This window comes from Triticum dicoccoides, chromosome 2A (genome assembly GCF_002162155.2).
Source record: "Triticum dicoccoides isolate Atlit2015 ecotype Zavitan chromosome 2A, WEW_v2.0, whole genome shotgun sequence".
Taxonomy (NCBI): Eukaryota; Viridiplantae; Streptophyta; class Magnoliopsida; order Poales; family Poaceae; genus Triticum; species Triticum dicoccoides.
In genome coordinates, this window is record NC_041382.1 from 729,276,825 (window position 1) to 729,331,998 (window position 55,174).

Here is a 55,174-nt window from a genome sequence, read left to right on the forward strand (position 1 = left end):
CGGGGGGCGGGGGCGGCGTCCGGGGCGGCGTTGAGGTCAGGGTCGGGGGAGGCGTTGAGGTCGGGGGCGGGGCCGGTGTTGAATCTGGGGTCGGGGCGGCATGGGGAGAGCGCGCGGCGGCCGAGGGGCGGCGGCGGTGAGGCTAAGGGCGGCCTCGGGCGACGGCGGTGAGGAGACGGCGCGAGGGCGAGGGACGATTTGGGGAAGAATTGGTGGCCGGTGGGCGGGGTGGGGGAATAAGTGAAACGTAACGGCAGCGCGTTTCCGGAAACGCGCTATAGCTAAGTTAGCTATAGTGCGTTTACTGAAACCCGATACTGCTATTCCTTTCTCCTTTTTCCCTTTTTTCTTTTATTTTTCTTTACATTTTATTTTTTCCCTATCTCCTTTTTCTATTTCTTTCATTTTCATTTACTTTTCTACTTGTTTTTCACTTTATTTTATTTCCGTTAGCAGCAGCGCTTTACATGTAAGCGCGCTGCAACTAAGGAGATTAGCAGTAGCGCTGGGCCATTATACACGCTACTGCTAGGTTGGGCTAGCCATGTGCGCCCAGTTCAAACGTAGCAGCGGCGCTTTTCGCTAGTACGCGCTACTGCTAAAGTCATAGCAGTAGCGTGGTTTATTTATGCGCGCTGCTACTAAGTAGCAGCAGCGCTTGATTTTGTACAACGCTACTGGTAAAATTTTGTGTATAGTCTTTTCCCTAGTAGTGTATAATCAAAACAAACCATAAACAACAAGCAAAACACGTTTGTAAAGTAGCAGCCACAACTATTGTATAAACTAGAAAAAAAATTGACAATTAAGTGAGAGCTCAAACAAATAATTCAAGAGCAAGCTCATGCTAGCCCTACCTTTTCGTCAATGGCACCCATCCCGCACGCCTGGATAAAAATCAGTTGCCACCCTTAAAAGTTGCAATGCAAGATGCTGTCCACCATTTATTTTATGTGTAGGTATCCAATATTCAATCCTTCTAGTGGTGTGGTACATTACAATATTTGAATCATGCTGGTATACATGATCAAAACATATTGTGTTCTTTGGTTGCTACGGAAGCCAAATAATAGGAGCAACACCCACCCACGCCATCCCTCTTTCATTACACAACACACTCAAAATCCAAGAGCTAATCTTCAAGAAACTACTAGGCACATCTATAATATCAGTAAAACATTTTACCAGCTCCAGAAGTATCTCGCTAACATGCACTTAAAATAACAAATGATTGCGATATTCAAGCTCGTCATATTTTCGAAAGGGCTCCAAGCCGTCAATATAATACTATGTGTTTTTTTAACCCCCTATAATATTGTTGTCTAAATATGTAGACAGTGCAAAAGAACTCTATATTTGGTCAAAAGTTAGACACCTGTGTATTTTTCACGTCACTACAGTGTTCATGTAAAACCTAAAATTACATATTCTTTCATACTTGTCACGCAATGACATATCACCACAAATCCAAAATCTTCCAAAAATCTTATTATGTTATAATTTATTGTTTCCCGACAAAATTTAAGAACCACTTACTATAGTCTCACGAAAGTGAGATTGTTTAGGTTTTTCCTTGCACTAGCACACCGTGAAGTTTATAATATATTTATTTCTAATATTTTTTTCCAAATCTCATGTTCATTCTTAAGCTTGCACAATTATTTAATAGTCAAAAAAATTTACAACATGTGAACTCAATAGTAGGACATTTATCTTTTTATATAGTCTTCTAATCTAAGGCACACATGCGGAAAGAAAATCCACTTTAACACTACATTTGTAGGAAAAAACAATCAATCTTACCATAAGCCTGAAGAATTACTAGTAAAAATTCCCGTGCGTTGCAAGGGGAGAAAAAAATCCTATCATATCTCTAGCTGGATCAGTATGACAAACTGTGCGTGGCCGGTTCGCAGGTTATGAGATCGAACCCTCCCATTAGCAATTTGTTTGCCACCTCTCCAGACCTGGGCCTCAGTGCGCCGCCAGGTAGACTTTCCCTGCTGGGCCAAAACGGTTGGCAAGTAATGAAACCAAATAGCGTACGTGAAATTAATTGAAGCAGGACCAAACAAAGCGAGACGAAACCAAGAATATCACCTCCCTTTAATAGTAGGTATAGATATAGATATAGATATAGACTTTAAAAAAGACTCGATCTTTTTTCTTCTTATGCGTTTCATGCTGAAGGAAATATGCCCTAGAGGCAATAATAAAGTTGTTATTTATATTTCCTTATATCATGATAAATATTTATTATTCATGCTAGAATTGTATTAACCGGAAGCTTAGTACATGTGTGAATACATAGACAAACAGAGTGTCCCTAGTATGCCTCTACTTGACTAGCTCGTTACTCAAAGATGGTTAAGTTTCCTGACCATAGACATGTGTTGTCATTTGATGAAAGGGATCACATCATTAGAGATTGATGTGATGGAGAAGACCCATCCGTTAGCTTAGCATAATGATCGTTTAGTTTTTATTGCTATTGCTTTCTTCATGACTTATACATATTTCTCTAACTATGAGATTATGCAACTCCCGAATACCGGAGGAACACCTTGTGTGCTATCAAACGTCACAACGTAACTAGGTGACTATAAAGATGCTCTACAGGTGTCTCCGAAAGTATTTGTTGAGTTGGCATAGATCAAGAATAAGATTTGTCACTCCGATTGTCGAAGAGGTATCTCTGGGCCCTCTCGGTAATGCACATCACTATAAGCCTTGCAAGCAATGCAACTAATGAGCTAGTTGCGGGATGATGCATTGCAGAACTAGTAAAGAGACTTGCCAGTAACGAGATTGAGCTAGGTATTGAGATACCGACGATCAAATATCGGGCAAGTAACATACCGATGACAAAGGGAACAATGTATGTTGTTATGCGGTTTGACCGATAAAGATCTTCGTAGAATATGTAGGAACCAATATGAGCATCCAGGTTCCACTATTGGTTATTGACTGAAGATGAGTTTCAGTCACGTATACATAGTTCTCGAACCCGTAGGGTCCGCATGCTTAATGTTCGGTGACGATCGGTATTATGAGTTTATGTGTTTTGATGTACCGAAGGTTATTCGGAGTCCCGGATATGATCATGGACATGACGAGGAGTCTATAAATTGTCGAGACATAAAGATTGATATATTGGACGGCTATATTCAGACACCGGAAGTGTTTCGGGTGATTTCGGAGAAAACCGGAGTGCCGGAGGGTTACCAGAACCCCCGGGGAACTAGTGGACCTAGATGGGCCTTAGTGGAGAGAGAGAGAGAGGGACTGCCAGGGCAGGCCGCGCGCCCTCTCCCCCTTGAGTCCGAATTGGACTAGGAGGGGGGTGCCCCCCTTTCCTTCCGCTCTCCCACTCTTTCCTTCCCCCTCCTAGTAGGACTAGGAAAGGAGGAATCCTACTCCTACTAGGAGGAGGATTCCTCCCCTCCTTGGCGCGCCCCAGGGCCGGCCGGCCTCCCCCTTGCTCCTTTATATACGGGGGAAGGGGGAACCCTAGAAGACACAACAGACAACTGTCTTAGCCGTGTGCGGTGCCCCCCTCCACTGTAATCCACCTCGGTCATATCGTCGTAGTGCTTAGGCGAAGCCCTGCGCTGGTAACTTCATCATCACCGTCATCATGCCATCGTGCTGACGAAGCTCTCCCTCGACACTCAGCTAAATCTAGAGTTTGTGGGACGTCACCGAGCCGAACGTGTGCAGATCGCGGAGGTGCCGTACTTTCGGTACTAGGATCAGTCGGATCGTGAAGACGTACGACAACATCAACTGCGTTGTCATAACACTTCTGCTTACGGTCTACGAGGATACATGGATAACACTCTTCCCCTCTCGTTGTTATGCATCACCATGATAGATCTTGCGCGTGTGTAGGATTTTTTTTGAAATTACTGCGTTCCCCAACATAATCCATCGCGTGCTCCTATAAATTTGCAAAAAGGGTAAAAAGGAGTTCAAATATTTCATCAAACATATGGTAGCGAGGTGTATGACGGGTGGACTAGGACACCCGGCTGGTATGGGGTCCGGGACAACGATGACATCCGATGGTGGTGCTCCGGTTGGTGGACGGCGATAGTGTTCGATGTTGTAGCTTTGTGTGGGGGTAGGACAGTGAGGCTGCAACACGAACATGAATGGAGCATAGGAAAGGAGGAAGAGAGCAGGCCAGGGGTGAGGGGAAGTGGGACAATTTGGTAGGACTTAAGTGGGACGGAACTGTCAGGTACGATGTGGCAGATAGTCCGGGTTGTATCCGAACGAGCCAAATTGACCCCACATATGGGCTGGGTTTGGCGGCCTCCGGACAATCCAAACAAATGGGGGCGGTTTGGGAAGGCCCATTGGAGATGTGCTTTTTTGTCTGGAGAATGTCCAAGATGTCCGCTTGGACATATGTTATTTATTTATTTTTTCAAATTGAAGCGATATTAAAACCTAGCTTAGAGCCAAACATAGAAAAAACATTGGTGAAAGCGTATGGATTTTTCATTTTTGAGTGGAGGAGCTCACACTCTCGGTCTCACTTTAAACGGAACCAACAAGATCCACAAATTCCAGCCAAACCCACTACAAAACAACCCACACACTACTTGAAAATAAGAGTATCATAAAGAATTAAACACCTACTATAATCAGAACAAACCATAAACAACAAGCAAAACACGTTTGTAAAGTAGCAGCCACAACTATTGTATAAAACTAGAAAAAAATTGACAATTAAGTGAGAGCTCAAACAAATTATTCAAGAGCAAGCTCATGCTAGCCCTACCTTTTTGTCAATGGCACCCATCCCGCACGCCTGAATAAAAATCAGTTGCCACCCTTGACAGTTGCAACGCAAGATGCCGTCCACCATTTTTTTATGTGTAGGTATCCAATATTCAATCCTTCTAGTGGTATGGTACATTACAATATTTGAATCATGCTGGTATACATGATCAAAACATATTGTGTTCTTTGGTTGCTACGGAAACCAAATAATAGAAGCAACACCCACCCACGCCATCCCTCTTTTATTACACAACACACTCAAAATCCAAGAGCTAATCTTCAAGAAACTACTAGGAACATCTATAATATCAGTAAAACATTTTACCAGCCCCAGAAGTATCTCGCTAACATGCACTTAAAATAACAAATGATTGCGATACTCAAGCTCGTCATATTTTCGAAAGAGCTCCAAGCCGTCAATATAATACGATGTGTTCTTTTAACCCCCTATAATATTGCTGTCTAAATATGGAGACAATGCAAAAGAACTCTATATTTGGTCAAAAGTTAGACACCTGTGTATTTTTCACGTCACTACAGTGTTGTTCATGTAAAACCTAAAATTACATATTCTTTCATACTTGTCACGCAATGACATATCACCACAAATCCAAAATCTTCCCAAAATCTTATTATGTTATAATTTATTGTTTCCCGACAAAATTTAAGAACCACTTACTATAGTCTCCCGAAAGTGAGATTGTTTAGGTTTTTCCTTGTAGAAGCACACCGTGAAGTTTATAACATATTTATTTCTAATATTATTTTTTTCCAAATCTCATGTTCATTCTTAAGCTTGCACAATTATTTAATAGTCAAAAAAATTTACAACATGTGAACTCAATAGTAGGACATTTATCTTTTTATATAGTCTTCTAATCTAAGGCACACATGCAGGATGAAAATCCACTTTAACACTACATTTGTAGGAAAAAAACAATCAATCTTACCATAAGCCTTAAGAATTACTAGTAAAAATTCCCGTGCGTTGCAACGGGAGAAAAAAATCCTATCATATCTCTAGCTGGATTAGTATGACAAACTGTGCGTGGCCGGTTCGCGGGTTATGAGATCGAACCCTCCTATTAGCAATTTCTTGCCACCTCTCCGGACCTGGGCCTCAGTGCGCCGCCAGGTAGACTTTCTTTGCTGGGCCAAAATGGTTCGCAAGTAATGAAACCAAATAGCGTACGTGGAATTAATTGAAGTGGGACCAAACGAAGCGGGACGAAACCAAGAATATCACCTCCCTTTAATAGTAGGTATAGATATAGATATAGACTTTAAAGAAGACTCGATCTTTTTTCTTCCTATGCATTTCATGCTGAAGGAAATATGCCCTAGAGGCAACAATAAAGTTGTTATTTATATTTCCTTATATCATGATAAATATTTATTATTCATGCTAGAATTGTATTAACCGGAAGCTTAGTACATGTGTGAACACATAGACAAACAGAGTGTCCCTAGTATGCCTCTACTTGACTAGTTCGTTAATCAAAGATGGTTAAGTTTCCTGACCATAGACATGTGTTGTCATTTGATGAACATGATCACATCATTAGAGAATGATGTGATGGAGAAGACCCATCCGTTATCTTAGCATAATGATCGTTTAGTTTTATTGCTATTGCTTTCTTCATGACTTATACATATTTCTCTAACTATGAGATTATGCAACTCCCAAATACCGGAGGAACACCTTGTGTGCTATCAAACTTCACAACGTAACAGGGTGATTATAAAGATGCTCTACAGGTGTCTCCGAAAGTATTTGTTGAGTTGGCATAGATCAAGATTAGGATTTGTCACTAAATGTATCGTAGAGGTATCTCTCGGACCTCTCGGTAATGCACATCACTATAAGCCTTGAAAGCAATGTGACTAATGAGTTAGTTGCGGGATGATGCATTACTGAACAAGTAAAGAGACTTGCCGGTAACGAGGTTGAACTAGGTATAAAGGATACCGACGATCAAATCTCGGGCAAGTAACATACCAATGACAAAGGGAATAACGTATGTTGTTATGCGGTTTGACCGATAAAGATCTTCGTAGAATACGTAGGAGCCAATATGAGCATCCAGGTTCCGCTATTGGTTATTGATCGGAGATATGTCTCGGTCATGTCTACATAGTTCTCGAACCCGTAGTGTCTGCACGCTTAACGTTCGATGACGATTTGTATTATATATGAGTTATGTGTTTTGGTGACCGAAGTTTGTTCGGAGTCGATGAGATCACAGACATGACGAGGAGTCTTAAAATGGTCGAGAGGTAAAGATTGATATATTGGAAGGTTATATACGGACACCGGAATGGTTCCGATAAGGTTCAGAGATTTTTCGGAGAACCGGGAGGCTACCAGAACTCACCCCCCACCCGGGAAAGTTAATGGGCCTAATGGGCCATAGTGGAGGAGAGGAGGCAGGCCACGGGAGGAGGCGGCGGCCCCCCTTGCCCAATCCGAATTGGACAAGGGGAGGGGGCGCGCCCCCCCTCTTTCCTTCTACTTCTCCCTTCTTTCCTCTTTCCCCCTCTCCGTTGGAAGGAAAGGGTGGGGGGGGGGGGCGAATCCTACTAGGAACGGAGTCCTAGTAGGAATCCCCCCTCTTGGTGCGCCCCCAATTGGGTCGGCCTCCTCCTCCCCCTCCTTTATATACGTGGGCAGGGGGGTACCCCAAAGGCACAACAGTTGTTTCTTAGCCGTGTGCGGTGCCCCCCTCCACAGTTTACTCCTCCGGTCATAGCGTCGTAGTGCTTAGGCGAAGCCCTGCGCGGATCACATCACCAACACCGTCACCACGCCGTCGTGCTGTCGGAACTCTCCCTCGACCCTCTACTGGATCAAGAGCTCGAGGGACGTCATCGAGCTGAACATGTGCTGAACACGGAGGTGCCGTACGTTCGGTACTTGGATCGGTTGGATAGTGAAGACGTTCGACTACATCAACCGTGTTAACCTAACGCTTCCGCTTTCGGTCTACAAGGGTACATGGACACACTCTCCCCGTCTTGTTGCTATGCATCTCCTAGATAGATCTTGTGTGATCGTAGGATTTTTTTTGAAATTGCATGCTACGTTTCCCATCACATGCAACAAAGTCACTATTTATTAGTTGGAACATCAACTCAATTATTAGTAATGTTAGTAACATTTCAAATACCGCATTAAGATGAAAAATCGACCTATAATGTTGAATTTTACTAGCATCTAAACTTTTAGGAATAAGAGTGAGAATTTCACAAGTAAAATCTTGCAATATCCAATCTACCATGGCAGAATTCATGGAAAAGATAAGTGAAGATCATGATAAACTAGAAGCCAAAATTTCTAATCAAACTCAATAGGTAGTCCATCAGGGTGAGGACTAATATTATATGTCATTTGGGAAGGAAGACCCGTTTTTATACTTACCATACTAAAGACGCTATGAAGAAAAGATCTATCTGCAGAATCTAGAGTACAACCCATAGGACAATCTAGAGATATGTATAAAACTGCAGCAGCAAAACAATAAATAGATTTTTTTCTATATCCATTCAGATATATTTTTCATTGTATCAACAGGACTTCTATGCGAACCAACCTATGGTTGGTTGGTTAGAAGGACTGCGGTATCCCCAGCCCATCAGGGTTCAAGTCCTGGTGCTCACCTTTATTTATGGATTTATTTCAGGATTTCCGACGATGCGTATTCAGTGGGAGGAGACTTTCCTGTCGACGACGAGGTGCCTACGGTGACTTTGTAAATTTCAAGATGATATATCGGTTCAGTCTTTCGGAGGTGATCATAGGGGTAGGGTATGCGTGTGTGTTGATAGAGGTGAGTGTATGCACGTGTATATGAGCACTTTGCATCTGTACTGTGTGCAAAAAAAAGGACTTCTATAAAATATTCCATGTACATTCAAATGGTCGAAGATCCATGTGGAATCTAATATGGTCTGCAGAAGTACCTCCTACTGTTCGCAACTTTGCTTGGCGAGTTGTTACTGACTCTGGAACCGGAGGACAACTTTCATCCATTCTGTCGCTGTCCTATAGCTCGCTGTCTTTGGAAATTCATGGCGGAGGTTTGGAACCTACCAAACGTGGATATGGTAGTGTGCTCCGGGAAAGAATGGCTATTTCATGTGCTGCAACTCCTGCAGGATATTGAGAGGAACATGCTGCTCATGACACTTTGGCGTTGTTGGTTCATACGGAATGAGATTGTCCATCAAAAGAAGCCTCCCCCACTAGAAGTATCAAGAAAGTTCCTCGTCAGTTATCTTGAATCTTTGATCGCTGTCAAGACCAACTCGAATGCTGATCCGTTGAAAGGGAAAACCGTTATCAGCTTTGATCGCATGTTACATAATACGCCAGCCAGGAGGGTGGAACCCTCGCCCTCTTGGGCGCCCCCTCCTGATGGCTGGGTGAAACTTAACTCGGATGGGTCCTATTGTGCTGAGAACGCAGGAGCTGGCATGGTCCTGCGTGACTCTCAGGGAGCCATTATATTTTTTGCTTGCAGGACCTTCTTCTCGTGCCGTGAAGCTCTCGAGGCAGAGCTGGGCACGTGCATGGAAGGCTTATCCCTAGCGATCCAGAGAAGCGACCTTCCGGTCATCGTTGAGATGGACTCATTTGTGGCAGTCAAGATGATCAAAGGACGAGAACAAGATAGGTCGATTTATGCTTCCTTAGTTAAGGAGATTAGATATCTCATGTCATTTCATGAATGTTGTATTACTCATGTTAGCCGCCATGTTAATAAGGTTAGTGATAGCTTGGCAAATTTTGCACGCATAGAGGGAAGAACAATGACTTGGCTAGGATCTGGTCCCTCTGTTGCGGTAGAACTAGCAGCGGCTAATTGTAATCTTCTTGATGATTGAGTAATACAAATTTGACTCGCAAAAAAATGGATTTGTCAAGGGGACACCTAATAAAACTTTGGATCACCAGATAGACTCAAGACAGGAAATGCATGCAAACCAAGCTGAAACTGCGGTCAGCCGTGAATTGGTAGAAAAGAGTGGAAAACGTGGAGGTCTAGGGAAAGTAAGCTAGGACCAGTGGCACGGCACAGGAAGCGCATGCGTCAAATGGAGATGGAGGTCGATCGACCTACGCTCCACGTACGTACGTACGTCGGTGGTCCGATTTTCTTGCTGCATGGCGCCTACGTAGCCTGCAGCTACTCAACGTGCCCGCCTGGTTCACTGGATCTGGCCATCTGGGACTGAAAGTGGAGGCTAGCTAGCTCGCGCCTTTAAGGTTGGGTGTGCGAGGGCACAAACAGCAGATGCCAATGGCGTGCCGGACCGGACTATCGGCACGTGGGCAGCCAGCACGGCTGGAGCCTTCGTGGGTGCACGGCCAGATGGTCTGGACTGCCACCGCGGAGTTGCCCTCTCTGGCTAGCCTGGTCCGATCCTCTCGGACTCCCTTCTCTCTAGGCTGGTCCTCTCTGGGAGGGACACTGGGACAGGGGACCAAGAAATGCATGCATGAGCAACTGTGACATTTTTTTCGAAATGGAGGTAAAAGATTTTGCCTCATCGATTAAATAAGAGAAAAATAGAGTTACAGAGTATTACAAAAGGTCGAGAGAACGGCATGACAATTACTCGCATAATACAATTTTCTCTAATTTCATCGTCCCTGCAGTAACCCAAAGGTTGGCCTCGTCCACAATAAGCTTTAGGAGGATCGGTGGCGGTGCATTCTTGTGACGGAACACCCTACACTAGTAGAATAAGGGCCTTTAGTCCCGGTTCACAAGGGTCTTTAGTCCCGGTTCCTGAACCGGGACTAAAGGGTCGTTACTAAAGCCTCCCCCTTTAGTCCCGGTTTTTACACCAACCGGGACTAAAGGCCCTCCACGTGGCCGCTGCCTGGAGGTCCACCTTTAGTCCCGGTTGGTAACACCCACTTTCAGTCACTGCTCAATTTAACCTCTAACCTCTAATCACCCCTCATCATTTCAAATCATCTAACTTCCCGGACGGTCACCCATCCTCTCACTACTCCAGCCTGAGCACGCTTAACTTCCGGGTTTTATTTCCCCTCGTTTTCAAGTCTGCACTTGTTGTTTTCCTGACAATAGTAAGATGTCAATCGTATTAACCCTCAGGAGTTTAGCTTGAGCATGAAGTCACACGTTTCACTGTTTGAGTTTGAAACTATTATTCTAAAAAACAACAATTATTTAGTAACACTAATATTTCTTGAACAAGTAGTTTGACCATAGTTTGACCACAGTTTGATCATAGTTTGATCAGATTTGACCAAAATTCAAAAAAATTGAAATACTTATTTACTAACACTAATATTCTTGAATAATTATTTAGTAACACTAATATTTATTGAATAAGTAGTTTGACCATAGTTTGACCCCTGTTTGACCACAGTTTGACTAGATTTGACCAAAATTCAAAAAAATTGAAATACTTATTTAGTAACACTAATATTCTTGAATAATTATTTAGTAACACTAATACTTTTTGAATAAGTAGTTTGACCATAGTTTGACCAGATTTAACCAAAATTAAAAAAAAAACTGAAATGTGAGCATATCTTTTTTTTCCTTTTGGAATTTGAGGATTCTAAAAAATTTGCAAACAGGCCGTAGGCAGTCAAAATAAGATGCGGATTTTCGTTCTGAACATTTTGATATATTATACGTTTTTTTTCCGGCATCGTATGCAAAAGTTACAGCCGTTTTACATTTTCCCTACACTTTTTGCAGAACATGTCCAAATTTATGTTTTTAAATTTTCCTAACTAGTAGATGTAGTAACATAACTACATCTCGAAGGATTTTAATTTTCGAAGTTTTTATCATTTTCTTTTGGTTTTTACAAAACTGAAAAGGCGACCCGGGGGGGTGTGGTGGTAGAGTTTGAAAATGGGACCTTTAGTAACGGTTTGAGACACGAACCGGTACCAAAGGGCATTGCACCCTTTAGTACCAGTTCAAGTCCCAAACCGGGACTAAAGGTCTAATCTTTAGTCCTGGTTTGAGATATGAACCGGGACTAAAAGGCATCACACCCTTTAGTCCCGGTTCGTGTCTACCGGGACTAAAGGGCTCATTTGAACCGGGACTAATGCCTTTACCGCACAAACCGGGACCAATGCCACATTAGTCCCGGTTCATGAATGAACCGAGAGTAATGGGCTTATCTGGTCCGAACGAAAGCCCTGTTTTCTACTAGTGCTAGTGTTCCTCTCATTCCATATTGTCCACGACACAAGTATGGTAAGAGAGGCCATGGCACGTCGATCTGGGTTGCTCAAATTGGTTCGCCTATCCCACCACTCCAAAAGGGATCCCGCAAGGTGCCAGTCATTAGTGTCCATGTGTACAAGGCCATATTTATAAATGATCAAACGCCAAAGCCTAGTAGTGAAGCGGCACCTGATGAAGAGATGGATGCCCGTCTACTGTTCTCGCTTGCAGAGGGGGAAAAGGCCACAGTTAGGCCAACCACGCCGCTCAAGCCGGTCGGCGGTCCAAATCCGATCTTGCAAGGCCAGCCAAGCGAAGAATTTGACTTTCGGGGGTGCCCACACCTTCCACACCATGAAGTTCATGGGGGATAGAGTCAAACCAAGGAACTGCGCCTTGTACGCGGTTGACACCGAGTATAAACCATCTATAGAGTGTTTCCATATAATGTCGTCCTCGGAGTGATCGTCGAGCTGGAAATCATGAATTAATGAGCATCCAGAGGGTAAATAATTCGCGGATGTGGTGGCCGGTGATGACGGTGTCTTGTCTGATCTTGAGCATCCAGGCATTCCCCTTGAGAGCTTCCTGCACCTTCCAGTTCTTCCTCCTCGAGGCCTAAAAAATGAGTGGTGCAATTGGGCTTGCGACCAAGCAACCAAGGCGAAACCCAAAAAGGCGTTTTGGCTCCATTGCCCATGATGATAGTAGTGGAGGCATAGAAGAAATCATGGTCCTCCGTGGTCCAAGGGTTACCCAGACCTACCCACAGTTCGCTCGGCTCTTTCTATTCAAGCCAAAGCCATCTCAGCCTCAAGGCACGAGCAAATATATCGGTATTGAGGACACCCAGGCCTCCATAGCTTGTAGGTCGGCATACTATGTCCCAGTTGACTTTGCATTTTGCACCGGTAGTTTTGTTCGAGCCAGACCATAAAAAAGTCCGCTCGATCTTGTTGAGATTGTTGAGGGAGCCCTGTGGGACAATGAGTGGTGTAACGGAGTACACATCCTAGGAGGTGATGACCGAACAAACAAGGGCCTTGCGCCCAATGGTGGTGATGTTTTTCCCATCCCAGGTGACCAATTTCCCGGCCGCCTTGTCCTCTAGGTATTGGAAGTCAACTTTCCTCAGCTGGCACACTGAGAGCGGAAGACCCAAATATTTGACTGGGAAGGACGCCCTTGATGCCGAAATACTATGGAGGATGTGCATTAAATCGAGGTTGGCGCATCGGACGGGCACCACGGAGCTTTTATGGAAGTTGGTGCGGAGGCCTGTCACATCACCAAAGCCCTTTAAGATAACAGATAAGTTGTCGATGTCTCTCTTGATCGGCGCCACAAAAACCGCTACATCATCGACGTAGAGGGAGGTTCGCACCATGGCACATCGCCCTCGGATCTTATGAAGGATGCCCTTGCGCGTCGCAAGGTCGAGGATCTTGTGCAGAGGGTCATTGGGTCAATTGCAAGGACAAACAACATCGGCAAAATAGAGTCTCCTTGGCGAAACCCACGCCCATGCCTGATAGGGGAACCAGGTAGGCCGTTGAGGAGGAAACGCGAGGTTGAAGAGGAGAGTAGTGCAGCAATCCAATTCCGGAATTTATCCGGAAACCCCATGCGTTGCAGAAGGTCCAAAACATATTCCCATCTGACGGAGTCGACTGCCTTTTTAATGTCGAGCTTGAACAAGAGGGCCGGGGTCTTGCACTTGTGTAGCCGGCGACTAAAGTTGCGAACATACATGAAATTATCATGAATGCTTCTTTTCTTTATGAATGCACTCTGCGCGTTTGAGACCAGGGTGTTCATGTGTGGTGCGAGACGTAGGGATAAGATCTTCGCAATGATTTTGGCAACGGCGTGAATGAGACTGATGGGCCTATAGTCAGAAAAGCCCTCAGCGCCCTCCTTCTTAGGCGGCAGGACCACATTGGCCGAGTTTAGCCATTGCAAGTTGGCTGTGTGCAGGGAGTCGAAGCACTGGATGACCCTCATGATGTCAAATTTTGTCATGTAAGAAAGATAGTTGAAGAGATTAAGCTGCACTGAACGAGAAATGTTCTTGTATGTGAAAAGATTGATTCACCAGATATTTTGTGAACAAGTCTAACAGAAAACACAAAGTAACCTGTATCATGTGAACTTGTGAAACACAGAGCTGTAGACATCGATCACACTCGACTCGTCTCACTTTCACCGGAAATGATACTACAAACCGCTTTAGTGCACTGCTAGTGCTACGCTACTGCTAGGTCTCACGTGCAAGACACACGACACACGTCCAAGTCAGCACGGGTTCACGGTGCGATGCCGGTGCCATTCCTGCGATTTCCGCCAACTCCAGTGGCCGACTCCGAGCCCCGCCGCTATATATTCTCCACCCCGTCCCGCTCTCCAAATACTCCATCCAATACTCAAGCTGCAGAACAAAGCAAACCCAGATCGTCTTCAGACTTCAGTCCGGTCAGTCAAGCTCAAGCATGTGCAAGGTCATCAACACGGTCCGGTCGCTCGCCTGGCTGCGCCGCATCGTGCGGCGGTGGCGCTCCCGAGCGGCGGCCTCGGTGCGGCCCAACAAGGATGTGCTCGAGCTAGACGCCGCGGTGCCGGCGGGGCACGTGGCGGTGCGCGTGGAGGGCCGCGGCGACGGACAGTCGTCGTCGAGGCGGTTCGTTGTGCCGGTGGCGCAGCTGAGCCACCCGGCGTTCTGGGAGCTGCTCCAGCAGGCGGAGGAGGAGTACGGTTTCCCGTCGGCCTCCGGCCCCCTCTTGCTCCCCTGCGACGAGGACCACCTCCGTGACGTCCTCCGCCGCGTCTCGTCCTCCGAAACCGAGGAGCGCGGCTCCTTCCGCCGCCGCGGTGTCGTGGCGGCGCCGCACGATGACTCGCGGCCGCTGCTGCAGGGGGTGGCCGTGAAGAAGCTCGCCTCGTGATCGATCCTTTTCGAGCAACCCGGAAGGAGCAGCCAGCAGTAGTACAACTACGCGCGCGCCCATGCCGCGGCGCCGTGCCATACCCCATCCATGGCGCGACAGTTACACTGACAAAGTCCCCCGATGCTACTGGATTATCCATCAGTCGAGCTGCCATTTTACAAAATGTACATATTTTCTTCTCCTAGAAATTAATTGGATATATTTCTGTCCTATTTTTTTGCAACCTGTTGCCTGTACCCTGTACCTGCACACAACCAGCTAAAAAAAACACCACAACACGCACGCACACTCACTCATACGGACACCGTGGCTGAGGAGGAGAGGAAAGTAGTTGGTTGTTTTTTTTGTGAAATGAGAAAAGTACTTGGTTTGTTAGGTTTAAGTCGTATACTTGGTACTCTGATATGTTCATAGATAACCTGTTCAAAGGACACGTCTTGTCTTGCCCGAAAGAACTAGTTGTCGGTGGGAGATTTACGCTGCAGTTGTTGCTTCATTGTCATTTTGGTACCCTGATTTGTGTGGCTGAGACATGGAGGCGGCACGTGGCTGCGGGTAACCATGACCTTATTCTGCAATGTACGTATCTTTGAAGAGGTGGTGCGTGCTGCAGTCCTTGGCTTGATGGCAGCAGATCATGGAAACAGCGAAGGAGTGACGACTCGTGGTGCATTGTCTCGACACCATCGGGCATGCCCAGATTTACCATTGAAGTACACCTGCGTCGGAGGGTATCGCTGGATTATGAGATTCTGGCAGCACTATCATCCCTCACCCTGCAATCTGCGCCACTTGTGCATCGATGGATGTTCTTGGTTTCATAGGCCACTCTGGGGTGCCCGGCTGCTTGTCTAGTGTGTGCAAGTTTCTCAGTCACGTGGTTGGGTCCACGTTTGAATCGTGTTCACTTGCATCTTCTTCGTTGGATAAATGACTACTCGGCGAGGATAATGTTGCATTTTTCTATTATTTTCTAACATTTTCCTCTGCCTTGGCATAACTTTGCTCTTTGCCGGTGTAAGACTTTGTGTGTGTGCGTCAGCGTTGGATGTGTGCATCCTAATTGTGCAGAGGTCGGATGTGTTCTTTCTGTGTTTTGTATCACTTGATGCTTCATGATGAGTTAATAAAGAACATCCTTATAAATAAATGGGGATGGCATTCTATCATTGAAAGATACTTATAGTTTAGATGGGTTTCTAAATGAGATATGCTCCAAAATGGGTATGACTCACTAGATACCAATGCTTTATCATTTACAATTAATTTGTATATTCATAGATGTTATTCTTTTCAAAGTTGGGGCCTTTGTTAACTTTGTAGGAGAGAGACAATACATCTGTTAAAATTCTCTTAAAATTTTGTCTCTTCATCCACATTTGCGACTTGATTCAAAATTGGCTAAGCTTAATTGACATGAACATTGACTCTTGGGCCAACTTTCACTCTGTTAAGGATTGGTTGTGTTCTGATATTCATCTCTAGAATATCCAGGGGCATGACATATTGCGCGTGCTAGTTTGTTTGGCAATATGAACCGAAAATCCACGAGATTCTTTCGAAATAATTTCATCCATGACACCAAACATCGACACAAAGATTTAACTCGAAGACGTGGATGGAGTATCACTAGGGCTAAACACTCAAGCTATGTCATACAACGAGAATGTACCTTTCCGTTTGTTTTTGAGCCTTCGAAGCATCCTTATCACGATAACAAAATTTCATTTTCAGCAATATTTATTCAAAATAAAAAAATAATATTGTATGAACATTCATATAATAGGAATAACATTATCATTTGGCAGAAGGATATGCAGAAGAATCTAATATAGAGTGAACGTAAAATCGCTCATCGCTATACAATATATATTGGTACAATAATTAGTTGTTAATGGGAATATAATGTCTAGACGAAAAACATAAATAATGTCTAAATAATTAGACTACAATGAATACTACTGGTCTTCACATTTTTAAGATGTCATTTAATTGTGTATGAGAAATAAGCAATCAAAAACCTCTCGTCCACACAGAACAGACCAAAAGATATGACTTTCTCTAGAAACCATTCTCCATAGTGTCAAGGATGAATCATGTGATGTTGTTACTTTGGGAGAGGTTCTGACAGTGAGGTGTCATTTTTAACTACATCGAATGAGTACATGTTGGTCATAGACAAATGTAACGAATAAAACAATCTTGCATTTATAATTAATGTGTGGTCTCATATGGTGCCTCCAATTAGTAATATGAAATAGTTTTTATCATGTTTTACAGTTTATTTTTTATGACGAAGGGGAGATATTTAGAAAACTTTTCCACCACTATGTTTTATAATTTTCATAACCTAAAGCATGCATCTAACATGAAAACACCCTTTAACATTACACTTGTAGAAAACATCAATCACGCTTATCATAAATCTTATTAAAATTTATTTTGAAGAGGACTCCATTTTTATTCTTCTTATGCATTTCATCCAATAAGACCACACCTATTTTATTAGTTTAAGCAATAACTTAATATTAATGATTTTAGTAAATTTTGAAATAACATATTAAAATGAAAAATCAATCTATAATATTGAATTTTGCTAGATTCTATACATTTAGGATTAAGAGTGAAAATTCCATAATTACAATCTTGCAATGTCTAATCTACAACGGTGGAATTCATGGAAAAGGTAAATGAAGAGCATAATACGTACACTAGAGGCCAAAAATTCTCATAAAACTCAATAGGTAGCCCATCATGACGAGGAATTTTGTTATGTTTCATTTGGGAAACACTAGCTTTTATTTATTACACACTAAAAGTACTATGAAGAAAATATCTATCAGCATAATCTAGAGCACATGGCATAGGGTAATGTAGAGATATGTTTAAAACTGTATCAGCAACACAATAAATAGACCGTTTGGTACAGGCGGTTCGCTATCTGCAAAAAAACACAATAAATAGATTATTCCATATCTAATAATATATATTTTTCATTGTATCGGCAGAACATTCTATACAACATTCCATATCCATTCACATGGAATTTTTTGCGAGGAAACTTTCGATCTATTCGTTAGCCATGACACTACAAAGAACACATAAATGACAAAAATTACATCCATGTCCATAGAGCACCAAGCGATGACTACAAGTACTGAAACGAGCTAAAGGTGCGGCGCCGTCATCGTCCCTCCCTTACCTTAGTCGGGCCAAACTTATTGTAGCAGGCAGTCGAGAAGTCGTCATGCTAAGGCCCCAAAGGACCAGCGCATCAAAACATCAACCGTCGCCAGTGAAAAGAAGTATAGATCGAAGGGATCAAACCCGTAGACACACGAATGAAGACGAAGAAATATTGGATCCAAGTAGATTCACTGAAGACTAGCATCGATCGAATCCCACGAGATATGCAGGAGACAAACCTCTACACGCCATCCGACGATGCTAGACGCATCACTGAATGGCGACTAGGCCGGGATAACCTTATTCCATCTTCTGGGAGCCATCACTGCTTCAACTTCCTAAGTAGGATGCAAACCCTAAACAAATTCACAAAAACACCTAAAAGCGAAGCCAGATCCCTCCCGCCGGCAAGGGCCAGTCCACCGCGTCTCCATGACCCAGGGCCACTTGAGACGATGCAGACCTGCCGGAGGCACTGGGACCCTAAACTTTTCTTTTTTTCTTCAGAAGGAGGTGGCTGCTGCGTTGCACACCTTGGATTTTTGTGCCATCAAAATGGATTTGTCAAGGGACACACCTAAAAGCTTGGATCATCGGATAGACTCAAAACAGGAATTGCAAACCAAGCTGAAACTATGCTCAGTCGTGAAGTGGCAACAAAGAGTGGAAAACGTGGGGATTTTGTATAACTACACAAAAGAATTGTCTTTTCTCTGTTTGGGTGGCCAGGTGCACACCAAATCTCCACTCGTGTCAACCCCCTCGCCAGTGCATGCTACCCGCATGACACATATTAGGGTTTTCTTTATCCTTTCTTGGTTTATATATATATATGGTTGCCAAAAGTCTGTTCCATTAATGAAACTAAAAAACATAACTAAATATTAAATAAACCCTAGATCTAACTAGGGTGTCCGCCGAAGCACGCGGTGGCGCTGGAGCCTAGTGCTCATCCTCGTCGCGGACGAGGTCGATGTAGGTTGGAGGCGACCATGGCGATACTGGTGGCGATGGAGGCGGCGGCCCTACTGTTAGTGTGCGCGATGGCGTAGATGGCGTCTCTTTGCGTCTCGTGTTGTGGCTCCTACTGGCGCTCCTCCTCCGGCTCTAGCATCGACAAGAATGTGGAAGTCCACGTGCACGTCTGCCCCACTAGTCCATGAAGTGGACACATCTCCGGCTCTGGTGTAGGAGTGGGCGCGATGGCCTCCATCATTGATGCCTGAGCGCCTAGGGCAGGTCAGGCCAAAGCGCCAGCTCGACCAGCTCCGAGGCCTCATTGGCCTGCTTGAGCACATCCTCGTCCTCCTTCACCACGGGACCCCTCAACTGCTCAAGTGCTGGAGCACACACGCACGGCGGCACTAGAGCAAAGCATGTTGAGATGGAGGCCGCGTAGGAGAACGAAGGATGAATAGGATCGTTGGGGTGGGATGGTGGGCGTCACTAGCCACCCGCTGACGCATCGATGCCCTGCCATGACTGCGTTGGAGGCCGCCGGCTAACGTGTTATGCCTTGCCCTCGCTTTTAGGCGGATGCTCGCCACACCTCCTACGTCGAGGCCACTGCCCCTAGCATAGTCTTTGAGGAGTTTGTCGCAGGACGATCGTTGGCACTGGAGAGGGAGCGCACCATCTAGGCCAACTTAGAGGTGGCACACGAGGCAACACATGAGATGGGCGTGGAGAGGATACCACCGTCTTTGGACCAGCCTCCTCTGGCCAAGCTGCCCTGACCTCAACATCGGCGTCTGGCCTGTATGGGATGAAGGCGCTCTCGGCCAATTCCACGCTGAAAGGGACCGTGTCCGTGTCTACCATGATGCTCATGTCCCCTCTCAGTTTCTTACTCTGGCAAAAACCACGTCGGACTGTCCCGCCGCTGCGCTTAGTCCTTGACCCGACGTCCACTACTAAAATGTATGAAAATGTCAATTATGGACATTTCCCCCTAACTATAGTTGGTACATATATTGTAAAAGCAAAAAAGATTGCCCCTCCCTCCTACTAATTTCTCGCCCTATATTAAGAACTTTTTTGTGGGGGGAAAAGGACAAATTATGAAGGCTGCATATGACACCTTTGAGATTGTGCGACATCTCGCGAGCCTCCAAAAAATTATGAAGCGTCCTTCGTACGCGTTTTGAAGGTTGCGGATTTGACTGACTTTACTAGAGTTACCACGGAGAAAAACCGACTCTACTAGAATTGCTCTTAGAGGCAAAATTTTGTGTTTTGACCCTTTTTCTAAAAGTTAATCAAGATCTTTTTTTGCAGGGAAAAGTAAATTAAGATCTGATCCCAATTTATAAAAATTTCGGGGATCTAATCCTTTTGCTACCGCCAGGATCCATGGCGGTAGGGTGTAACAGCCTACTGCAAGGGACCTTGACGGTAGGAAACACCCCTACTGCCAAACAGGTTGGCGGTAGCCTGTACAATCCTACCGTCAAGATGCTCGGCGGTAGATGCAAGCATGCACTGTGTTTCATATTTAGAAATTTTTTTTGGTAAAGTGTGCAACCCTACCGGCAGGACCTTGGCGGTAGGCTATTACACCCTACTATCATAGACCCTGACGTTAAGGAAAGGGTCAGATCCCAAAAATTTTATAAGGCGGGATCAGATCTCGATCAAGTTTCGAAACAGGATCAAAACATGAAATTTAGCCGCTCTTAGATGAGTAGCAAATGTTGCTCCTTTTTTGATTGTACCACCAGGGAGTTCTCCGCTCGATGAAAAGGACGCAACCACTTCACTCCCATCGACACGGACACGAGAAAAACAGAGAAAGGAGAAAGAAGCAGAGTACTGGATCACGACCGCGGGCTCTGGGCAGCAGTACGCGCCCATGCCCCGCGGCGCCGTGGATGCCACGGCGCCGGAGGCGTACTCACGCACGTAGCGCGCATCTCTGTGTGCGCGCGCCGAAACCGGGGCAAGACTTTCCGGGCTCCTGACCAGACAGTCGGAGCTAGAGGTCGCGGGGATCGATGCTCAGCTCAATCATACGCCGCGCCATGCAGTTCGTCGAATCCATCCCTTTCATCCCATAATCACGCTCGACAGGCTAGAATATACAGCGGTCGCCAGCATGACGAAACTGAAGAACATGGCAGGCAGCTGAGGTGCCAATGGTAGCATCGTTTTCAGGGCTGGGTTCTTCCGGAAGAAGGGGCGGTCATGTCGCCGCCCCTTGTCCTGCCTGAAGAACGTGACCTGAGGAGGGTAGGGTAGTCTCAAGGAGCAGATTGATGGACCGTTGGCTGCGCGCTTGATGCTGACGGGGGACGCTGGAATCGGATAGCGGCAACGGTGTAGCTCGTGCTCGTACCCCATCATGTGCTGTCGATGGCGAGGGCTCAACTGTATGAGACGTCGAACCCACTTTTGGTATCACGTATAGGCGGATCTTTTTATATATCAATCCTATCTACCCGGCCCAAGTTTGTACGTCGAACTTGATTTCCCATGATCGGGTTCAACTTGGTGGATACCAAAAGACGACAACTTGATTTTGCATTTTTTGTGGAAGAGAAACACATCCGAGGCATTTCACACAAAGAGGATCAGATCTATTATAAAGATTCACCAGAAGTATAAAATCACCTCAAACATAATTAAAATTACATCGAGATCCATGAACCATTGAAGACTATTGCCGCCGCCAAAACGAGCCGCCGACGCACCGCTGTCGCCGCTCCCATACCGGAACCGGTTGACCTTGCCGATGACAGCCGGAAAGTCTTGCTCGTGCCCCTAAGGACCAGCGCTCTGGAGCCGCAGTCGTCGTCTTTGAATCCTTGAATCAATCTAAAAAAACGGATACCAAATGTCGCCGTTGTGTACGCATGACGAGAAACCCTAACCTCGCCGCCCCAAGAAGCTGGCAGAAATTTACACCGGAGCTCCATCTAATCCGTCCTAACAAATGAACTTGGGGAGGATCGAATCCCGGAAGACTGTCTCGAAGAAAGAGCGCCGCCATCCGTCAAAACGCCGCCCCTGCGAGGACTAAAACCCTACTGATCTACTAGGGGGAGTCAAGACACCAGGATTTTGACGCCAGAGCGTCAAGCGGAGGGGAAGCGAATCCACAGACTCGTCGGCGGAGATCGAGGGAAGGAAGGCTTTCCCAAGTCGCCTTGGTAGGCAGGAAAGAAAAGCAATTACCTCTCCATGCAGCGTCCGGGTTATTTGGTACTGCTGATATTGAAATTCCACTCTTGGTCTTTCAACCACTGATTGACTCTAGATTTGATCCCCTAGACTTTTCAAACCGGTCAAATTTGGTTTGTGCCCTCCATCGATCAAACTGGTATGATAGCAACTCTAGCAGTGTCACAGTACAAGTCTGATCGGCATAATAACTACCAATATGATAATTTTGGCCAAAACGACCACCCTGGCAGAGTCTCCATTCAGCCATTGTTCGCCATAATTTACGGTGCGCCCTTCATATACAACCCATAAGAGTCTATATTTGAAGGCTGGTTGCCTTGATATGGCGTGCGTGTCATCGGCCAACCACTCAAATGGAAGGGAAGTTTAGCTCCCTCCTTGTACTCCCGCGTGCTCCATCTCCTTACCCTCTCAATGGCGCAGACGGTAGAAGAGGCTATGGCACCAGAAAGCATGACATATCAGCGGACGTAGCGTGCCAACTTCCCGTTCTCATTAACACCAAGTTTCCGGCGACATTTTCTTACAGGCCGCCAGGTTTCTGCATCGCTCGCCGCCCACAGCTATGAAATGGTCGTTGCCATGGTTGAATAGCTCACAACCTGTAGTTTGAACACTACCCCCTACAGTACAACTTCCACCTCCCTCTCCATAGCCATGGTTGAATAGCCTAAAACACAACCTCCACTTCCCTCTTACCGTCACCATGCCTCTTACCCCGCAGCAAGACTTGGTGCCGCTCTCGAAGGAGGAAGGGGCAAATCCTAGACGAAGCCGTGATGTAGGAGAAGGCCGACCTCATCGTCGAGGAGGAGGGGAAGGATCGTTTTTACGCGTTGGTGGCCGCATATGGCGGCTGTGGAGGAGGAGACCGAGGAGTATTTTAAGCACTCAAATTGACTTTATTCATTTTTGAGTTGATGCAACAAGAAAATAGAAAAGAAAAGATATGGATGGGAATGAAAATGGAGGCAAATTTCTTTGATCTCATTGTCAGAAGAATGTAAGAAATTTACAATCCACTTCGCCTACCTTTTAGATTGCTACACACAAAGTACAAGATCAAAGTCTTCAGTGACATAATGATATCCTAGTTGTACCTTTTCATGTGGTTTGACTTTGATTTGATTGAGTTTAATAATATTCCAATATTTTTTCTATCCCCGTGAACCAAACACGTAATTTAACATAACTCCTTCCTATTCATATTATTTGTCACTCAAACAAATATATTTAGCACTGAAATACGTCTAGACACATGTGTTTGAACGACAAGTAATATTGACCGGAGAGAGGCCCTAAAATACGCCTAGATACATCCGTTTAAGCGAAGAGTAATATGGATCGGAGGGAGTACTACTGTGTTTCCTATCCACTGCTTTGCACTAGTTATCTTTTCTTGTGTTTTTCTATTTCTATGTTTATGAAATCCTATGAGCCAACGACACCCTATGTGTTTTCCTAGATAAATAAATATTTTTACTAGGGCCTCTAGACAGTTCAAAAACGGATATCATATAGAGAGGAACAATACCAAGACATGATTTAAATAGGACTAATCCGCCCCATAGATTTTTCTCTACCAGCCCAGCTATGTAATTTTCTCACAACCTTCTTGTTATTGCACTTTTCTAGTATTTATTATGTAGACTAACTAAAGAATGCCCACATATTGAAAAGATAATTGACCATCTACATACACAAAGTAGTTTAATAATCATCGATGATGATTTTGGATTGTATTTTAGCCTCACCAAAAATTCAAGAGCACATCATAGTGGAAAACAATTTTTAAACATGACAGAAGCTCAAGAAAACACAAATAATTCTAGATGCATAACACAATTTGAATTATATCGAAAAATGAAGATGATTTCCTTCATATTGCAGTAAGTCGATATCGCTTTGCACTAAATTATCAAATAAATCTAGTAATAAATTATGTTCACTTGCTTTATTGATGAGTATCCTTAGATCTTCTACTACAATGTTAAATAAAATGTGGGATGTATACCCACATTTGTCTAAATGCGTTCCTAGTTTAAAAGAGTTCACAATTGAATCAAACACCATTACAATAATTTTACTGTGTTTGTAATTTTTCAAAACACAGGATACATATCTAACATGGAAAATATTTGAACATACATTTGTAGAAAAAACCAATTGATCTTATCATAAACCTTCTCAAAATCCACTTTAATGAAAATTAACATATTTCTTGTTCTTATGCATCTCATCCACACTTCAGACGGCAAGACCACACCATTTAGGATGTATCTAACATTTATAGGAAGTTTTTGTAAACGGAAAAGTCATTTATAAGCTCCAACAACTATATTATTGATTACCTCTGTAGAAAGCTTCATAAACAAATTAAAAAGACAAATGGACCTGTAATGTTGAATTTTACTAGCATCTACACATTTAGGAATAGGAGTGAGAATACCATAACCAAATTTAGCAATGTCAAATCTACCATTGTGAGTACAATCCTTGGTAAAGATAATGAAGACCATGACAAACTAGAGGCGAAAATTTATAATAAAATTCAATAAGAAATTCATCGGGAGGAGTTCTATTATGCTTTATTTAGGAAACACCAGCTTTTATATTCTTTCCAAACTAGAAACACGATGAAGAAAAAGATCCACCAGCACAATCTAGAGCACAATGCATAGGGCAATCTAGAGATGTGTTTAAACTGTATCAGCAGCACAGTCTATAGAGTTTTCTATATCCATCCAGATGGATTTGTCATGGAGACACACCCACACACACACCCTAGGCCAACTCCACCGCGCGACCCTATCCTGTCCACCCCCGTCCGTTTGAGATAAAAGGGACAAACTAGACGGCCCAGCGCGCGATGGCCCGAACCCATCTGGTCTGTTTTGTGTCCGAACCGACTCATTTCGAGCGCAAACTTGCACCGTGTTTGGGTCGCGGCGGACAGCGAACGGACGCTTCGAACATCCGCGGCGGGGTCGCATGGCAGGCGGCCACCTACCTCCCACCCGCCAACATAAATGCGCACGGGCGGGTGGCCCCACCTGTCATCCACACAGCGAAGGGTCATCGTCCTTCTTAAATGGGAAGCCGTGGACCGGTCGTCGTCCACACTTCCCACTTGGCCCCTCTCTGCCCCCTCGAAACCCGACACCCTAGAAACCCTAGCCGCTCCCCGTCATCGACCTCGCCGGCCGGCCGTAGCCATGGGCCTTTGGAACTACGGCTGCAAGGGAAAGCACGACCGCGAGGACGGCTCCTCCTCGGGCCGCCGCCGCGGATCTGTGAAGGAGGAGGAGCCCGCGTCACCGCCGCGCTCCTCCCGTCGAGCCCCCGCGTCACCGCCGCGCTCCTCCCGTCGAGCCCCCGCGCCGGCCCCCTTCACCATTGCCCCTAGGCCCGTCGACAATCGCGACCGGCAGTACATTTGCACAGACGTGTGCCGGAGGTACTGGGAGACGAGGACGCCGGTCCCGTGGAGCGACGCCCACCTCCCCAACGGATGGCACCTCTCCGCGGACCGGGTCTCCATCCCGCCAGTGTCGGCGACCAGCCGTGCCCGGCGCGATGAGATCGCGCGCCGCCGCCGCCTCCTCCCCGACGACCTATACTACGACCACAGGTATGCCCCTGACTCCCCATTGTGGGACACATGACTCCAGGACGAGCACGACGTGCGGCGCGCGTCCTACTTCGCCGGCACCATGTCGGGGCCGCGGAGGCCACATGCAGAGGCGCGCGGGCGTACGCGGGTGCGCGGCCTGACGCCCACGCCGTCGCCTTCCCCGTCTCCGTCGCCACCTCCCCCTTCTCGCATGACGGCGGAGGAGGCCCGTCTCCTGCAGCGTGTCATGGACGACTCCATGAACATGCACGACGAGCGGCAGTGGGACGGCCTGGAGGAGACCATGGCCCTCTCTGCCGCCGGGGACGTCGCCTTCCCGGAGCTGCAGATGGCGGCCGTCACGGAGGAGGCGATGGAGGAGGACCCGCCGGCCGCGTTCCAGCAGCTGCTGGGTCAGGGGTGGGGCTGGTCCTGCATTGCTCCGGAGATGGCCGCCGGCGTGGGCGTGAACTGGTGCCCAACTCCGCCGCGGTCACCGGAGTAGGAGGTGTCGCCACGGGAGGAGGTGGTGCAGGCACCTCCGGCCGTCCAGCCCGCCCCCGTCTACCACGCACCGCCGGCCCATTTGTGGACGTCGCCGGCCTACGTCGACCTCGTCAGCGACGACGACGACACCGGCGGTCAGTGAAGACGGCCACGGCCACGGCACCGACGGGCGCGGCAGGAGCGCGCGGGAGGAGTTTTTTTATTTTGTTTTTATATGTTAATTATGAAACTGGGCCTTTTAAGTGGCCGTGGAAACTGGGCCGTTTTGTGGCCGACCCCTATATATGTTTTATGTTTTTTAAATGTGTTTATTTACTTTTTTAGTTATTTCATTCTAGTTTTTATATATTTTTTATTCACGTCCACTCCGGACACGATTTGGGGTGCGGCCGCGCGGTGGGCGCACGCACCAACCATCTGACAAAGCCGGACACAGACGAACCCATCAGCGCCTTAAAGGAATAAAATCCGGCCAATCCGGACGTCCGTTTAGGATCGCGCGGTGGAATTAGCCTAAAAGGTGGGACATCATCGGATATGCTCAAAATTTGGAAATGCAAACCAAGCTAAGGTGTGCCCGCGCGCTCAGCCGTGAACAACGAGGCAGAGAATGAGAGGAAAACGTGGAGGAAAAATCAACCAAGATCCGTGGCACGGCACACGAAACGCACGCGTCATATGGATTTCGACCGACCTACGTCAGTGGACCCAGCTTCTTTCTTGCTGCATGGCGCCTTGCTCGCTTGCCCGGTTCAGTGGATCTGGGAGCGGAGCGCCTTTAGAGGAACTCCAACGGGCGACCCAAACAGATGATGATTTCGTTCGTTTTTTGTTTGTTTGGGTCGATCGCCCGTGCGGCGTCCGCCCTGTTTTTCATATGGGTCGGCAGCGCGCCCAACGCGCCGATCCATATGTGCAGGCGTGGCCGGTTGGCCGTTCAATTTTGCATTGCATTCTCACATATGGTGAAATGAAAATTTAACAAACAAAATAGTCCGCCCAAATAAATAGTATAGTTTACAGGCCAAATAAAAATAAAAATATTTCACATTTGCAAAACGAATAAAAAAGATACATCTATTGGTTGCCAACATGAGTCCACATATGCTCAACCAAATCATTTTGCAGTTGCACGTGAGTTTTTCAATCACGCATGTCTTCATGAAACTGAGTGAACTGCTCAAATGTTGACGCTACTCCGTGCTCAGGCACAACATTCTCACCCTGAAACTGAAAGCCTTGATCGTACAGACGTTCCTGCGCTTGTCTTCTACGATCATGTTGTGCATGATCACACAAGTAGTCATCACCTTCCATAGTTTCTGCTTGCTCCAAGTATTAGCAGGATACCGAACGATGCGCCATCAAGATTGCAAAACACTAAAGGCACGCTCGACATCCTTTCTAGCACTCTCTTGCTCTTGGGCAAATCTTTTCCTTTTCTCTCCGACAAGGTTGGGTATTGTCTTGACAATAGTGGTCCACTGAGGATAGGTACCGTCACCCAGATAATACCCTTTGTCGTAGGTGTGGCCGCTGACAGTAAAGTTCACCGGTGGGCTGTTGCCTTCGGCAAGACTAGCAAACACCGGCGAATGCTGAAGCACGTTGATATCATTGTGTGATCCAGCCATGTCAAAGAAAGAGTGCCATATCCAGAGATCTTGAGACGCCACGGCCTCTAGTATGACAGTGCAAGCCCTGACATGTTCCTTATACTGCCCTTGCCAAGCAGAATGGCAGTTCTTCCACTCCCAGTGGATGCAGTCTATACTGCCAAGCATCTCCGGGAAGCCCCTGCTAGCATTCATCGCCAACAAACGGGCTGTATCTTCAGCTGTCGGCTCTCTCAAGTACTCAGGGCCAAACACATTAATCACAACCTTGCAGAACTTATACAGGGACTCTAGGCATGTAGACTCGCTCATACGGACGTACTCGTCAATGAGATCACCGGGCACTCCATATGCAAGCATTCGGATGGCGGCAGTGCATTTCTGATAAGAGGAGAAACCAATCTTGCCGACGACATCCTCTTTGCACTCGAAGTATTCATCATAGCCGACCACTCCCTCTCTAATACGGTTGAAAACATGCCTACTCATACGGAACCGGCGGCGGAATTTGTGATGTTTGAACAACGGGTTTGTTGTATCAAAGTAGTCCTTCCAGAGAAGGAAATGCCCACTCTCCCGGTTACGATTCAACGCCGGAAGGTGGCACGGAATGGAACCATGTAACAACGGCCGCTGGTTGTTGAGGTGGTGATGGACCAACACAGCAGCCAATATCTCCTCCTCGTCGTCGGACGAATCGTCGGAGTCGCAAAGGAAATTGTGGAAAAAGAACTCGTCGGTGGAGTCCATTTTCGTACCTTGGTAAAGTGTCGAACAACTTGCGGACGTCGAAGAAGGAGACGGCCGGCGAGGGAGACGCGGCGCCCACAGACCAGCTAGCTGCCCGGCCGGCGTCCGACGAGGGTGACGGCGTCCGAGGAGCCTGTCAGTCGTCTGTCGCTGGGGCGGCGAGGCGTCTTCTTCGTCGCGGGGCGGCTGTGCGTGGGGGAAACAGCGGCGGGGAACCAGCTTGCTCCCCGGCGGCAAAATGGCGGCGGCGGGCGACTGGGGGCAGGGGCGGCGTTGCTGGGCGGATGTGGAGGCGGCGGTAGCTGAAAGAGTCGCCGGCAAAATGGGCGGCGCCGTCGCGGAGGAGGCGAGGGTGAGGGTTGCTTATTGGCTGGGGGGAGGGAAGGCCAATGTGCCACAGACGAGCGGGCCCGGGGACAGGAGTACGCGAGCAAACGCGCGTCCGTCGCGTGTCCGCGCCGAGCATCCATTTAGGTCGGCGCGTTGGACCGTCTTTTCTGTTCGCGCCGACCTAAACAAACGGTCGCGGACGAAATGAGTCGCTCCATTAAAGTTGCTCTTAAGGTTGGGCGTACCAACGAACAAACAGCAGGTGCCAAATGGCGTACCGGACTATCGGTGCGCGCGGCAGGTAGGCAGCCAGCACGGCAGCATGGCTGGCCGCTGGAGGCCGCCATCGGCGGTGCCGCATGGTCAGATGGCCTGCACTGCCACCGCGGCAGCGACGAGGTAGTTGCCCTCTCTGGCTAGCCTGGTCCGATCCTCTGGGACTGCCTGCTCTGTTATGGTCCTCTCGTTCTTTCTTTTTTTTGCGCAAACCGTTATGGTCCTCTCTGGGACAGTGGGACGGGGGACCAAGAAATGCATGCATGCATGAGCAACCGTGACCCGATTCACACCCGTGTGCTGGTTTGGACTGGAGCTGCACTAAACCAAAAATATCTCTGTTCACAAACATTAATTCACATGTGAAAATATATAAAAGATGGATCGCCTATTCGTGAGATACCTAACCAAAATGTTGCCAAAGTCAAACATTTTAGACGTTAGAGCATCTACAGCAGCCAGACAACAAATCCGACCCCACCCGCGAACAGGTCTGTGCGCGTCCGCGGACGGTGATCGATCAGGCCTTAAATTTGCTCATCTACATCTGGATACCTCATACTAGAAACCTGAAATCCATACAAAAACATGCAAAGTGTAATCCACATACTAGGTAGACCAACTAACCTATACTACCCTAATCCTCTTCGAAGATGTCCACTATATTCGCGTCGGCCTCCGCCTTCATATCCGCATCGAGTTCGTCGAAGAGCGCGTCGGTCACCGCCCGTTCCTGTCGGATGAACTGCCGGTTGGCCCTCACTTAGGCCTCATCCTGTATGGACTCCAGGATGGTCTGTTGCTCCGCCATCTCGGCTGCTTGGGCAACCGCAAACTCCGCCTCCGCTTCCTCCATGTTGAAGCCCGGAGTCGGCGCCAGCTCCTGCTTCGGTTGCTCCGCATCATCCTCCTCTGGATCCGCCACGTCCATCGAAGCCGGCTGCTGCTCCTCTTCCTCCTCCTCCCCCTTAGACTAGCAATGATGCGGGCGGCGCGCGTGGCTCTCCTCACCTGGTTCTCCTGCTTGATCTGGTATTGACGCTTCGGCGGGAGCATAGCATATGTGGTTATCTTTTTGCGAACCATGGCGAAGCTAGAGAGCGTGGCAAAAACGACTGAGCGGGAGAAAGGGGGTGGATGGGGTTTGGCTAGTGGTGTGGAGATGGAGGAGGTGGATGGGGTCGGGCTGGCGGCATGGAGAAGGAGGAGGATGTGGCAAGGGTTGGGGGATGCCAGCCGACTTAAATAGCCGGATTTGGCATCCGGCAGTGAGCCAGAGCGGCGCCACGCGGCGTTCACCCCTCCTCCCCTCCGCCGCCGAAGGAAACGTCCGTCAGACCATCGGGTTTCCGGGCGATCCCGTGTGGGACCCCATTGTCAGTCCTACATGGCAGACGCTCCCAGGCGCCACCATATCCGCCCCATATTTAGGCTGGATATGAGGGGTGACGGTCAACCCAGGCGTTTGAAGCACGTATGTTGAGCCCGTCTAGGTCGAATTTTCATGACCGGTCAGTGAACTGGTCGTCCGCCCGGGCGTTTGAGGTGGATACGGGGCACCCGGCTGTAGATGCTCTTAGATCTCCATCCAACAACCAGGGTTGTGCTATTGTCCATCTTCTTCCATGCATCGTCCTGGACCCAACCCTAACTCCAAGCCTCTACCACCAGCCAAGGGTGGAGCCAGCCCAGTAGGCCACCCCAGGCCGCCTTTGTACACTGTAGTAGAGGTGTACAATAAACTTCTACAATATACACTGCGTTTGGGACTCATGCCCCAGGCCTGGGGCTTGGCTCTGCCCCTGCACCCACTCCCCCCTCATGACACACAGTAATGCGCTTGCCATCGCTCTACAGGGGTGGAGCTACGTGTTGGCCAACACGTGCCTCGGCCCGCCTAGCCCAACAGGATGTGCACTCAGTTTTGGGCCGTGGAACTTTAGATCAGGAGTAATCTTTTCAAGTATGGCCAGCCGACCCGTCTAACCTTTTCCTTCAAGCTCCGCCATTGTCGCCATGGACATCCCTATTTTTTCCGGAAAAATGTCTGACCTTTTCATCAACTTTCATGATAGTACAAGAACATCAAAAATAAAAATTACATCCATATCTGTAGACCATCTAGCGACGACTACAATCAGTGAAGCGAGCCGAAGGCGCGTCGCCGTCATGGCCTTGGCCATCCCTCTACCCCCACCCTCATGTATAGCGTCGACGATGGCCCCGCACCCGTCAAGTTTCAAACTCGCTCCCGCTTTCAACCTCGTGACATCGCCAGCTTCCACTCGTACAGGGCTCACATTCACCGTGGAGTCCACGGCCGACCGCAGCTGATACACAAAACTTTTTTGGATACCAGGTGTTTAGCAAAACCGGAAAAAGATGGCGTACAATCTACGCAGAATCGCCTCCGAGAGACTATGCCTGTATCACGTGAAACAGAGAGTTGTAGAGATCGACCATACTACACTCTACTAGTACTAGCTTTCACCGGAAATGATACTAGAGCCCGCTTTACTGCAGTGCTAGTGCTATGCTACTGGTAGGTCTCACGTGCAAGACACACGACACACGTCCATGTCATCACGGGCTCACGGCGCGATGACGGTGCCACTCCTGCAATTTCCGCCAACTCCAGTGGCCGATCCCGAGCCCCGGCGCTATATATACGCTCCCCGTCCCGCTCTCCAAATGCTCCATCCCATCCAATCCGCAAGTTGAATCGTCGCTCGCTTCAGTCCAATCCGCTTCGTCAAGCATGTGCAAGGTCATCAACACCGTCCAGTCGCTCGCCTGGCTGCGCCGCGCCGTGCGGCGGTGGCGCTCCCGAGCGGCGGCCTCGGTGCTGCCCAACAACGATGTGTTGGTGCCGGCGGGGCACGTGGCGGTGCGCGTGGAGGGCCGCGGCGACGGGGAGTCCTCGCCGAGACGGTTCGTTGTGCCGGTGGCGCAGCTGAGCCACCCGGCGTTCTGGGAGCTGCTCCAGCAGGCGGAGGAGGAGTACGGTTTCCCGTCGGCCTCCGGCCCCCTCGCGCTCCCCTGCGACGAGGACCACCTCCGCGATGTCCTCCGCCGCGTCTCGTCCTCGGTCCCCAAGGATCGCGGCTGCTTCCGCCGCCGCGGTGCCATGGCGGCGCCGCACGATGACTCGCGGCCGCTGCTGCCGGGGGTGGCTTTGAAGAAGCTCGTCTCGTGATTAATCGTAGGTCGATCGTTCGTTCGTATAAGCGGGATAGCCGTGCTCATTTGCTCCTTTTCATGCAAGCAGAAAGCAGCAGCCAGCAGTAGTACAACTACGGTCACGCGCGCCCATGCCGCGGCGCCGTGCCATCCAGGGCGCAGAGTGCGCGCGCTGAAACCGGGCAAAACTGTTACACTGACAAATCGCCCCGATGCTACTGGACTATCACCCCATCAGTCGAGTTGGCATCTTATAAAATGTACATATTTTCTTGTCCTAAAGATTAAGGCCCTGTTCGGAGACCCGCCACTCCACCACTCCGTTCCCGGAGTTGGAGTCAAAAAGCACGGAGCTGGGAAAGAGATGCTCCAGCTCCTCGTGTTTTTAGGAGTTGGAGTGACTCCGAACAGGGCCTATATATTTGTGTCCTATTTGCAGATCTGTTGGCTGTATCCTGGAGGGTGGAGGGAAAGGTAGTCACCTGCACACAACCAGCTAAAAAAAAATCACAACACGCACGCACACTCACTCGTACGAACTTATACTTGGTTCATTAGGTTTCAGTCTTACTAGAAACTAACGCGTGCTTTACTGCGCCATTTTTCAGTCCTGAGGTTCACATTTCCCCCTCTTGCAGGCGTATTGTTAGCCTTAATGCAACCTACAACAGATTTGGGATCTGAAATTAAAAAAAAACATCTACCAATTCAGAAAAGAGCTACAACTAAAAATTCAGAAAGAAGAGAAGAGGCAGGACATCTCTGGATTAGTCTAGCTCTGCCTTTGCCTGCACCATTGGTTACCATGAGCAAAGATAACTGAAGTTGCTAGGAGGGTCCTTCAGTATCTATCTCAAATACATTCATGCAGTAAGCAGGCTCCACAGACACCATATCTGATCTAGATTAGGCATCCCCAGGCTAAATTACTACTCGGACAACACCAGGCTGAATTACTACTCGAACAACCTTGTTCAAAGAACTAAAATTAAATTGTAGCACATATTCACAAAATTTCTGAAAATATGCATGGGTGAACTTAACTAAACGGAAATGAAATCAAGCTTCTCTATAGACATCACACATATATCGCAGGACCTATCGCAGGGGATGGAACTTCTGAAGCTCACACTCTGAATTACTGCAAGCTAGACACCGTGGTTAGCTAGATCGACATGCTGTGCTCGACACCAATTTGACGCCTCTGCGTAGGATAGCAACAATAATAAATATAAGCACAAATGGCAGCAGCACTATCTCTATATATGAGCAAGCATAGATATATAGCAGCAGCATTTGAAGCCTCAATAATTATAAACCGCGGTAGCACAAACTTTGTATAATCAGAAAACACAGATTGCAGCAAAAAGTACAAATAGACTCCCAATCTCTTGCATCTTACTCTCAGTATCTCAATGATCTATGTGTCAATCATCTCACTCTCAATCTCTCATCACCTAGCACAGCACACGCACATGCACGCACAACCCCAGCCCCAGCGCGCTGATGTGGCTCCTGCACCACCAGTCCACCACCGTGCCGGCCATGACACCATCGCCCCGCCTCGGGCCGCACTCCCGCCGGCCCGCCCCACCGCCGTTCACCATCCCCCGGTTGTGCCTCCTCCAATGGCGGTCAAGCCTGCGCTGGCCGCCACATCCCCTCAATTTCTTTGCACCCAGGTGATCCTTTCTCTCTCGCTCGCGTTCTCAGGTACACACAGTACAGAGAACGCGACATGGGCTAGAGATAGCAGAGAAAAGGACGGGCTGGGAGAAGCGGTGCGACGCCGGCGCTAAGCCTAGGGGCTAGGGCTCGCCGGGGAGGTCGCCCCGGGCTAGGGTTAACCATGGGGGCGATTGCTTGCCGGAATGTCTAGGCGGTGGCGAGCAATCGACGGAGGTGAGAGAGGCAAGGATGGGTCGGCGATGGCGGCGACAATGGAGAAGTGGACATGATTGGAGGTGGCGGTGGCGACTGCGGGGAGAGATGGGGATAGGAGCGGACGAGAGAGGAGGGCGTGCAAGGCTTGCTGATCTTTCGCCTGTGTTCTTTCCCACGACAGAAACAGAGCACACACTTACAACTGGGCCCACACGCATTTCTCCTAACCGTGCAAGGTCGTACAACTCTGTCGTGACAGATTGAGCCATGCCGCTGAGCCGAACAGTAAAGAATTCTCCTGCCGCAGGGAACCAACAGGGAAAAGAAGCGAACTTAGAACTTGCAACCTCTCACGTCGCAGCATTTTTTGGGAGCTTGGTAACTGGATAGATACTTGGTACTCTGATGTGTTCATTGATAACTTGTTCTTAGAAAAAGTCTGGTCTTGCCCGAAAGAACTAGTGATTGGTGGCTCCTGAGCTCAAATGAGCTCGGAATGAACAGTAAATTCCAAAAGAATGAAAATAAGTTCAAAAAAATCAAACTTTTTATGGAAAACTTTAACAAATGTTTTGAGTGCTTGCAAAATTTCACCGTGGAATGACATTCGTGGAAGCCGTGCCAAAAATAACAAAATCAGCACTTCAAGATGCTTTTGAAAATAACACTCCTGGATCATCAACTTTTTTTGCCACGACTTCCACGGATGTCCTTCCATGATGTAATTTTACAAGCACCCAGAACATTTGTCAATGTTTGTCACAAATAAATTTTAGAACTTTTTTTATTTGTTTCGGAATTTATTGTCATGAGCTCGAGCTGAGAAACATCACGTCCGCTGCAATAGCTGCTTCATTGTCTCTTCAGTGTCCTGATTTGCGTTGGTAAGACATGGAGACGACACGTGGCTATGGTTAACCGCGATCCTATGTTACAATGTGTCTTTGCAGAGGCAGTGCGTGGTGCACTGTTTGGCCTGATGATGGCAGATTGGCCATAGCGATGGAGTGACAACTCTGGGTGCATTGTCTCGAGACCATTGGCCATGTCGAGGTTTACCACTGATGTACACTTGCATCGGAGGGGGTCGTTGGATCGTCTCTAATACGAGATTCTGGCAGCACAAGCTTTCCTCACCCTCTAATCCGCACCACTTGTGAATCGACGGATGTTCTTGGCTTCATAGATCACTCTGGGTGCCTGGTTGTTTGCCTAGTGTGTCCAAGTTCCCCAGTCACGTGGCTGGGCCCACTTCTAAATCGTGCGCACTTGCATCTTCTTCGTTGGTTTAATGACTGCTCGGCGAGGATAATGGTTGCAATTTTCTATTATTTTTATTATTATCCTCTGCCTTCACATAACTTTTGTCTTATATGACTTGGCTCTTTCTTGGTGTGAGACTTGTGTGTATGCATCAGTGTTGGATGTGTGGATCCTAATGGTGTAGAGGTCGGATGTGTCTTCTTTGTGTTTTGTATCACTTGATGCTTCATGATGAGTTAATAAAGAACATCCTTACAAATAAATGGGATGGTATTCTATCAATAAAAGATAATGATATGGGTTTCTAAACGAGATATGCACCAAAATGGGTACGATGCACTAGATACGAATGCTTTTTCATTTACAATTAATTTTTATATTCATAGATGTTAGTCTTTTCAAAGTTGAGGCTTTTTCAACTTTGTAGGAGAGAGACAATAAATATCTTCAAATTCTTTGAAAATTTTGTCTCCCCATCCACATTTCCAACTTGATTGAGGATTGGCCGCGCTTAATTGACATGAACATTGACTCCTGGGCCAACTTTCACTCGGTTAAGGATTGGTTGTGTTCCGATATTCATCTCTAGAACGTCTAGGGGCATGACATATTGTGCGTGCTAGTTTGTTGGGAAATATGGATTGAAAAACCGCGAGATTCTTTTGAAATAATTTCATCCAAGTTACCAAACATTGGTACAAAGATTTAACTAGAAGACGTGGATAGATTATTGCTAGGGATAAACACTCGACCTATGCCATACATCGAGAGTGTACCTTTTCGTTTGTTTTTGAGCCTTCGGAACATCCTTATCTAGCATGAAACACACCCCGACAGTAAGCACGATGGCAAAATTTCATTTTCAGCAATATTTATTCAAAATAAAATATAACTAATATTGTATGAAAATTCATATAATAGGAACACCATTATCATTTGGTAGAAGTATATGCAGAAGAATCTAATTTGAAGTGAAGATAAAAACACTCATCTCTCTACAATTTTTATTGGCACAATAATTATTCGTCAATGGGAATATAATGGCTACAAAAACAAATTAGATAGTGTCTAGATAATTAGACTACGAGGAATACTACTGGTCTTCACATTTCTAAGAAATCATTCGATTACTTATGAGAAAAAATCAATTAAAAATCACTCATCCACACATAATACTCATCTATTGGCAAACTGAAATATACGACTTTGTCTGGAAACCCTTCTCCATAGTGTTAAGGATGAGTCATGAGATGTTGGTATTTTGGGAAAGGTGCTGACGGTGAAACTGACGAATAAAATGATCTTCCTCTAGAATTAACGTATGGCCTCGTATGGTGCCCAAATTAGTAATATGAAATAGTTTTTATCATGTTCTATTATTTCTTTTTATGCCAAATGGGAGATATCTAGACTCCACCGTTATGTTTTATAATTTTCATAACCTACAACACGCATCTGGCATGAAAAACACCCTTTAACATTACATTTGTAGAAAACACCAATTAATCTTAACATAAATCTTATTAAGATTTATTTTGAAGAAGACACCATCTTTCTTCTTCCTATGCATTTCATGCAATAAGGCCACACCTATTTTACTTGTTTCAACAATAACTTGATTATTATTAATGTTAGTAAATTTGAAATAACACATTAAGATGAAAAATCGACCTATAATGTTGAATTTTTCTAGCATCTACACATTTAGGATTAAGAGTGAGAATTCCATAATTAAAATTTTGCGATATCCAATCTACCATGGTGAATTCATGGAAAAGGTAAATGAAGATCATAATAAACTAGAGACCAAAATTTCTCATAAAACTCAATAGGTAGTGCATCGGGATGAGGAATTCTATTATGTTGCATTTGGGAAACACCAACTTTTATTTATTACAAACTAAAAACACTACAAAGAAAAGATCTATCAGCATAATCTAGAGCACATGGCATAGGGTAATCTAGAGATATGTTTAAAATTGTATCAACATCACAATAAATAGACCGTTTAGTACGGGTGGTTCGCTGTCTACAAAGAACACAATAAATAGATTATCCCATATCCAAAAATATGTTTTTTTATTGTATCAGCAGAACATTCTATAGAACATTTCATATCCATTCAAATGGATTTTTTGTGAGGAAACTTTTTATATATTCATCAGCCAAGACAATACAAAGAACACATAAATAACAAAAATTGCGTCCATGTCGGCAGGGCACCAAGGGACAACTAGAAACATTGAAACAAGCTTAAGGTGTGGCGCCGTCATCGTCCCTCCCTCACTGGAGTCGGACCAAACTTTTTGTAGTAGATAGTCAGGAAGTCGTACTGCTAAGCCCCCACAGGACCAGCACACCAAAACAGCAACCGTCGCCAATGAGTAGATCGAAAGGATCTAATCCATAGACACACGAATGAAGATGAACAAAGATTGGATCCAAGCAGATTCACCGAAGTCCAACATCGATCGAATCCCACAAGATACGCAAGACACACACCTCGACATGTCATTGGACGATGCTGGACACATAATAGAGTGGCGGCTAGGCCGGCATAACCTTATTCCATCTTCAGGAAGCTGCCACTGCCTCAACTTTCTAAGCAGCACACAAACCCTAAACGAACTCACAAAAATACCTAAAAGCGAAGCTAGCCTGGCGGCAAGGGCCAGGGTCCACCGCACCTCCGTGACCCTAGGACCACCGGAGACGAGGCAGACCGGCCGAAGGCAACGGAACCGTAAACTTTTTCTTTCTTCGGAAGGAGGTGGGTGATGCATTCCACACCTTGGATTTTTGTGCCATCCAAATGGATTTGTAAGGGGCACACCAAAAGCTTGGATCATCAGATAGACTCAATATGGGAATACAAACCAAGCTGAAACTGTGCTCAGCCGTGAAGTGGCAGCAAAGAGTTGAAAACGTGGAGATTTAGCGGAACTACACAAAAAAAAGCTGTTTTTCTCTTTGGGTGGCCAGACGGACGCAAAATGTCCATTTGTGCCAACCGGTGTGCCAGTGCACGCTACACGCGCAACACATATTAGGTTTATCTTTATCCTTTTCTGATTTATGGTTGCCGAAAGTCCATTCCATTAATTAAACTAAAAATTAGATAAACCCTAGATCTAACTAGGGTAGCCGCCGGAGCACGTGGTGGCGCTGCAGCCTACTGCTCATCCTCATCGCCGACGAGGTCAATGTAGGTTGGAGGTGACCATGGCCACGCTGGTGCCGGTGGTAGCGGTGGCCCTACCATCGGTGTACACGATGGCGTAGATGGCGCCTCCTGCGTCTCGTGTTGCTGCTCCTACTGGCGCTCCTCTGGATCTAGCATCCCTGGTAACATGGAAGTCCACGTACACGTCCGCCCAACTAGTCCATGTAGTGGCCACATCTCTGTCTCCGGCGTAGGGACGGGCACGGTTGCCTCCATCATCGATGCCTGGAGCGCCAGGGGCAGGTCAGGCCAGAGTGCGAGCTCAGCCAGCTCTAAGGCCTCGTTGGCTTGCTTGAGCGCCTCATCGTCCTCGTCCACGGTACCCCTCGGCTGCTCGGGAACTGGAGCACACGCCCACGGCGGTGCTAGAGCACAACATGTTGACATGGAGGCCGCATAAGAGCAGGACAACCTCATTGCAGGAGGATGTGTGGGATCGTTGGGGCGGGCTGGAGGGCGTTACAGGCTACCAGCTGACGCGTCAATGCCCTGCCACGACTGTGTTGGAGGCCGCAAGCCAATGTGTTGATGCTTTGCCAGGGCTGGTTTCCTGCCGCTCCCTCGCTTTTAGGAGGATGCTCACCACGCCACCTACGTCGAGGCCGCTGCCCCTGGCATAGTCTTTGAGGATACCACCACAGGACGATCATTGGCATCGGAGAGGGAGCGCACCATCTGGGCCGACTTAGAGGTGTCACACGAGGCAACACATGGGATGCGTGTGGAGAGGATAACACCGTTTGGGACAAGCCCCCGCTGACCTAGCGGCCCTTGACCTGAACATCGGTGTGTGGCCAGTATGGGATGAAGGCGTTCTCGCCCAAATACCGCGCTGAAAGGGACCATGGCCGTGTCTACCGTGATGCTCATATCCCCTAAATTTCTCACTCCGGAAAAAACCGTGTCGGACTATCCTTCCGCCACGCTTACTCCTTGGCCCGGCGTCCACTACTAATATATTATATATGTATGAAAATGTCACTTATGGACATTTCCCCCCTAACTATAGTTGGTACATCTTCTATATCTAAATAGCGAGCCCCCACTAACAAATTTCTCTCAACATGCAAGCATGCCACCTCATTATTCAACATGCATAGGAAAGGCCCACCTCAACATGCAGCTATGCATATTAATAATCCACTTCAACATGCAAACATGCATGCATGTAAAATTCCATTCTATTATGGTATTAAATTTAATTCTTATATCATTTTTAAAACTATTATTTCAAATATTCATGTTCCATATAACCAAAATCTCACAAAAATACTGCAAAATATTCCCGCAATGCAAACATGCATGCATGTAAAATTCCATTCTATTATGGTATTAAACTTAATTCTTATATAATTTTAAAAACTATTATTTCAAATATTCATGTTCCAGATAAACAAAATCTCACTAAAATACTGTAAAATATCCCCGCAACAACGTGCGGGGCATCATCTACTATATGTAAAAGCAACAAAATTTGCCCCTCCCTCCTACTAATTATGTTTGAAAATGTCGCTCATCTACATTTCTCTCCCTGTGTTAACAACTTTTTGCGGGTGGGAGACTTTTTTTTGCTATCTTGTTCGAATTTAGCATTTAAACCTCTCCAATTCACCGTATGAGTATTGACCAAAAAGAAGGATAAATTATGGAGGCTGCAAATGACACCTTTGAGTTTGTGCGACGTCTCGGGAGCCTCCAAAAATTATGAGGCATCCTTTGTATGTGTTTTGAAGGTTGCGAATGTAACTGACTCTACTAGAGTTGCTCTTAGATCAGTAGCAATTGTTGCTCCTCTTTTGACTGTAACACTGTGGAGTTCTCAGACCGAAGAAAAGGACGCAACCACTTCATTCCCATCCACAGGGACACGAGAAAAACAGAGAAAGGAGAAAGAAGCAAAGTACTGGACCGAAGTCCCACCCCTGCACCCACCCCGGCGTCGCCAACCCTAGGCGCACGGGGGGCGACCACGCCGTTGGCCCTAGGCCCCCTCCCCTCGCCTCCTCCGTCCTACCGCCGCCTGAGGTCTCACCGGCGAAGCCTGGCCTATGATGGCGGCGGCGGGGCCTTATCCCTCGCGTGGTGGTGGCATTTTTTTCGGGCGGCGACGGCGCATCGTTCGATGGAGATCTGACGGCAAGGAGCGACGGGATCCTAACGACATGCGTGACGGCGGCGTTAGCGGAGGCGCAACCTCCCCGCGGCGGAGTCGCCCCTGTGGCGGCGTCCGAGATTGCCGATCTGGTCTTTCCCAGATGGGCTTGGGCGGGCCAGCGGCTCCGGTGTGCATCTACAGGCGAGCGTGGTGGGCCCGACGGCGCCGGCTGTAGGCATCATGGTGGTGCCATGGCCGGCCAGGCGGCGGCGGCCTGGATCCCTTTCGTCCAGTCCCCAGCAGAGATGGCGGCAGTCCATGCACTAGATGCTTGAGGGAGGATCTTCGAACAGATCTGGGTGAAAACCTACTTTCGGCTAGCTGCCAAGGCCGGCGGTGGCGGCGCTGTCTGCGTCGTTCCGTTCTTGAAATCATCGTCATGGAGAAGTTCAAGGCCACTCTATGCTACCTCCGGGGGAAACCCTAGATCAGTAGATCCGATGACGACAGCGCTATGGTGTCGTTTCCTTCTTGGGGGCGTCATGCGTGGAGGTGTACGCGGACCGAGGGACCGGTGGAAGGCTTTTTGGTGGAGCGGTGCTTCAGCTTACACATTGATGGCGGCGGATCTCGGCGGCATGGCGCCGTGCAGACTCGACGTCTGATGCGCGGAGATGGACTCGCGCAGGGAGGTGGCGCTGTCTGGCATCGTGGTGGCGTCGACGGCAGGTAGACCGGGCAAAGTTGATGCAGCAGTACAACACTGAAAATGGATTGGTGGCAGGTGGCTGCGGCGGCCTCATATCCGGCAGGCGTCCTGGTTGAGAAGTGCGCCGGACTGGTGGGTACCCCATACCCGGCAAGCGTCCTGTTTGGGACCTCAGATTTTAGATGGTAGGTTTGGTTGCGAGGTCTGTTTGGTGTTAGGCCCAGACTATCAGCATCCCTTCATCAACTAGATAGGAGTAGTGACAGATGTTGCCTAGACGGTGGCTTTAGTCTTAGTGTTGTATGACTTTATAAGGTTTTGTGTGAATAATTAATAAAGTAGTTGCATGCATCGTCCAAATGCAGAGGCCGGGGATCCTCCTCCTTTTCTGAAAAAACCGAACCGAAGTCCCTGTCCCTCGCCCGGCCGGGGTGTGAAGCTCAGTGAAACCAGCGAATCCGCACACGGTTTTGGGGGTGCCACGGTCGGTAAATTTTCGTGTTTTGACCCTTTTCTGAAACCTATTTGAGATTTGACTCTAGTTTGAATTTTTTTTGAGATCTGACATTTTGCTACCGTCAGAGTCCATGTCGTTAGGGTCTAACAGCCTACCGCCAGGGACTTTGGTGGTAGGAAACATCGCTACCGCCAACCAGGCTGGCGGTAGCCTGCACAACCCTACTGCCAAGGTGCTTGACGGTAGGCACGAGCACGCACTGTGTTTAATACTTAGGAGGTTTTTGACGGCAGGGTATGCAACCCTACCGCCAGGGACCTTAGCGGTAGGCTGTTATACCCTACCGCCATGGTCCCTGGCGGCAGCAAAAGTGTAAGATCACGATTTTTTTTTAAATTAGGGTCAAATCTTGAATAGGTTTCAGAAAAGGGTTAAAACACGAAATTTAGCCGCCACGGTCACTCAGTCAGGTGAGGCACGCGGCGACGGTACGACGCGAGCGCGCGGCCAACCGTGATCTTGTGTGCTGTCCGAGAGCGCGCGCGCGCCCATCTCATGTGCAGCGCCCTCGCGCTGAGGCAACCCCAGCCGCCATCACACAGGCACAGCGCGCGTGGCCGTCACACGCACACACCGGCAAAGATCTCGTTACGAGGGCGATCGATCACGAGCGCGGGCCCTGGGCAGCAGTACGCCCCCATGCCCCTGCCCGGCTGCCCGCGGCGCCGTGCCATCCATGGCTTCGGGCACGCACGTAGCGCGGGTCTCTGTATGCGCGCGCCGAAACCGGGGTAAGACTTTCCGGGCTGCTGACAAGACAGACGGAGCTGGAGGTCGCGCCGATCAATGCGCCACGCCACTCCATTCGTCAATGTGATATTGCACATCCACCCCTTTCGTCCCATAATCACGCTCTCTGTAGAGACGCAGCAGCCGTACGTGGCAAGACAAAACTGGAGAAGATGGGGGCTGACGTACGTGCCGCTGCCGAGGGCGTGCCAATGATAGCGTCGTTTTCAGGGCTGGGTTCTTCCGGAAGAAGGGGCGGTCATGTCGCCGCTCCATGTCCATGCCTGAAGAACGTGACCGGAGGGTAGGCTAGTCTCACGGAACAGATCGATACACCGGCAGGCCCGCCGGCTGGTATTTGCAAATCCGCTGCGTGCTTGATGCTGACGGGGGGCGGCGGAATTGGATAGCAGTAACGGTGTAGCTCGTGTTCGTATCTTATCATGTGCTGTCGATGGCGAGGGCTCAACTGTATGAGATGTCGAACGAACCCCCTTTTGGTATCACGTATACGCGGATCTTTCTATCCTGTCTACTCAGCCCAAGTATGTACGTCCAACTAGATTTCGCATGATCGGTTTGAAGACTACTATGAGTTTTTTTTTGTTTTTTGAGGGGGAAGGCTACTATGAGGTTTATGGACTGTTTGCGCCCATTAACGCCAAGTTTCCGGCCACATTTTCCCGCAGGCTCCCAGGTTTTCGCCCCATGCGCCGCCGTGGCTATAAGAAGATCATCGTCGTGGCCGAATAACTCACAAAGCTCTAGTTTGAACACCACCGCCTACAGCCTCCACATCCACCTCCCTCTCCGTAGCCATGGCCGAATAGCCCAAAACACAATCTCTACTTCCCTCTCACCGTCGCATACCTCTTACCCCGTAGCCGGACTGGGTGCCGCTCTCGAAGGAGGAGTGGATCCTGGACGAGGCGGCGGCAGCAGCGGCGGTCCTGAGGAGAAGCCCGACCTCATCACCGAGGAGGAGGGGGAGGAGTGCCTTTATGAGCTGAAGGGCACATATGGCGGCTGTTGAGGAAGTGGTCGAGGGGAGGTATTGTAAGCACTCATTGAGTGTGTGCAAGTTGATGCAACATGATAAAATAAAAAGACATGGAGGCCGCATATGGTGATTCCATGTTTGAGCATGGCGGTCTGGAGCGCGCTCTATTTTTCATATGGCGACTCCGCTAGAGTTGCTGTAATAGATGGCATGGCTGGGGTTTTGCACACATGGGAGCTTCATAGGAAAGAAATGAAAGGAGTAAGGAAAAAGTGAAAATAAAATATAAACAAATAAATAGTCATAAAGTAAGAGAAAAGTTCATCAAAATCATAAAATGCATAAATAAAAACTAAGAGTAAATAGTCAAGAACTTTTAGAGGAATGTAGGAACTATTCAAATTTAAATTGGAAATCAAGAAAAGTCACACATAATTGAATCTTAGTGAAAATCACCATCTCTTAATCATTATCATTTCTAAATTATGTATGACTCTTCTCGAATTTCCATTTTTAACAGATATTCATGGTTACTGCTGTTTATATTTTCTGTTCTTTAAGGTTCGGCTTTCAATATATTTCCTGGGTATTAATTTTGTATGGACATGTTATAGGATTTCGTTTTGTTGGGAGTTCAATTTTTTTTTACTTTAATAAAAAAATCCTAATCTGCTCCTCAAATAGTTTTGTGAATTCTTTTAGATAATTGGGCTGCCATATTTGTGGAACATGTTTCACGCTGCGTCTTGAGTCATACTGTTTTGATTGAGGCATGACACGGTTTAAAAGATTGAAGGTACGCCCTTCGATCCAAATAATTGACGCAGCCTCTATAGAACCTCTTGTATAGAGGTTGCGTCAATTAATTCGGATCGAAGGGAGTACTCCCCCATTCTCTTATACAAAGCCACAAACTTAGATTACAGGTATCATGGTAAAATATAATGACTTCTTTGCAAGCCAGCTTTTTTTTCATCATTAATACACCGCATGCATGTAAGAAAGGAATGAGAAGAAAGTAGCTAGTCATTATGACTACATGGCTCCTCGTCCTCCTTGTCCCATCCCTGCTTGGCTCCACGGTAGATGTTGTAGATGCCTTGCTTATGGGCATCGTGCTGCTGTTTGCAGAGATCCGTTGCGGTGCTCCCGTTGTTTGGAGAATGGTCATCGTGCACGTGAATGTCGCAACCCCTGGCGTCCACTGAGCTCACTATCATGCCTTGATGTGCCGCATGTGTCCCGCCTCGCCGCCGTGCATCGTGTTGCTCCTGCTTCATGTGAGGGTTCGGTGAGATCCACACCCCCTTCCAAGGTGATTCACCGTGGGTCTTGGGCATCTGTTGTCTCTGCTGCTGCTGGCTCGGCAACCCCGTCCAAGATGATGTTGCAGTCCGCACTGGCTGATCAGACTGCACTGTTGCATGGTTGTGTGGCGCGGGTTTAGAGCTTTATGGAATGAGCGGAGGTTGCTCTGAGTAGACTATCCCTTGTGCCGGCTCTGTTGCAGACCACTCTGACGTCACATTCTCATTGTGCGGCCGGTGTTTGCTCCACGGAAGACAGGGGTGAGGAGTTGTATGGCTCTTTCTCCCCTCGTGTTGGAGTCTCATCGTCGGTGCCTACCTCTCCTCCTATGGTGTCTTCCACTGAGGGCGAGTCCATCGCCGTGCTTGTGGCTCCCGTGCTGCAGATCATGCCCGAGCTTAGGGAGTTATGCATGAGTCTATCAGTGGAGCATACGAAGGTGGACATGTCGGCGGCCTCAATTGAAGGACAAGTTTCGCCTCTGTCAAGTGAGCTGCTGGAGGTCCCTTTGGTTGATGATGCTAAAGGGAAGGCAGCTGCAATTTCATGATGGTAGTCCTCAGTGCTTCGTGTTGTCCACACAGCTTTGGTCTTTTGAGTTGTAGACGCGTTGTTGTGTGTTGTGTGTTGTTGTTGTTGTTGTTGTTGTTGTTGTTGTTGTTGTTGTTGTTGTTGTTGTTGTTGTTGTTGTTGTTGTTGTTGTTGTTGTTGTTGTTGTTGTTGTTGTTGTTATTGTTGTTGTTGTGTGTTGGGAGCATTTGGCGGACCGTCTACGTGGTCGTGAGAGTGAGTCGCTTCTGAAGTGTCACTTTTGTATTGGTTTTCGTCCGGTTTTCCGTAAATTAACTGGGCAATTCTCTTCTTCTTAATTAATCGACGAGGCAATCCTTTGCCTCCGTTTCGAAAAAAATTATGACTACATGCATGCAAGTATTAAACAAGTTGCTATTATGTGAAAACATCATTAGTTTTTGCTTCGGTTACTGTTAGTGGCCTTACATAGATGCAAAATGTATTTTTCATAGTAGCCTTGTATAAGGGAATGTAGGGAGTACAAAACATCTAGCTTTGAAGTTGTGGGGGAAATCAACCCGGTTTATATTAGTTGCTTGACAGATGAGATTACAGTTTGCGCGCGCGCGCACACACACACTCTTACACATCGCCTATTGGATATTGACGCCATGGAGTCTCAAGATTGACGATGTCACCGGTGGCACCTCACTGTCAATAGGAATGTCATCTCCGATTGAAGTATATTACTACTTAATAACACATAAATTATGTCAAACATGGATTTCATCTTTTGTGGACCGAGGGGAAAACATATGCTTAACCCCAGGGCTTCCCTGTTTAATAGGCATGCATATTATGCCTGTAGTGCAGTTTACCATGCCCTAAACATGTCTCACTAATTCGCACTTAAAAGAATAATTGATCGTGATCTTAAGATCTTGACAACAAAAGCTCTTATTATCACTATGTTTCCAACCCCTCCTAATCAAAACATACATATATTATATATTAATTAAATAACAATATGCGGTTTTTTTCGAGACACCATGCTGATCCACATCGTCCTAATTATTTCAACCATTGGATTTGCAATCTAATGGATGACATCCGTTAGATCTACATAAACATACCTCAACAGATTGTATGTGTTAGATTTACATAATTGTACCCAAACATATTACATCCTTTGGAAGGAGTTTTTCATGTCATATTATGTATATCTTCTCGTATTTTTGTCACGGTTTTTTGGAGGAATGTTTATGAAGATGACGATTCTACAATCAATGTGGAGATTAGGGGGAGTATTAGGGAATGATCAGATAATACCCACATATTGTAACCGGATGTGGTTTGCGTAAACGTCAACAACCGTCATCCTTTCTTCCCCACTCTCCCAAACATCGCATCCAATGTTTGTGCCTCTTCTGAAGATTTATAATGTACATCATCTTCCAGTAATAAAAAGTTTATGGCTCCTATTCGTTCACACTGTTTTACATCGGTAATATGAGAAACATGAGTAAACTTTACTGCCTAGAAACGACGATCCAAGTGTGTAGTCAAAGATCAACCATTTTGTTGCGTGGTTATTTTAATGGAAAAACGTCATTCCAATCATGACCTTATTATCACACCTCTCCAACCCCTCTTAATCAAGTTGTATATAATCTGAATACATCATTAGAAAATAGCGAAACAATTACATTAATTTTCATGGGGACCCAACCATCCAAATGCTTGTACATTTCCCATTGAATTTGCAGTTTTAATGGCTAGATGCATGGAAAGTATAGAAATAACTCTAGGTTTTGTCAAAAGATAGACATGTGTGCCTTGCTCATTGGACAACTCCACACCACTGCAATTTCGTTGATACGTCTCCAACGTATTTATAATTTTTTATTGTTCCATGCTATTATATTATCTATTTTGGACGTTTTATATGCATTAATATGTTCTTTTATATTATTTTGTGGACTAACTTATTAACATAGTACCAAGTGTCAGTTTATGTTTTTCTCTTGTTTTTGACTTTAACAGAAAAGAAATATCAAAAGGAGTCCAAATGTAATAGAACTTTACGGTGATTTTTCTTGGACCAGAAGAAACCCACGAGACTTGGAGAGGATACCAGAAGACCTACGAGGCGGACACAAGCCGTGGGGGCGCGCCCCCTGGCTTGGCCCCTTGTAGCCCTTCCAGCCCTAATCTTTGCGCTATAAATCCTCAAATATATTCCCCCCTACACTAGAGGGCACACCAAAAATACTTTTTCGCCGTCACAAGCTTTTGTTTCCGTGAGATCCCATCTTGGGGCCTTTTCCGGCACTCCGCCGGAGGGGGGATTCGATCACGGAGGGCCTCTACATCAACCTTCCCACCCTTCCGATGAAGCGTGAGTAGTTTACCAAAGACCTAAGGGTCCACAGCTAGTAGCTAGATGGCTTCTTCTCCTCTTTGATCTTCAATACAATGTTCTTGGAGATCTATTCGATGTAATCTTCTTTTGCAGTGCGTTTGTTGAGATCCGATGAATTGTGGATTTATGATCAGATTATCTATGAATATTATTTGAGTCTTTTCTGAACTCTTTTATGCATGATTGAGATAGCTTAGTAATTCTCTCCGATCTATCGATTTGGTTTGGCCAACTAGATTGGGTTTTCTTGCAATGGGAGAAGTGTTTTGTGATGTGTTCAATCTTGCGGTGTCCTCTCCCAGTGATACTAGGGGCAGCGAGACACGTATTGTATTGTTGCCATTAAGAATAAAAATATGGGGTTTATATCATATTGCTTGAGTTTATCCCTCTACATCATGTCATCTTACTTAAGGCATTGCTTTGTCCTTATGAACTTAATACTCTAGATGCAGGCAGGAGTCGGTCGATGTGTGGAGTAATAGTAGTAGATGTAAGCAGGAGTCTGTCTACTTGTCACGGACGTGATGCCTATATTCATGATCATTTCCTTAGATATCGTCATAACTTTGCGCTTTTCTATCAATTGCTCAACAGTAATTTGTTTACCCACCGTATGCTTTATTCAAGAGAGAAGCCTCTAGTGAAACATATGGCGCCCGGGTCTATTTTCCATCATATATTTTTAGATCTATAAAACCAAAACCTAAAGTTACCTTGCTGCAATTTATTTATATTTACTTTATTTGCCTTTTACTTATCTTTTATATCTATCTCTATTAGATCTCACTCTTGCAAAAGTGACCTTGAAGGGATTGACAATCCCTTTTTCGCGTTGAGTGCAAGTGTTTGTTAGTTTGTGCAAGTGCATATATTGGAGACTTGCTTGTGCCTCCTACTGGATTGTTACCTTGGTTCTTAACTGAGGGAAATACTTATCTCTACTTTGCTGCATCACCCTTTGCTCTTCAAAGGAAAAAACAACGCAAGCTCAGGAAGTAGCAGTTGTTCATGCGAGAAGTTAAATTAATCCAATGAATACCTTGCTCTGTTCACATTGCCTATTTTTTGACAAAATTTAAATAATACTTCCTTTACTTTCACTAAACCTTGCCATAAGTGAGATTATCTAGATTTTTCCTTACGCAAGGAAAACGGGAAGTTCCTAATATATTTATTTCTAATAAGTTCATGCAAAATCTCATGGTCATTCTCAATCTTCCACAACAATTTACTAAGGAGATACATGTTCACAACATGTAATCCACTAACCCAAGCCCAGTACAATCCTCAGGCTGACACTCTTGTTGCCAATTAACTAGATGATATTTTCTCGATCCCTCATTTTCCTACCATAAGGGTTTGTTTGGTTTAATGCTAGACGCACAGACGATTATGGGCGCTTTACAGGGCATCCTTCTAACTAATCTCTCTGCCCCCCTGATTTTCAGGGGGTGTGGGGCCGTTCCTCCCCCCAATCCTTAATTCTACTGGTCCATGTCAACCAATCCGTGAAACTCCGTAAAAGAAGCCCGTTGATGTAGCATTGCCGTATATGAAAAGTGGAGAAGTGGAGGAATAGCATGTTTTCTTTTGGAAGCACTGTTCATGCCTTTGGTTTAAAGGAATGGAGGGGAAGGACAATGGAGGCAAATGCCTTTGATCTCATTTTAAAAGAATAACGTAAGAAACTTACAATACACTTGGACTACCTCTTAGCTTTGCTACATACAAAGTACCGGATCAAAGTCTTTCATGACATAATTATATCCTGGTTATACATTTTCATGTGTTTTGACTTTGATTTCGTCCTTTTTAGTAGTATTCCAATGTTTCCCTATTTATTTGAATTGAACATGCAATTTAACATTAATATTGTGCTCTCGATCCTCGACTTTGCATTAGTTATCGTTTTTATATTTTCCTAATCCGATGTTTACATAATCTCTCGAGCCAAAGATATTGTATGTGTTTTCCTAGAGAAATAAATATTTTTACTAGGGCCTCTAGAAAGTTTAAACATGATATCATATAGAAAGGACATTACTAAGACATGATTATAACAACACTAATCCGCCTCATATAACTTTTTTTCAACCAAGCCGATTATGTAATTTTCCTGCAACCTTCTCATTAGTACTTATTCAGTCTCTTTATTATCTTGAATAACAAACTCGAAAGAATGGCCACATATTGAAAAGATAATTGGCCATCTACATACGTAACATAGTTTTATAATCCTTTATATAATTTTGAATTGTATTTTATCTTCACCAAATATTCAAGAGTTCATTATACTGGAAATCAAATTTTAAACGTAAGAGATACTAAAAAAAGACATAAATAATTTGAGATGCATAACACGATTAGTATTATCTTGAAACATGAAGATTTTGTTTGCATATTGCAGCTAGTCGATTTGCACTAAATTATTTAATAAATCTAGCAATAAACTTGATTTATTAATTAGCATTTATCTCATCTAACTGAAATATTAAGCAGAATGTGCGACAAATAAGCACCTCATAAATATGTTTTCCTAGTTTGAAAAGTTCACAATTTGATAATTTAACATTACATTAATTTTACCGTGTTCATAATTATCATAACCCGGGATATGGATATAATAGGAAAAACTTTTTAACATACATTTGTAGGAAAGATGAATTAATCTTATCATAAACCTGCTCAAAATTTACTTTAAAGAAAATTAACGTATTTCTTGTTCTTATGCACCTCATCAACACTTCAGACGACAAGACCATGCCGTTTAGAATGTATCTAACATTGTTAGAACATTTTTTGTAAAGGAAAAACTCATTTATCAGCTTCCACAACAACTCTATTATTGATTACCTCTATAAAAATCTTTAATAAGAAGTTAAAAAAGAAAAAAAATTGAACATTTAATATTGAATTTTACTAGCGTCTACACATAGAGGAACATGAGTGAGAATGCCATAACTAAATCTAGCAATATCAAATCTACCATTGTGAGTACAATTCTTGGAAAATATAATGAAGATCATGACAAATTGGAGGCTAAAATGTCTGATAAAACTCAATATGCGGTCCATCAGGATGAGGGATTCTATTATGTTTCATTTGGGAAACACCGGCTTTTATTCCTTCCAAACTGGAAAGCACGAGGAAGAAAAGATCTATCAGTACAATCTAGATCACAGGGCATAGGGCAATCTAGAGGTATCTTTAAACTGTATCGGCATCACAATCATCTTATTTTCCACATCCATCTAGACGGATTTGTCATGGACACACACACAGACCATCGGATAGACTCAAAATGGGAAATGCAAACCAAGCTCAAGCCGTGCCCGCTGAACCGTGGACAACGTATGCGGCGGAAAAGGAGAGGAAAACGTGGAGGTTTAGGAAGAAAGGGAACCAAGATCCTTGGCACGGCACACAAGACGCATGCGTTATATGGATTTAGACCGACCTACGACAGTGGATCCAGCTTCTTTCTTGCTGCATGTCGCCTTGCTTGCTTGCCCGGTTCAGTGGATTTGGGAGTGGGAGCTAGCTAGCGCCTTTAAGTTGGCTAGCCGTACCAACGAACAAACAGCATATGCCAATGGCGTACCGGACCATCGACGGTGCCTGGCGTACCGGACCATCGACGGTGCCACGGACACGTGGATGCATGGTCACATGGCCTGCACTGCCACCGCGGCAGCGACGAGGTAGTTGCCGTCTCTAGCTAGTCCGGTCCGCTCTAGGACAGGGGACGGGGGACCAAGAAATGCATGCATGCAATAGCAACCGTGACCGGACACACACCCGTGTGCTGGATTGGACAGAAGCTGCACTAAACGAAAAATATCTCTCATCACAAACATTAATTCACATGTGAAAAAATATATAAAAAAGACGGACCGCCTATTCGTGAGATACCTAACAAAAATGTTGACAAGTCAAATATTTGAGACGCTAGATCTCCATCCAACAACCAGGGTTGTGCTATTGTCCATCTTATTTCACATGCCGTCTCCGACCCAGCCCTAACCGCAAACCTCCGCCACCAGACTGTCTTTGTACACTGTAGCAGATGTGTACAATAAACTTTTATAGTATAGAATGCGTTTGGGACTCACGCCCAGGCCTGGGGCCTTGCATGCTCCGCCCCTGCACCCACTCCCCCCCCCACCCCCCCCTCATACAGTAATGCATGTCATCGCCTTGCAGGGACGGAGCTACGTGAGGGCCAACAAGTGCCCCGGCCTGCCCAGCCTAGCAGGATATGCACTCAGTTTTGAGATGTAGAACTGCAGCTCAAGAGTAATCTTCTATAGCTTAGCTAGCCGACCCGCCCAATCTTTTCCTTCAAGCTCCGCCATCGTTGCCTTGGCCATCCCTCTACCCCCCATGTCAAGTTTCAAACCCGCTCCCGCTTTCGACCTCGTGGCATCGCCAGCTCCCACTCGTACAATGCTCACATTCGCCATGGAGTCCACGGCCGACTGCAGCCTTACCGTCTCTCGGCTTCGGGGCGAGATGCAAAACGGTTTTAGATAACAGGTGTTTAGCAAAACCAAAAAAAAAAGATAATACGATCTACGCAAAATCGCATCCAATAGAAAAGTAGCCTGTAAATTCAAAAAAAGAAAAGTAGCCTGTATCACGTGAAACAGAGAGCTGTCTACACTCATCTAGCTTTCACCAGAAATGATACTACAAAGAGCTTTGCTGCACTGACACTGCTATGCTACTGGTAGGTCTCACGTGCAAGACACACGACACACGTCCATGTCATCACGGGCTCACGGCGGGGTGACAGGGCCATTCCTGCAATTTCCACAAACTCCAGTGGCCGATCCCGAGCCCCGCCGCTATATATTCTCCACCCCGTCCCGCTCTCCAAATACTCCATCCCATCCAATTCGCAAGTTCAACGAAGGCAAACAGCAGCAAATAAACGTATATGTGTTTGCGTCCTATTAGCAGATCTGTTGGCTGTACGGTGGAGCGAAAGGTATTCAACTGCACACAACCAGCTAAAAAAAGAGCTCGATTTGTGTTTTACTTTGTAAAAGCTGAGTGTGAACTCTTTCCTGTATCTACTTGTTTTCTAAGACACATTATAAATGCAAACCCTCACAACACGCACGCGCACACACTCACTCATACGAACATGGTGGTTGAGGAGGAGAGGAAGGGGACGGAGAGGAAAGTACTTAGTTTTTTTTTGCGGTGGAGAGGAAAGTACTTAGTTGGTTAGGTTTATGTCCTATACTTAGTACTCTGATGTGTTCATTGATAACTTGTTTTTAAGATACGTCTGGTCTTGTCCGAAAGAACTAGTGGTTGGTGGCTCCCGAGCTCAAATGAGCTCGGCGTGAACAGTAAATTCTGAAAAAAAATGAAAGCAAGTTAAAAAAAAATATCTGTTTTTTATGGTAAACTTTAGCAGATGTTTTGAATGTTTGTAACATTTCACTGTGGAATGACATCCGTGGAAGGCGTGCCAAAAATAACAAAATCAGCATTGCAAGATGCTTTTGAAAATAACACTTTTGAAGCATCAATTTTTCTGCCACGACTTCCACAGATGTCCTTTCATGATGTGATTTTACAAGCACCCAGAACATTAGTCAATGTTTGTTAGAAATAAATTTTAGAACTTTTTTGGAAAAATAATTTGTTTCGGAATTCACTATCATGAGCTCGAGCTTAGAAACATCACGTCCACTGCAGTTGCTTCATTGTCTCTTCGATGCCCTAATTTGCGTGGCCGAGACATGGAGACATCATATGGCTGCGGGTAACCGTGATCCTACGTTGCGATGTGTCTTTGCGGAGGTAGTGCGTCGTGCATTATTTGGTCTGATGATGGCAGATTTACCATTGAAGTACACTTGCATCAGAGGGGATCGTTGGATCGTCTCTAATATGAGATTCTAGCAGCACTATCTTCCATCACCCTATAATTCGCGCCACTTGTGAATAGATGGATGTTCTTCGTTTCATAGACCACTTTGGGTGCCTGGTTGCTTGCCTCTATTGGAAATATGCCCTACAGGCTATAAAGGTGCACTACGGGTATCTCCGAAAGTGTCTGTTGGGTTGGCACGAATCAAGACTGGGATTTTGTCACTCCGTGTAAAATGGAGAGGTATCTCTGGGCCCACTCGGTAGGACATCATCATAATGTGCACAATGTGACCAAGGAGTTGATCACGGGATGATGCGTTACGGAACGAGTAAAGAGACTTGCCGGTAACGAGATTGAACAAGGTATCGGGATACCGACGATCGAATCTCGGGCAAGTACTATACCGGTAGACAAAGGGAATTGTATACGGGATTGATTGAATCCTCGACATCGTGGTTCATCCGATGAGATCATCGTGGAGCATGTGGGAGACAACATGGGTATCCAGATCCCACAGTTGGTTATTGGCCGGAGAGTTGTCTCTATTATGTCTACGTGTTTCCCGAACCCGTAGGGTCTACACACTTAAGGTTCGGTGACGCTAGAGTTGTAGAGATATTAGTATGCGGTTAACCGAAAGTTGTTCGGAGTCCCGGATGAGATCCCGGACGTCACGAGGAGTTCCGGAATGGTCCGGAGGTAAAGATATATATATATATATATATATATATATATATATATATATATATATATAGGAGTAGGATTTTCTACAAGTGCTTGCCACAGAACTAATTAAGGGTTTCAACGGTGCAAAAGTACTAAAAAATTCTGAAAAAAATACTGAACCAACACACCTATAATATAACATGATCCAATGGAGATTAAAAAAATACGACTGTATGTGTCCTGGACAAAAAAACAAATAGTTCAGTATATATTTATGTCGCACTGAGCTGAAATGCTTATTATTTTTGTCGAGGACACATAGATGCATATTTTGACAATCCCTCCGTTGGATC

The 55,174-nt window shown here is 46.3% G+C and overlaps 2 protein-coding genes across 2 annotated transcripts; both read left to right on the forward strand.

Moving 5' to 3' along the window:
* The first annotated feature begins 14,478 nt into the window (after positions 1-14,478).
* LOC119358229 (auxin-responsive protein SAUR19-like) lies at positions 14,479-14,956 on the forward strand. Its single transcript, XM_037624877.1, has one exon. The coding sequence runs from the start codon at positions 14,504-14,506 to the stop codon at positions 14,954-14,956; it is 453 nt and encodes a 150-aa protein (XP_037480774.1). The 5' UTR covers positions 14,479-14,503.
* Positions 14,957-32,136: 17,180 nt separating this feature from the next.
* On the forward strand, positions 32,137-33,040 carry LOC119352108 (auxin-responsive protein SAUR19-like). Its single transcript, XM_037618840.1, has one exon. The coding sequence runs from the start codon at positions 32,178-32,180 to the stop codon at positions 32,613-32,615; it is 438 nt and encodes a 145-aa protein (XP_037474737.1). The 5' UTR covers positions 32,137-32,177; the 3' UTR covers positions 32,616-33,040.
* The last annotated feature ends 22,134 nt before the right edge of the window (positions 33,041-55,174 follow it).

Bases quoted from the DNA above. Each gene is read 5' to 3' on its own strand.
- LOC119358229 (XM_037624877.1), top strand. From the start codon at position 14,504: ATGTGCAAGGTCATCAACACGGTCCGGTCGCTCGCCTGGCTGCGCCGC.
- LOC119352108 (XM_037618840.1), top strand. From the start codon at position 32,178: ATGTGCAAGGTCATCAACACCGTCCAGTCGCTCGCCTGGCTGCGCCGC.